The following is a 72,089-nucleotide window of genomic DNA, read 5'->3' on the forward strand; positions in this document are numbered from 1 at the left end:
AAAAAATAAAAGAAGATTTGCAGTCAAGTAATCTTTTGGCCACCATGCGTGGTACAAAATAATATTGGTTCTGACATCACACTGATGTACGTTGTATGCTTAGGAACCAAGGCCCACCCACATTACTTGTTACTTTAAGTTGTACAGATTATACATGAGATAACTTGCACTAATTCTTACGCACTTGAAACCAAAATAAATATGGAATAGATATAAAAACACGAGGAGAACTGTGCTCTCTTGACCCTGTCAATGTCTCAAGGTACTTTCACTACCTCTTTATTACCATGCTGCATTTTATCTGCAATAAAACCACCCCTCTGCTTGGAGAAATGCGACACTTCTTTTAGCGGAAAGAATATCAATCCAGAGGAGCACCACACATCCACATGCTTTTGTGGATAAAGATGGTCCAAGATGGGGCCATGATAGTGATGTCACTGTTTTACAGTTTATTGTAAAATACATTACCTGCAACAACACTGCAGATAGTGACCTACGTACACAAGTATAATGCAGCAAATAAACCTGTAGCTGTAAAAATTATAGACCTCTCCTCCTGTATGTCAGTGGTGAAGCTGGTTCCGGTAAAATATTCTCAATTAAAATAATCATCACATTTCTGCAAAACTTAACAAACAACAACCTTTTGGCTATAGTAACAGCCCCACAGGTTTAGCTGACTACAACATAGGAGGTGTACATTTACACCGACTACTACTCCTCACTGTAGATCACAAACACAAATTAAAATACTACAAATTATTAGCAGATAATGAAGTAAGCATGGTTTCCAACCTCATATTGGCTCTAATTCATCTCAGAATGCAAGAAGTCCTTAAGTCCAAATACGAAGAACTGGTTTGAGGAAAACAAATTAATTTTTTTCTGAGACCTCCTATAGTTAACACCAGTGAAAGGTCAACCTATTTTCCAAACATTAGGACACAAACAATGCTGCAATTCCCTCAGCAGCATTGGCAATGTAAATCTATGGCAACATTTTCACTACAGAGGACTAACTCTCGTCAGTCTGCAGACCTCACATATGCTAACATTTAAAAAAAATAGTAGACCTAGTCTGCTTACTAAAGATGATAAATCCATCTTAAATTGTGGAGTAATGCTTGAGCTATATGGGTGAAACACATCTGCTCCTGATGTCATGTCACAATTAACTGTAAAAAATCTTAAATGTATGTACTTAATGCCAACCCTTGTAAGCTGTAGTCAATACCACGAGACAATGTTGAAAAAAGAAAGGCAAACCTTAGTTCATATCAGCTCCACAAACTAACCGGATGTGTACTGCATGACACCTCCTGTGTGACGACTAAATAGCTTAAAAAAATGTACCTCAAACACAGCCGGATTGGAGAAATGTTGACTTTGTGTCTAAACTGCAGAGTAATTCTGAAAGGTAACCTTGACGTAGAACAAAGTTTAGTCAATGGAACATTTGGTAGAGTTGTTGGCTTCCAAATATATCCAAAAGAAAATAACATTCAGCTTGTCAACATTCACTTTGACAAATTTACGGAAATTTAAAAGGACGATAGCATGTTTCCTTCTTTTCAAAGACATGTATGTACGCAGAGAGACATGTTCTCTATCTCTTGCATATGCTACCACTAGTCACAAATAACAAGGTCTAACCCTAGATCAAGCATTGATTGACATTGGCAGCACCATCTTTAAAGAAGGTATGAGTTACGTAGCACTTTCATGTCTGCGTACACTCAATGTTCTACTCCTAGTTAACTTTGATGCAAACATAGTCAATTCTGACATGCCTTGCATCCTGGAATAAAACACGCTACAGGTACTATACACCGCCCCATCCAGATATGTACCCAGTATCTCAAAAAAATAAAAAGACAAGTTATACAAACAGAAGCTAAAGCAGATCTTCCAATAATACAGCTAAAAAAACAATGACCAACTCCTTCTGCATCAAACAATAAAAAACTGTCTGGTACAAATTCAACTGTTCATCCATCAGAAGAGAAAGTCACACATCTCTCTCCTCCAGATAGATCTGCAGGCCCATCAAATGATCCACAAACAGAACTCTCTGGCCCATTTAAATTCAAGACCACAACTGGAGTAAATTGTTATGCTGATGTGACAATGAATCTTCTCTTTCAATTGCCACCAATTTTTCACAAAAAGTACTTAAACGGCTCGGACCAGTTATGATTGCAAATGCTGGTCCTTTAAAGAAATGCCACAAATAATCCTGACAACACTTTCAGTTTCTTAGGCATAAGGCAAGAATTGGACTACTGTGCAGGAATGGTAAAATGTATCACAAACAGACAAGAAGATCCACAAGAACTACTAATTTTCTTACTACAAGTACTGGAAACCAAAAGCATCCCTATAAAGGAAATCTTCATACACGTCACATTCCATAGCAATTATAATCAAATATTTATTCTATGAGCACTATCATCAATTGTACTACAATCATAAGTACCACATAAAGTTCAATTACATCATTCCTCCATATTACAAACACTTTGTACTCCCGCTACATTATCTACAATTACTATACACATATTGCTACTATCGTGATTCTGGCAATACTCATACTACATTACCTATAATTATTATAGACATATTACTACTGTGGTGGTTGTGCCCAGTGCACATATTCTTGGGGCCATGGCCTGCGGCCATGCCAACCAGAATCTGGCTACTGCCCTCAACTACCACAATAAAATTAACCATATAGCAACCACATTCAATACACCATCAACTAATAAAACACACATTGATCCCATGTGATTAAGTTCAAAACCCTCTGCATTGTCCACAAGGCCTTCTGGGGCCTGGGGCCTAAATACCTTCAACTCTCTCTTCCTAAATATCTTCCTTCACGAGCCCTTCGCTCATCCGTCTCCAACTCCCTCATGGTCAGCCGCTTCTCTAAGCAACGAGCTGGGGGTAGATCTCTCTCCGCAGCAGGGGCCTCCCTCTGGAACAGCCTTCCTGCCTCCCTGAAACTTGAGGAGAACCATCTCCGGTTCCGGAAGCACCTCAAAACCTTCCTCTTCGCTTCTGCCTTCTCTCTCCCTCTCCCCTGCTAAACCTTCTTAACTCCCCACTGAATCCTGCACTAAACCTGCATCTGGGCCACTCTCAGCGACCTCGGTCCAGGGCCCAGCCACTCTCCACTTGCACTGCCTCCCTGGCTCCCCCTGCACTGTGGGACTGTCACTGTATCCCTACAGCCCCCTTCCCAGCACTTCCCAGCACTTGCTCTGCACTTACCTCGCACTTGCCACCAGCTGGCCCTTTTTATTTATCATTTATTATTTATTTTTTATTACGCTACTTACCTTGTACTGCACTTTCCCCCCACCTCCTCCCCCTGCACTTTCTCCTTTTCCCCTTACCTCTGCACTTGCGCGATCTGAATGACACCTGGCCTAGTAGGATCGTTTGTCTGTCTTCCCCTTGTTTCCCTCCCTCCCTGCCTCGTCGCGCCTTGAAACACTTGTGTATAGGCGCGTTACAAATACCATATCATATCATATCATGCAATAAAAATGATATCCACGGACACTGAAATTGACTACGGGCTTGCTGGTATTTTCATTCCCTTCTTTCACCTATAAAAACAGCTCCACTTTGCTGTCATTCCACTTCCCTACCATTTATTTGCCCTCTTCCAGGCATCAAATAACCCCAAATGTCTTTTCCAAGCCGCCTGTCTAGGGCGCTGTACGCGGACAGGTATCAAATCAGCCCAACCTTTTTCAACCTACAAAAATAACCCATATCATCTTTTTTCCACTCCCCACCCTTCCAAGCCCCTCATTCCACCACCACATGACCCAAAATGTGTTTTCCAGACTTTTCCCCCACCACACTGTCCATGGTCAGCTGTGACTGTCTGCGGATCCAGCATGGCGGGCATTTCCAAAAATATGACGCACCCCATGCTCTTCTCCATCCAATCAGTGTGTGCGTATGATGTCTGCAGACAGCACGCCACCCTCTGGGCTAATTGGAGTCCCATTTGTAGACCAAATAGGGAAGTGAATCTGTGGACCAAACCCAGATATCACACATTTGTTTTTACTTAAAGACAACTACTGGATGGATTTACACAAAATCTACAAAAACACGCTTTCAGGACCAAGTTGCTGCTCATGCCACACATTTGATGAAAATCTATCCAGTAGTTTGGATTGTAGGTGTGAGCAAAATGTGTTTGAATTGTGCATATGGCAACAAAACACACATTTTAGGATGCTCCCTATAACTTTGCCCCTCCTGCACAAAACCTCACCAAAACTTTGCAGAATCAACCTTTTTTTCAAAGTTTGGATTCATACGGGGGCTGGGGGTGACATTATAAGCCACTGAAAAAGTGCTCTTCCTATAGGTTGAGCAAATTACCCATAACTACAGGGCTGCTACCGCAGGCCGTGTAATATATATATATACATATATATATATATATATATATATATATATATATATATATATATATATATATATATTCACTGACAAAAAGCATTCTTAAAGGGACGTTATGATAAGCTGAGCGACCATAGCTCACACAACCACTGTGGACTGCATGGACTAACACCCATGACATCAAAGATGACATCACAAATGCCATTGATGACATGACTGATGACATCACATGTGTGGCTTCCTCTTTTTTTGTTCAGTGACATATGCAAACCGGGTATTTTTGTTCACTGGGAGGCAGGAACTAAAAATTGAAAAGGTACTATATTTGTTGACCTACATCTTCTCATATGGTCTAACACTACTTTCCTTAGGGTTCAGGCACATGATATGATACATATACATACGGGAAGAAGAAATCCAGAAAGACAACAATCATTTCTGTGCATGAAGATAATCAGGTGGGGTATAAACAGTTTCTGGCAGTAATGCTTCTATTGTGCTAACTGTACTTTCCTTGTATATGCTCATATTTGTATGCATTGTCATTTCTATATGTTTTGTGTATAGTAGTACCATTATGTCGTAAGTGAGACATTCTTAGCTATATATTACATGTTGCACAGTACACAAAACTTTGAAACTAAAGCATTCATCATTTCACCATCCAACATGGGAAGATAAGTTCACCTGTGTGATGCATGCTGCAGACAGTGCCTACATTTCTACATGAGTTGGGTCATGTACTGGAAAGAACTCTGTAATGCAATGCTGTTTATAGAAATGCATTGGTTAATAAAGTCTTTATCTCATAATTGTCCTTCCAATGATCTCTGATAGTTTTCTGCCAACATTACAATGCCAATCCCTTGTGGAGGCTTTTCATGAAAAACAAAATACACATGTGATGTCATCAGTCATGTCAACTATGGCATTTGTGATGTCATTTTTTATATCAAGGGTGTTAGTCCTTGCAGTGCACAGTGGTAGTGTGAGTTATGGTTCCTTAGCTTACCATAACTGGTGAATTTCTGGGGTTTTCCGGTTTTACCTGTAACCATAACGTCCCTGTAACAATGTGTATGCATTGAATTGTATAGGTTTTTACTAGTGCAACTTAACCATAACTTCCCTTTAACAACGTTGTTCGTCAATGAATTGCATAGGTTTTTAGTAGGGTTCTGTAACCAGAAAGTTCATTTAGTATAGTTCTTTCAATAAAGGTGATAGGTTTTTAGTAGCTCAATTTAACCATAATATCCTAACGTTTTTGTCACTGAATTTCAAAGCTTTTTAAGAGGATACGCTTATTTTGTATAGATGTACTGTACAGCATACTGAGCCAGTGCCTCCATACTAATAGCCAAAGTGGTTGCAAACAATGCGTTTTTTCGCAGACAATGGGTGGCGTCCAACATGCTGGGAAAGGGAGAGGTGGGCGTACAACGTGGTATCATGCAAAAAAGACAAGAAACATATTCAAACAGCAGCAAGTGCAGAAATGGTAAGGGAAAATGCAGTAGTTGTACAAAGTCGGTACTTTTGAAACAAACAGCGCAAAGCGTATGCAGTGTTTAGGAATGCACCAACAAGAGAAGTAACATTTGCTTTCACCAATCTAACTGCACACCTGATTCACATTCCAACAAAGGACGAAGAGGCAGAGTTAGCGATGCCAACTACTGAGAGCAGAATATAAGTGCAACGTACTAAGTACCCTAAACTTTAAGTTATATAATTGCACAGGTCTTGTAGTGTACAATAGTAGGAAAGCATAATGTTTTATTTTTGTGTGCAGCAATCACAATCACCCTAGAATGGGTGAAAGAGAATTTTCTCCATGAAAAAAAACACATGAGGACGCTATCCCCATTGGTAGGCACCACAGTGTCAAATGGGAACGATTTCCTAAAAGTGCAAGCACCCTAGAATGGCTGGAGGAGAAGTTCCGGCATGACGAAATGAGTGACCATAGTAACCCCGTAGGTTGGGAGCTCAGGGTGAAACGTTACACAAATACAATATATCGCTTGTTGTATACTAAAAAAAAATGTTTTTCTTTAACAGGGCATACAGGAATGCAAAGGAGTAGACCAGAAGCACAACCTCTTCCACAGCAACATACATCCACAGAAACTGAAAGAAATGCTGTAAATATGAAAGTAGAGCGCCTGGACACCAAAATGGAGAAATTGCTGAACAATTTTGCTGCCTTGCATAATTTTGTACGAGAACATATTATGGAGAAAATAAAATACCACTGCCCCACCTGCACATGGCCCCTTCCCCATTTCCCAGCCCCCCAACCCCACAAACTGCATGTCATGAGAGACTCTTTGATAAGACCTCAATCCCTTCCTCCCATCATCACCAACTTCTAGAAATGCCGAAATCTCCAGTATATGTATCCGTTTCTGGTCCCACTTCCATTTCTGAATAGTGCCTATGAATGTGTGCAAATAAAGGTTGATATGTAAAGTGTTACTGAATGTATATGTCCCTTTTCCTTTTTTGTAAGAACCCCACTAAAACGCTGAAAGGCACAGCACTAAATGATTTAGCAACAGAATTACCAAAGAAATTGAAGTGACCTCATACTACATCAACTACCAAACGCACAGACAAAAGGAGTAATAAAGACAAGATATACCCTACTCTACACACAAAAAAATGCCTCTTCAAACACACCAGTGCCCTTCCATCAGAGTACTCAGACAAAGAAGGAACTGGTCCATTCAAATTGTCTAATACAAAAGGTGTTAATTGCTATGCAAATATCACAATAAATGTTCTATTCCAAATGCCAGAAATTGTGCAAAACATTTATTTACATGGCGCAGACAAGTTGTGTTTACAAATGCTCGTCCTCCACAGAAATGCAGTAAGTAATCCTGCCAACATTTACAGTGCCTCAGGAGTAAGGGAAGAAGTTGACTACTGTGCTGGAATGGTGAAATTCAAGTTAAACCAGCAAGAAGAGCCACAGGAATTTGTAATGGACTTACTGCAAATACTGGAAAGGAAAAACATACTCATGATGAAATCTTTCACATTTCCTACAAGTGGAAACATACATTCAGTCTGCGCAACCATCTCATTCAGAAGCAAGTCCCCAACAAATGCTTTGTGTATATACCAGTACCTAACTGTCACTCCATTCCTTTTCAGCAACTGTTGCATAATGCAAACTATAACATATTATATACATCGTGCAATTCTGATAATCAGTCGACGCTACATATACTCTCACATAGTCAACATGGAATTGTAATGCTCTTAAGATACAATGGTGTTGGAACCAAAAACAACTGCAAACGCATGGCCTTCACAAATGGCCATGTGTCACTTTGCAAGAAAACCTCCACAACAGTAGCCATAATCTACCACACATGTGACACAACCAGTGGAGGCCACTATACTGCATACATTAGAAAGCAATGCTCATTGTGGGAATGCAATGATACTTCCATCATTCCAAAGCAGAGATTACCTGCAAATCTTGCAAATGCCTACCTAATATTGCTGAAGGCAAAATGTAGTCATTGCTGTACAAAACTACTATACCTTACACCCGAACACCAACAGTACCCTTGTAAAGGCACAAATAAAGAATTACCTTCCACACTATTGCCCTAAGGCAAGTTTCCATACGGCATTCACTCAAGAAATGCATTCAAGTGTGTGTTGGATAATTTTATTCCGAATTAACCCAATGAGAACACTCAGACAAACCATACGTGTACACAGAGGACAGTAGAACTATTTTCCACATGATACTAAAAAGGGAAAGCACAAAGTATGAGGATTCAAAACTATCCTCAGTAACCTCTGAAACCACCAAGTATGCAAATAAGTCACTGCCTCTCTAAGAATACACATACAAATGCTATACATATGGAACTATCACTACGTAAACCCATAGTGGTACATAGCGTAAACCTACCATATAGGAATGGGACATTGTAAACAGTTAAAATACATCACCTGGTATGTACCTTAACTCGTAATACTGCAATGTTATTTGCAGCGGTTACCGTTCATTTGGTCGAAAAAAAAGGTCGACGGGACAAATGGTCGACGCAATTTGGTCGAAAGACAAATGGTCAAATTTTTTTTGTTGTTGTATTTTCACTTTTTTTTTTTTGGGGGGGTGTCCTCCCCAACCCCCTTTTTTTTGCTTAAAAACCCTTTTATTCCTAAACGAAAACCTGAAAAATATATATAAAAATAAAAAAAAAATTTGACCATTTGTCTTTCCACCAAATTGCGTCGACCATTTGTCTGTCGACCATTTTTCTGTCGACCAAATGACCGGACAGCATTTGCAGCATTACAACAACCCAACTCAACCTTCAACAAACACTGTGCTACAAACATATCCTCAAACACTTCCAAACTATTAGCTGTTACAGAACACCAACAAGTACGTTACTACCGGCACAATTCTGCAGAAGCACAATGCAATGCCATAATACTTGAAAAACTGTAAAGCTTACCTCTCATGCCCTGCAGGAGTGCCTGGTCCAGACTGTTCTGACGCGTTGCCCCCTCACTCGGGTTAACTGTGCACTGAAGAATACCCAGTCACTCTCTTCCCCAGCGGTCTGCCGGTGGGTTAACCTCCAGAGGACCGTGAGGCTGGGAGGGACCTGGATGAACTTGATTCCACTGGGAAATGGTGTTGGGGGCTCTGCATAACCTAAAGGTAGTGTATGCATTTAGTATTGCTTTCTATTGCTTTCTCTTCCTCCTCTCGTCTCTCCCCTTCCCTGAGGTAGCTGGCACATTGAGGCTTTTGCTCACCGTAATGACTGAGGACTGAAGGCCAAGGTTAGTCGGTAGGTATCGACTCCATTTACTTCACTGAAGACTATTGGTCCAGACCAGCTGTGATACACTGGATACGGATGATGAGCAGGTTAATTCAGGTAAGGCCTTATTTTAGATGTTGGCCGATTCTCAATGTGAAAAATAACATGTATGTAGAATGTCTTCGTTGATGCGTTGAATATTAATTGTCTCTTTATTTTGTCAAAACACTGTCAAGCTGTCTGGACTCACAGCAGAGCGAAGAAGCTGGAACATGTATGCAACTGAGTTCAAGTTAAACCCGATATGAGAACTGGGTATGTGGTATTTCAGTCTCTTACTATTGTCGTTTTCTGATTTCGGGTTCCCAGCAGCCGTGATTACTGTGGACAGCAGACGAAGGACCGGAGACACTGGTTTACCAGGATGAGACGCCACAAGTCTACCCAGGTCAAGATAAGGATCAACACAGACCACGAAGCAGAAGCCCACCGGAGCAAGTAGTTCTTCAATTCCGGGTGAGAATGCTGCAAACTCGCGTAGGTGCTGATGGCACATGCACAATAAACAGGAGCAGTAAGCGGTAAGCATAACACTGCTCAGATGGAAGTGCAGGGTGTGGTTGCGGTGTTGTTTTATAGCCATGGGCCGTGCCCTGTCAGCACTAGACCACCAAGGATGTGAGATCCATGTATCTATATCGTGCCATCTTGGGTTTCACAGTGGGTTCCTCTTTGGCAGCCATGTTGGGTTGGGTTACCGCATTGTTCCATATATGCCTCTGCCAGCAAGCCATCCCACAAACCCATCGTCTCTCTATACTGTCATGGGGGAAATCATCCTGTCCCTGGCCCATCTGCCTTGTGCCCACAATGCAATCTTGACAGCACTCCCCTACAAAGCCCCCCTCAAGGAGGGCCGACCCGGGTCCAGTGTTTGTGGGATGATTATGGTGGTAACGGGCTAACAAACGGGGTGCATGAATGTTTTCTGCAAGTTCCCAAGTCCGATCTAAAGTGCTGCACCCCTTCCGGGTAATGTAATGTTCATCTAAAAATCTTGGAATCTAAGATGTCCCATACCTCGTACTAGTTCTCCCCATTTACATTTTCTACTGAAGGAGGATTAGACATGGAGTTTTGTGTTCCGGGGTGTACTGGTTTAAGTAACAATGCATGAAAGAAAGGGGGATCTTCAATGACGAAGGTAGCCCCAGTTTAAGGGCAACAGGGTTAATGATGGCTGTTATGGGGCAGGGACCAATGATTTAGGGTAAAACCTTTTGGGGCCTTTAAGCCGAATATGTTTGGTGAAGAGCCAGACTTGGTCACGGATTTGATAAACTGGTGCATTTCTTTGTTTGTTATCGGCAACATGTTTCTGAGCAGCTTTGGTATCGTGCAGGGTTCTGGTGTCTTTTCTTAAAGTTTCTCTGAGACTAATAAGCAAAGACGTTACAACTGGCATTTCCAAAGCGGTCAGGGGATCAAGATCTCTGGTATGTGGATCCCTTCCATGTAGAAAATAGAAGGCTGAAAAACCTGTGGCACTGTGTATATTGTTTTTGCATGCATATTCCATTGCCTATAGCAGACAAACCCAACTATCCACCTGGGTAAATATGCAGCGCAGGTATTGCTCAAGCATTTGGTTAGTTCTCTCTGTCTGACCATCGGTTTGTGTGTGATGGCTGGTGGATAGTCTGATTTCAATTTGAGCATTATCTCAACAACTCTTCCAAAATGTGGATATGAATTCACTCCCTGTGTCTGAGATGATTACGGATGGAAACCAATGTAATTGAACAATGTTTGTTAGGAAAACTTGAGCAACACTCTCTGCATTGGGTAAGCCTTTCAGTGCGATAAAATGCACCAACTTGGTTAGGAGGTCTACTACTATCAGGATGGTGTTGTATCCATTAGAAGGAGGTAAATCGGTAATAAAGTCCATTGATATTGTATGCCATTGAGCCGGTGGTATGGACAATGCTCTAAGTAATCCTGATAGTTTCGTTTTTGAAGTCTTGTTGCGGGTGCACCCATCATAAGTCTTTGCATATTGGATGACATTCTTTCACCACTACTGAAAATTCACCCAAAAAGTTGCTGAATTTTCAGTAGGGTTTTGGTAATTGTAGGATGGGCAGTGGTTAAAGGATTGTGGTAGTTGTGTAAAACTGTTTCTTACATGGTTAGCTCCGGTAAGTACAGGTGCCCTCGATAATTTGGTAGGCCATCTTCTATGGTTTGTTGATGGTCTTGGGACACCCAAACCTGTAACTGGTCTGCTGTTAGATATTGCCTAATTGCAATGAACATCTGATCTGAAGGAGGGAGCGTTGAACTTGTCAACCCCAACAATTTACTTCCTGGGATAATAGCAATGGGGTCTGGAACTGCATAAACATCTCTTCCCTCCATATTCCATCCAATGCAGAATAAGGCATCCGCTTTCCTGTTTCTGAATCCTGGACGGAAGGTTATGACAAAGTCATACTTCCGAAAAGAACTGGGCCCATCTATGTGGATGGGGAGTTTGCTCCTGTGCTGTTCGCAGATATTGTAGAATGCGATGGTGAGTGTAGACCGTAACTGCATGTTTTGCGCCTATCAGATGATGACGCCATTCTTTGAAAACAGCTTTAATGGCAAACAACTCTTTGTCACTTATTGTATTGTACAGTTCGGCTGGGGAGAATTTCTTGGACCAAAACACCACAGGATGCAATTGATTAGTGGTCGGAACTCATTGTGACAATACAGCTCCCATCGCCAGGCTGGATGCATCAGTTTCAACAATGGAAGTTCAGGGTCTGGGTGTTTCAAAATTGGCGCTGAGGTAAATTGTCCCTTGAGCTGTTTAAACGCTTGTTCAGCTTTATCGGTCCACATTCAGGTTTTGTGCCTTTTCAGTAATGACGTGGTGGGGTATGAATCGCCTATAAAGTTAGCGAATACTAAGAAACTTTGCATGTTTTCCACAGACATAGGCGAGGGCCACTTTAATAGTGGTTCCACCTTGCTTGGATGTTTTGCAGTGGTAAAAAGATTCCTAAGATCTCCGCTGTGGTCACGTGAAAGCAACTTTTCTCCAACTTTGCATACAAATGGTGTTTGCAGAGTTTTGCTAGGACAGCTTTAACATGAAGCACATGTTCTTCTTTGGTGGAAGAGTACATATAGACCGTGACACAAACATCCAGGAGTTCTCATAAAACGTCTCTCATAAACAACTGTAAGGCTGCCAGTGCATTACACAGGCCAAGGCATAACTGTATATTTGAATAATCCAAATTTTGTGCGAAAAGCAGTTTTCCACTCATCCCCCTCCTTTATGTGGACTAAATGGTAAGTTCTACGTAAATGGAATTTGGTGTGCATCTTCGTCTCTTTAACTTTGTCCAACAATACTGGAATGAAAGGTAGAGGGTGCCTATTCTTCACTTTTATCTTAATGAGTTCCCTATAATCAATGACAGTTCTGAGGTCCCCTTCCTTCTTTGGTATGAAAAAGGCATCTGAAGAAGCTGGGGACTTGGAGGGTCGAATAAATCCGTTTGCCAAGCACTGGTCCAAGTACTCTCGCAAGTGCTGGTTTTCTTTTTCCGTAATAGCAGAAATGCGGCTACATGGAACCTGCGAGCCTGGTATCAAATTGATTTGTCAATCATATGGGCGGTGAGGAGGAAGGGTATTTGCTTGTTCTTTATGAAACACATCTTCTCAAGTTATGTTTATATGGCAGGTCATTTTTTCTCTCCATTGGGCTGTATCACGGCCCCCAGCTTTTGTGTTCTAGATGCTTGCTCCTTGTCCACAACTGGTACAAATGGGTAACAGGTGCAAAGGCACTCGGATGGAAAGATTACTGTATGCATTTTCCAGTTAATAACAGGATTGTGGTACTCCTACCAAGGCATGCCAAATATAAGTTGGAATTGTGGGGCATTAAGCAGATCAAATGTTACGCGCTCTCGGTGGCCGTCTCTGCACAATAGTTCGACCTCTTCCATACACTGCGTGACTGGCCCAGATGACAATGGTGAACCATCTACCAGGATTATGTTGTCCACCTTCTTCCATTGTTGCCCCGAAATGCCGATTCTCTGTGCCACTTTCACATCTATGTAATTACTGATGGCACCACAGTCGATATAGGCTTCTAAAGCATGCATCTTTTGGGGTTGTTCTGGTCTGATCAGGATGACAGGTACTGTAAGGTGTGAGACCATGGTTGAGTTCTCCTCCTTCGACAACCCCATCCCTACACTTGTCGAGTCTTGGAGTTTTGCAGACAGTGGAGTGGAACCTTTTGAGTTTACTAGGAGTACCTCAGCTTCTCCCAAGGGCCATTTGCTTGATTTGTTAATACAGTCCTTCAGAAAGTGACCTGCTTTGCCACAATATAAGCACAACTGTTGCTGGCGACGTCTCTCTCTTTCCTCCTTGGAAAGTGGCCCCCTCACACTACCCAACCTCATGCACCCCAGGGTATTCTAATTAGCATAGGGTTGCGTTTCTTGTGGGTGGATGTATTAGGGCCTATTCTGCTATTGGGCGCGATCTGTCTTTCTGGCCTGTAATCAGTGGTTTAGCTGTACTACGAAGTCTATGTATTCTGAGCATCGTTCCGGGGTATTGACCACTTGCGCCAGCACATCTTTAAGTTTGCCACGCTGACCCCGTATCCCCACTCCCATTCGCACTAATCATGGAACCGTTTGCTCAAAGAATTAGGCTGAATAACCTCATCAAAGGCCCATGTGTCGGAACCTCACACCACAAACTGCCCTATATGCAGATGACGTCTTGCTCACCATCTCAGAAACCTGTTCCTCATTGACGCACGCTCTAGCCGAAATGAACAGCTATGTAAGGGTTACTGGATTCTCCATCAACTTCAACAAGTCAGCGGCCCTAGGGATAGGTATAGCCCCGGGGGAACAGGAAGCCTTGATCCCAATGTGCCCTATCCAATGGAAGAAGAAGGCTATCACCTATCTGGAGGTTCAGGTTCCAGCCGATCCAAAAGATGTTTACCACATGAATTTCCCCCCACTTTTTAAAGAACTGGAAATTGACCTGAAGCGCTGGGCGTCCCAAGAAATATCATTAATGGACCGGATTACTGCCTGCGAAATGAACCTGCTCCCCAGATTTATATATGCATGTTCATCCCTCCTGGTCATGATCACGACACCAGCCCTACAAGCCTTGCAGAGGAAAATGCTACAATTTATTTTGAGAGGGAAAAAAGCCAGGATTCCCAAAGGAATGATGCTGGGTGACGCAAGACTTGGCAGCCTAGGGGTCCCCGACTTACAGGGATATCAGATGGCAGCACAGTTGGCGTGCATCCAGGCATGGCAGACACTCACTAATCGCCCCAGAAGGGCGGACCTAGAACAATTGCGACTACCTCTCCCTCTACGCTTTCTCCTGCACATTTCACCCCCGATGCGGCGACAATGGCAGGGATTACTGTCATCCACCAAACACACCATAAACATCTGGGACATAGCCTGAAAACAGAAGGGGATCCCAAGAGGACTTAGTCCCTCGACCCCAGTGTTCCTGAACACGGCTTTTTCACCGGGGGTAAACCCCAAGAACTTCAAAACATGGATTGCAGGGGGCCTAGAGACTTTGGGGCAGCTTGTCACAGGAGGATTCCCTCCTACCTTTGAACAATGTAAAGAAACTTTCCGGCTTCAGGAAAAGGATAGATTCACATACATCCAGCAACGTCACTGGTGCTCCCACCCTCAAACCCGCCAAGCAGCAACTCGCCCCCCTACAGCCTTAGAGCTGACTCTCAAAGATCTCCCGATCCGGGGCAAGACCTCTACCTTATACAAATGTCTCCAGAAGGATTTTCTTACCTCAAAAACTCGATCCATGGCACAATGGGAGGCAGACCTAGGCCACCCTATGGAGGACCAATCTTGAGTGGATATTTGGACCCACGCCCAGTCATCATCCGCCTGCATCACCAACAGAGAATGTGCATAAAAAATCCTGCTGTGCTGGTACTATCTCCCCCCATGACTCCACCTTATGAACCATGCACTCGACCTGGCCTGCTGGAGAGAATGTGGTCAGATAGGGTCTTTTTTCCACATGTGGTGGACCTGCACAAAGGCCTAAGGTTTTTGGAAACAATCCTTACCTATCAATACAGAAATCACCCAGACAACGCTGCCTTTAGAAACTGAACCCATTCTCCTAGGCGCCCCTGTCAGAGGGACTTACCCAAGATCCGGAGCCAAAGCTAAGTTACTGTCCCAGTGCCTCCTGGCAGGAAGGATAGTGGTTGCTCGTTCATGGAAATCTGCGGATGGTCCTCTCCTGGCCCCTTGATGGGTGAAAATATGGGATGTACTAATCGCGGAAAAAGTGACTGCGGCCAGGCCAGGTCTCCTTCATCGCTTTCGAAACATATGGAGCCCAATTCTTGACTTCGACTGAGACTTCCCGGCCCTGACCTACAAACCACAGCTGGCCAGAAGGGTCCTGTACGATGGGGATACACTACAGGAGCAGGAGTGAAGGGTGTCCAGTCATAATGTCGAATACAATAATTTCAAAAGTCAAAATGTCGAAAATATTTAATCGAAAATAAAAATGTCGAATTACAAAAATGTCGAATTTTTTTCGATTTTTTTTCGAATTAATGTTTAAATAAACAATTAATTAAATATAGTTTTTAAAACATATTTTTTTTAAATGGTTAAAGGTATATCCATGGTGGGTGGGGGGTATGTGGAGGAGGGGGGGTTGGGGTAGGGGTTTGGGATGGTTTTTTTTAATAATTAATTATTTCATTAATGTTTAATTAAATATTTTTTTTAAAAAATTTAAGGTATATCCATGGGGGATGTTGGGGAGGATGGGGAGGAGGGGGGGGTTGGGGTAGGGGTTTGGGATGGGGGGTTAAAAAACGTTAGTATGTGTGACATTTTACATAGTTATTTTAACATTGGTTTTTCAATTTTTTTTTCGACATTTTATTTTCGAATTAATGACTTTTTCTATTATATGTATGTGTTTTCGACATTTTTGCATTCAACATTTTTGCATTCGACATTTTTGTAATTCGAAATTATTTTTTCGATATTATGACTATAAACCGGAGTGAAGAACTTAGGCACAGCTGGGTCTGACAATCGCAAGGGAGAGGGGGAGGAGGGGAAAATATATGATTTTACCATGATGTATATAACATGCTTTGATCAAAATCTGTACTGCTGCCACCCTGCCTTGTTCCAAATATAAACATATTTTAAAAAAAGGTGAGGCTGGGGTTTGCACCTACTCTGCAATTTCTGCACTTTATCCCTCACATTTCTAGTATGTAACTTAAACTAAAATTATCCAATTTTATAGATCTGACTTGGAAAGTGCACTTATCCCATAGCCTAACATGACAATTTTAAAAACAAAATGTCATAGAATCGTATTAGGCAAAATGGGAATGATTCTAGCGTCATTGTCTCCATTATCAAGGGAAGTATGTATGTACCAACATACTCATTGATGTGATTGCTAAAGATTACATCTGTGTTTCTCTTTTGTATTTTAAATCTTTCAATTGGCCCAAAACACAGACTTGTGAAATTGTTACTGAACAAAAACCTTTCAGTTGTACAAAAAAGAAAACCGTTTTTGTGCCAAATGAGCAGACCTTAAAATATGCTTGCCAGAGGCACTCAATATCTTATCCGCTCTCTTCTGTCTAGGACCCCTTCCACTGAAATGGCCTACATAAAAAGTCAGATCAGGTAATGAATGGGCTAAACAATACTCCCAGCATGTGAGAAGCCAACCTTTTCAAGGAAGACAGTATAGTAATGCCAATGAATTTAGATAATTTATCCAGGATCACTGCATTGTCTGCTGGCAAAGCCAGGATAGAAGCATGGCCGCTTTGGTTCCACAGTGTTTAATTTGCATACCTAATCCCCTCTCAGACTAACACTTTATAGTCTTCATTGGAGGTATCTGCCTAGGTTTTACAAACCCCCATCTGAAGAAGCCAATTTCTAGACCTTAACCATACTGTCACTATATTAGATTTTTATAGCAATCACTATCTGTTACAGGTGCATGCTGATAATAGCACCTGTTGTGCTACAAAACAATACATGCAGCTTTATCAACGTCAAGCATAGGAAAGGCTGATTTGGCATTGCTAGAATTTAGTATTATAATCTTGCATATGAACACAGATCTCTGCAATTTGTGCTTAACACACTGAGCTATCTTCTGAACCAGAATGGCACTCGCATTTATCAGTATGCATTTCAACTTAGCTGGTCAAGTGGCACAGTGAGTAGAGCGCTCGCTGCTAACGCAGGTTCGAATCCTGGCAGGGCCAAACTCAACCTTTTATCCTTCCAAGCATCCTTCTGAGGTTGATAAATGAGCACCAAACACCATGGGTGTGTAAGCAGCGCTCAGATGCCTGAGGGTTTGTAACACTATATAAATTCCAAATTATTATTAAATTTAGCTATTGCACATGATCAACATAACTCCCATAGAAAGGTGAGAATGGTACAGGAATTGTTGTAGTGAACATGCAAACTATGTTTAGGACAGTGAGCACAGAAAGCATTATAGGATGAATTGACCAGAGCAGAATGTATTTGTCAACAACAGAAAGGCAATAGGTTCAGAGCCCCAGCAGCAGGCCTGACATGTGCTATTTAAGTTTTGTAAACAATGCTATCTGGCTTCTTTATATTACGCAGCCTTGTGGGGGCCCCCTCCAAGAAGGGGGCTTGGGGTAAGTGCCCCTTTTGCCCTCCCATAAAGACATCTCTGCTTGGCAACAGGACGACGCAGCGCCAGCGCAACACAGGTTCGATCCCCGTTCCGCACTCAGAATGGCTGTTAAGCCATTATAAATAACCAATTATAATTATAACTCTCGACCCGCTCAATGCAGGAATCTCTCTCACCTGTCATCTGCTCAGATTTAGTCGGCTCTGGAATATAAGGCACCGTAATATCACATTGTTCATGTTACCTCAGGGAAGGAATAGTGCTCCCCTGCTGCGACATAACCAAAGTCAGCTATTTTGTGAAGGGGCCAATGCGATGAGTTACAGGTTTTAATTTAAAATGCTGCCCGTGTTTTCTTCCCACATGTTGCAGCTTTTACAATGGAACCAAACAATGTATTACAGCTAAAACATATTTTCAGGGAACACTTTAACTGTAAACACCAGCAGTACATTTACATAAAAAACCCCGCATTTTACTTTGGCATTTTGAAATGTTCAAAGGTGCCTACTGCTAAATGTTACATTGCATAACGGAGCGCTAACATATTATTTCAGTCTCAGGCTGTCAGACCAATAGTGACGTCTAAATGTGATGTGCGGCATATAGTGTGAGGGAGCGCTCTGAATTGCCATACTCAACCCGGGCATACAGAACGGTTGTCTGAGCAACAAGGAAAGTTATCAACTTGGGTTCACATTGGCAGCAGATTGCAACCAACAAATACTTGTAAACCGACCACAGGGAGGGGCTTTTTCAATTTACTAGCCGTTTCTAAAGAGAACAATGCCAAAAGATGAAAGATAAGATTTATTTTAGTGGCCGACATGCCAGTCAGGGCAACGGTGGGAACAAGTAGAATGTGTACAAATTTGCAGTACAATAGTAAAATCAATGCCAAGACATGAAATTTAAAGAATAAAAAAAATAAATAAGGCTTGAACTTCATATACATCCACTGGCGATCCAAAAAATTGTGTTCATGCAAAAAACGCATTTATTGTCATAATCCATTGAGACTTTATGCCGTAAAAAGCAAAACGCAGTGACATGTGGTAATTTGAGAAACAGGACGAAGTAAAGAAATACGCATCCAAAGACAGGTTGGAACATCAAAGACATACCACAAAATAAATATGACGATGGATAGAAAGTTGGACTCCTCCCCCATGAGATAACTACAATGAGGGAATACCAATACACAAGGGGCATAAAACACATAAAGGAAAAGAGCTCATCAATGAAGACTGCTAAAAAGAACCCTGAAACGCGATTCAAGGACTTCACCCTATGCTGCAGACTCCTGGCAAGAGTCATCTGTTCAGTTTTCGTTCATGTAAAACATTCAATGGTGGAGACAACATCTTGGGTTTTTGTGTAGGCATGAGATACGCATTTTGCCAGGCAATGCCATAATGTGGCTACTTGGTCATAAGATGGCAACAGCTGGAAAACGGTGTAAGTGTCGAGATAGATAAGAACAGTGCCTGGGAAATGCTTATCTAATACTTATTTTCAGCCAAAACTGTTGCACTACAAAGGCTTATTGGTTTTGGCGAATTTTTGTGGTACAAGCCGCACAATTGCTGGGGGGGAGAAAGCGCAGGAGCATACATTTGATCAACTCGAAAAACAATTGCCACCTAAAAAGCAAGGAGTAAATGTCACTGTCCAGACCAACACATGCTGTGGGCAGGCTGTTGGTACCGCCGCTCGGACTGGCCCCAATGTCAGGCATTAGGGGAGCAGCTCCGGCTCATTTGCCAACGGTACAGCGCCAAGATTCAGAGCTGCTGTCTGGGAAGTGGGAAGTGAACCAGCCGTATGCAGGCCCTCCAAATCCAGAGCCTCTCTAAATCGTGCTTGTTTGTTGGACCTTTTTCATAGTATTATCCCGCTAAGATATATCCAGAGCAAGGATATTAAAACTGTGGACATTGGTGAAAATGTACTGAGGGCTACTTCTATGGTATTTTTCAATGTGAATAGTACCTTGATATATTTCCTCAAGCATGTTGAGTGGTTGAATCGGCTGGCATATGAATGTGTTGCTCTGGATGTGGAATATGGGAAGAGATTTTTCCAGCCTAATATGAACAGGAACCCACATAGCGAAGTAACAGGTAACGGCGAAATTACCTCTGCCCCAAGTGGTAACTCTATTCTGGACCCATGCTTGCTAAGAGGCGCAGGGCTGAAGGACGACCCACAGGGGGAAGATTCCCACTGGACTTGTCTGGTAAACCTAGTCAAGCAGCATGGGAAAACAGGCTCTTGGCATTAGGGCAAACTGCTGAAATGATCTGCTAGAACACCAGAGGTAACTCCCATGTATTTGGGGGAGACAGACTGATGGAAAACATCGACCACCTGGTGGCCTTACAGGAGTCCTGGCTCAGTAACCCAATTCTTGTGGACAGCTGGCATTTTCTTTACAAACTAGCAATCCAGGGCGCCAAGGGGTGTAGCAAGGGAGGGCTATTACTGGGTGTTAGGAAACCAATGACTATTGAAGAGCTAGTTATAAACTCGCCAAACATTCTTGCGGGAAAGGTATCTGGCCTGGTAACTCCGAATGGCGACAAAATGGATGTTATTATCGTCAATATCTACGATCCTCCATATAGGCTTGTGCATGGAACAGTCTTAGTGGAAGAGGAAGCAGTGATCGATAGCCAAATAGGATGCCTCCCATGTATTATATGTGGATATTTTAACTCAAAAATCCCTAAGGAGCTTGTGTCATTACTACCAGGGACGTCATTTAGGGGTCGCCAGAGGTCCCAACTGCAGCCTCTGAGGTCTCCCTTGCGACCGCTGTGGTCTACCTTGCGACATCTAAAAAAAAATAATTTTTTTATTTTATTTTATTTTTGTAATGTGGCCAGCACCCTGTGGCTTTTTACTTCTGGAGTCGCTGGCTTTCTTGTTCAGGACCCTTAACAAAAAAAAAGAAAAATAGGAACAGGAGTGCCACAAGTCTAACACTTTCAGCACTGACCCTAAATAAGAAAGAATAGGAATGCCAAATAATGTGTCTTTCTGGAATTCTATACAATAATTGCTAGACTCATTAAAGGTTTATTTCAGGCACACTTCAGGGGGTGAGTCACTGATTTAGTCTGTTCTTAAATGCCTCAACACAGCCTTTCATCCTTTTGAGGTCGATAAATGAGTACCAACACAGGTTGGGTGATATTGGGTGTATATTTTTTCTATATAAAGCGCTTAAGCGTGAGTGCTATATAATAACACATCATTAACATTTGGTCATGGACGTCTGCTTGCATTCACAGTCATTTGGTAATATGGGCCTATACACACTGATCTTAATGATACATGTGGTGATCCATTCTTGTATGAAATGTACATAACATTATGGTGATATTGTAACCATATTTTTCCTAGTATACAATGCTATGTGATGCCACTTCCTGTTTTGTGAACGAGTGAAAGATCGTGTTCCATCTCTAAAAGCGATATCACTTCGGGGTGGGGTCAAATGACATCACTTCCTGCGATGTCATCAGCGGTCGTGTGATGTCATTTCTGCTACCCCTGGAATTTTGGTGAAATGACATCCCTAATTACTACAGGAACGCACCTCATCCTCGATGGTAGAGGAGGGAGATCGTCTTGCAAAATATTGCAAACAGGGACTAGAGTGGGCATATGTATTATATCCCTTTGGATTCACAATGACCAATTGCTGTTTTCCATCAGATTCTGCACCCCAGTGTACAAGGGTCGGGCAAAAGTCTTGTAACATTTGAGACTATGCCTTTTTGGTCAATACATCTACTTTGATGTCTGAAATTATACATAGGCTTGAGAGTGATCATTTTCCCCTGGTCCTTAGCCTGAATGATTTGTCCCCGCCCTCATTGCCAATTCTTCCATGGGAACTGGTTATTAACGCAGCAGAAAATGTCATCACTTGGAATAATCAGCACCTCAACAAGATCTCTACCAACATGCAATCTGACCTAGGAGTCTTTGTCGAACACAGCCAAGAACGAGCCACCAATAAACTGCCAAACTCACCTGAAGCTGCTATCAATGAATACAGCAATATGGTTGCATTATCATTGCAGAGACCTTCTCTCTAGAGCCTGGCAGACAACACAAGCTACGCATTGCCATTTGTATGATGTGCATATTGTGAATAAAAGAAGGGCGCTGCGGACTACCTGGTGTGAACTTTCAAGATCACCCCTTGACCAAGCCGTTATTGCTTCCAAGACTAACATGTCAAAGAGTAAATATTGAAAATGCCTGAAGGGCCATAGATACCATCTAGAGTGTGCTTATTGGCGATATTTGGTAGGGCTGGCGTTAGACAAGGATGCTCTGCAATTTTGGATGGCGGTTGAGGGACATCGTCCAGTACAACGCAACATTATTAGTGTCCCTGAACCGCTATGTACTTTCCTTACTGAAACCTTAGGAAATGGAGGGATTCCCCATCTTATGCCACTCCTTAGACGGGCTAAATGGAGTTACAATAAATGGCTCCCCGATATCTTGAAGTTGATTACTGGCAGTAACTCTTCGAGAGCGCTGAGCTCAGATGGCATCTGTAGCACGTCGATCAAAAAGGATGCTACCCACTGGGCTGTCACGCTGTATTGGCTTTTCCATTGGATTGAAGAATGGCCGACCATTCCAGCATCATGGCACGATAGTATCATTGTACCGATTTGGAAGAAGGGCAGCCATGGGGACCCAAGTAACTACCGCCTGCTTGCAATGCTAGGCACCTCATCCAAGATCTTTTCCCGCCTATTACTAGGTGAGCTATGGCAGTGGGCAGAAGGCGTAAATCTTATCCCCTTAAATCAGACTGGTTTTCAAAGGCGATTAAGTACTTCTACCAAATGCCTCACACTAACATCACTCATACAACAGGCATGGGATTTTCGGGGAAACCCAGTCTATGTGGCATTCATCGACTTTAGCTCTGCTTTTGATTCAGTGAATAGGGGCCGACTATGGGAAATAAAGGGCTGATCCATGGAATTATTTGCACCGAAAAACAGGGATTTGTGCTCCATTCTGCCCGCAAATCCCTGTTTAACAAATGGGGATTTGCGGGGAGAATGGCGCACAAATCCTCGTTTTTTGGTGCAAATAATTCCATGAATCGGCCCCTAAATTGTCAAACTGGAACATCCCTGCTAGCCTGCTCTCAATGATTATTCCCATTCACGAGGCAACAGGGGATAACATTCAGCTGGATCAAACTGGGAGGACGTCTGGTTAGATTGCCATTTGCCAGGGATTAAAATAGGGTTGCAACCTGGCTCTGCTTATTTTTAATTTGTACCTAGCAGATATGGGACATTGAACAATCCCATTTCAATTGAGCCTAAAATGGGCACCTCCCCAATATTATGGATGGGGTACACAGATGGTATAGTGCTCATGGACTTCAACCCACCTGGTCTTCAGGCCTCATTGGTTTGCCTGAAGACCTACTCGGACAGAACCTCCCTGGCTATCAGCATCAATAAGACAAAGGTTATGGTCTTTAGCCCCTGTCATACTACAATTTAAAAAAAAGGATGGAAACTGGACGGGATTCCGCTGGAGGTGGTCCATGAGTACAAGTATCTTGGCATTACATTTGATCAAAATGTATCTGGCTCTTGCCTAGGTTATAGGGCGCTAGAGTAAATTGGCAAAAAAGGGCTGTAGCTATTCTGTGGGCATTTTTTAACAATTGTACTCGGCAAAACTATTACCCATCCTTATCTATGGAGTGGAAAGCTGGGCTTTACCCAATATAGCTATGCTATGTAAGCTACAAGGCTCGCTTCTGAAGAAGCTGCTTCGTCTTCCGAAACGCACAACCATTGAAATGATATACTCAGAACTGGGTATTGTCTTGTGCATGGCAAGAGCCCAGCTCTCCAATTTGAAAACTCATTGGAAACTGGCCAACGACCCAATTGGAAGTTTAAACTATCTTATTTTTTAAGCTGCGCGTACCAAAGATTAATATATGCCAGGTAGCACTCTAAAACAAATTATCCCTGCCTCCACTAGTTGGCATTCTATATCTGTGGAGGACCCCCTGAAGCTTTGTTTTTGGCATTTGTTTTTGGCATTACAAAGCTGAGATGAAGAAGAACATTGTGGCTTTTCATCATGAGCTGCACATTTGTGAACTCCAGAATAATGGCATTCAGTTTTTTGAATACATCATGCACAGAGACGGCTCACCGGGTTATCTCCAGCGGTTTGAGGGTAACTCTCTGGTATGGGACTACTTGAGGCTGAAAATGACAGTGATTGACACCTTATAAATCCCGAGGGCATGGATTAACATCCTGTGAAACTAACGCTATTGCTGTTTGTGCGGTGAACCTTGCCTGGAAACAGCCAGACATCTTTTCATGAAGTGTGAGTCCTTGCTTGTATTGAGAAGGAGTGCACTGAAGGCAGCTGGAATTTGTGATGTCATAGAGGAGAAAGAGCTTTGTTTCCTCTTGATGAACGAGAACAACAAACCCTCCATTATATTTTATAGTGTGATGTGGGAAAAGGTAGCATTGATACTGAAAGCCCTAGATGTGCACTGAGTGGAGTGGGATTAGAGGGGATGGCGTGAGTGACCGCTCACTACTAAACTCGCAAACTTGGAGAGATTAGCTTGCTGTGACCTGGCAGTGGGATTTTGAGACTGGAATGGGTGGAAGCATGGGCTGTTAATGGGGAATTGTTATGCTAACTGACTGTGAGGATTGGGGGTATCTTGTTGAGTACATGCTGAGGGAATCAAAGGGAAAGGAGGGGATGGACATATATGTTTGTTTTAATGTTGTGTTGAAAAGCTGTTTTGATACCGCTGTATAACACGTTAAATAAAAAATTTAAAAAAATGCTAAAACAATTGTTACAATAGAGAGAGAGAGATAGACAAATGGGCTTCTGAACTGAGAATATCTGGCTGGCATAGCAACCAGCAATGCCACAACATGAAATGGCCAACTCAACACTATTTATTTTTCCAATCTCCGCCGCAGTGCTACCCTGAGGAGCTCCCTAGCAAGATTTGCTCGAATCAGCAGATTTGTAAGAAGCAAGTCGTCTGAGATTTCCATTCCCCAGCTGCATAGTGATTTGTGTTATTGGGCTATTTTGGGCTATTTATGTGTACAATTGGGCTATTTGTGTCTACTTTGGCAGCAATTTTGATTGTATTCCTCTCGGGACTGCATCGCTACTATCACCGGCCCACCAAATGCCCACTCTCTCTTCTCTCACCCACCCCATTCTCTCTACCCCATCTGCCCATTCCCCATTACATGTGCTGGTTAGGTTATGATAGGGCTATTTTGGGCTTCATATTAAAAGTCTTCCCGGGCTGCTTTGTTGTTCATGTTTCCTGTCCCCAACCAACTACCACCACTCAGCCATTCCACTCTCTCCACCACCACTCACTCAGACCCCAACCCCACACTCTCTCTAAATTCACCCATCAAATAAACATTACCTCAACCCAAGAGCCCTACCCACCTTACCCCCATTTTCTCAACTCCACCCCTTACCCACCATACCCCCACTCTCTCTACACCCACCTCCTCATGCCTACACACGCTACCCACACTCTCTCTACCCTTCAACCCACCCTTCCCCCACTCTCTCTGCCATACCACCACTATCTCTACCTAACCCCCACTCTCTGAACCCAGAACGACCTACCATATCAGCACTCTCCATCCAACACCCACACACCCTACCCCCACTCTATCATCACCTACCACCCTAACCCACTCTCTCTATCCCTACCCACCCACCTTACTCCCACTAACTGTACCTCGATCCACCCAACCTCAACTCTCTCAACCCCCACACACACCTACCACACTCTCTCTCTCTACCCCGGCCCACCCACCCTACCCCTACTCTTTCTACCCCCACTCCCTCTACTCCACCAACCTCCACTCTCACTACTCAGACCTCTCTATTCCAGCACAGCCCCCACTCCCTCTACATAACCCCCTCTACTCCCACCCACCTTACCCCACTCTCTATACCCCCACTCTCTCTACCTCCATCTGCCATACCACCACGCACTCTGTGCCCTCCCTAGCCTCACCCTCTACCATAACCCCACTCTCTCTACCCTACCCACAATCTTTTTATCCCCATGCATCCTACCCCTACATGTTCTAGCTCTACCCACTCAACCCTCACTCTCTCTATTCCCAGCCACCCTACCCCCATTTTTCCTACCCCCAGCCACCCTAACTCCACTCTTTCTACCTCAACCCACTCAACCCCCACTCTCTTTACTCTCACCCACCCAGTCCCCACTCTCACTATTACACTCACCCACACTACCACAACTCTCTCTACCCCCATCCAACCTAGCTCACTCATTCTACCCCCACCCTACCTATCCACACTCTTTCTACCTCCAGCCACACACACCTAACTCTCTCTACCCTCACACACTCAACCCCCACTATCTCTACCCCACCTACCCTACTCCCACTCACGCACCCTACCCCAACTCTCTCTACCACCACCAACTCTACCCCAACTCTCTCTACCCCCACCCACCCAACTCCCAGTTTTTCTACCACCACCTGCCCTACCCCCATGCATTTGATTCAGGCCCACCCAACCCCAATGTTCTCTACCCTTACCCACCCAACACCCCACTCTCTCTACCCAACCCACCTTACCCCCATTCACCCCCCCTACCCCCATCCTCTCTACCCCAACCCATCCTATCCCCATTCTTTCTGTCCCCAACCCCACTAGCTCCACTTTTTCTACTTTCACCCACCCAACCCCCACTCTCTCTACCTACACCCACCCACCCTACCCCCCACTCTCTTGACCCCAGCCCACCCCACTCTCTCTACATACCCCCACCCACCCTATCCCCACTCACCTTAACCCTATTCACCTACTCTACCCATACGTTCTCTACCATTAACCGCCCACTCTCTCTACAACTACCCACCCACCCTACCCCACTCTCTCTACCCCACACACCCAACCCCCACTCTCTCTATGCCACCCACCCTACCCCCACTGACCCATCCAACCAGCATTATATGTACTGCCCACACTCTCTACCCAATACCAACCACCCTACCCCACTTCCTCTACACCCATGCACCTAACCCCCACTCTATCTTTCCTCACATGACTAACTCCCACTCTATCTACCCCACTCACCCTAGCCACACTCACTCATCCTACCCCCACTCTCCCTAGCACCACCCTTCCCCACTCTCTCTACCCCCACCCACCTACCCTACCTAACTATCTCTACAAACATCCACCCATGCTACCCCACCCAATCTAACTCTACAAACCCAATGTTAACTCTGACCAACCACCCACCTTACTCAACTATGTATAGCCCATCCAACCCTGCAAACTCTCTCTCCCCCACCCATCCTGGTAACTCTCTCTATCCGCACCCATCCTACCAGATATCTCTACCCCACCCTCCGTCCCTACCCAACACCCTCTCCACCCCACCTATCCACTCTACCCCGTCTCCCTACCCACATCCCTCAACCCTTCTCTCCCATCCCATCCACCCACCCTACACCCCTCACTCTCTATCTTCACCCACCTTACACCTTCTCTCTACGACCACCCATCCTACCCCCTCTTTCTCTACTCAACCCTACCCCCTCTCTCTTTACCCCACCATGAACCCTATCCTCTCTCTCTCTCTAGCCCCACCCACCCCAAACCCTTTATTACCCTAACCACCCAACCTACTACAGCCTACCCCCTATATTCCTGAACCCACCCACCCTACCCCACTCTCTCTGTCCCCATCTACCCTATCTACACTCCCTCTACTTCCAACCACTCTCTCTACTCCCACTCACCCTACCCTCATTCTTTTGACCCTGACCCTACCAACCCCCACTCTCTCTACTCTCTCACACCCAACCCCCATTCTCTCTAGCTCACCTACCCTACCACCACTCACCTACCTACCCCCACTCATTCTACCCTGACCCACCCTACCCTCACTCTCTCTACCCTCACCCACCCACCTTACCCCCACTCTCTCTACCCCACCTCATTGTCTTTACATAGCTCCTCTCTACCCCCAGCCACACTACCACCACTCTCCCTAACCCCATTCACCTAACCTACCCACACTCTCTCTACCCCTACTCACCCACCCTACTCATATTCTCTCCAAACCCACCCACCCTACCCCACTCACTCTATCCCCACACATCCAACCTCCACTCTCTCTACCCCACCCACCCTACCCCCACTCTCCAATCCTACCACCAGTATCTCTCCTGTCCCACTCTCTCTACCCCCACCCACCTAAACTCCACTCTTTCTACCCTTGAACACCCAACCAGCACTCTATATTCACCCACCTTACCCCCGCTCACTAACCCTACCCCCACTCTCTGTACCACCACAATTCCCCACTCTCTCTTTGAAAGCACTGCCTAGATGTTGTTCCATAATTTTCAGATTCTAGGCCTTTTGAAAATCTGCTGCCCTGCTTTATTAATGCTATTGCTCATGTTGCTTGTACTTCATATCTAAGCATCTGTATACTCAGTGGGCCTCATTCCGAGTATGGCGGTAAGGGATAGCGGCCACCGGTAATGAGACCGGTGGCGGTAATCCCTTACCGCCATACTCCGAGGTTCCCTTTGCGCCCTCGCCCTTAATGCCTGCTTTGAGCAGGTGTTAAAGTCGAGGGCGCAAAGGGGCCTCCAAGCCAATAACGGTGACCGTAATGAACGGTCACCGTTATTTGCATCTTCCCCATTCCCATTGAGCCCTATGGGGGCTCATTTGGGAATGGGGAAGAGCCTTGGTGAATGGGGAATTACCGCCCCGCCAACCTTGGAATGGGGCGGTAATTCCGCCATCCACCAAGGCGCTGCCGGTCCGGGTACGGCGTCAACCAAGGCGTTTATAGCGCCATTGGTTAGCGCCGTACTCGGAATGAGGCCCAGTGACCCTCATTGATTTTGCTGCATTCGCCTTCCATTAGGAATTCAACATTAGGGAGATATAAAATCTACTGCACCTGCTGCATTCGTTTAGGCCTGCTGATCTTTTGTCAAACTCCACCTGCCTTTTCTTCGGCTACTAGGCCGCCTGGTGGGTTTACTCATGCAGAGTGCAGCTCCTCTGTTGTCCCTCTCCCCTCTACCCCTATGTTACTCTCTATCCCTCCCATCCACTCTTACTGCTATTCTATCACCTATCCTTGCACTCGTTCGAAGCCTGGGAGATTTTTTTTTTTTTTTTTTAAACCAGCTCCTGGTCTCTAAGCCAGGCCTACCTATCAACTGTACCTACTTCAATGCTTCCTCCAGGCAGACTATTACTGATATTCTCTTCTCTGTCCCCTCCCCGGACATTTGGACCCTCCATTTGGTTTCAACCCTCTCCCTTTTCTCCTCTTCACCCATTAATGGTGACAGAAGATGGCAAGTACTCTTGCCACACTTCCTATCCTCCAGGTGCATCATCAATGTCTATCACAACGGCACTGTGATGGCCCAGGGTTCTCAACCCAATCTTCTCCTTCTTGACCAGTGCCTACTGTCTCTCATTAACTTTCTCCCTTCTTCTGCTAGTTCTCCTTCCTCTGCCCCTCTTACCTCTTCACCACCTCCGATGGGAGTACCATGCCAATGTACCCATCCCTGAAAAACTTTCAAAGGTGGTGATCCATGCCATGTTGCTACTCTGAATGCTTGCTCTGCTGTCAAACACTCCTCCGACATCTGTCTCCCTCTTGAAGACTTTTACCTCGATACTCTTGCCCTTACCAAGATGTGGTTCAATAACAGCTCTCTCACTACTTTAGACGCTTTCCTTCCAGAGGCCTATAAGCTTCTCTCTTTACCCAGGCCCAACCGGTCTTGTGGTGGGGTGGCCCTAATCTTCCCTGAGTGGGTCCCTGCTTCTATCATACCAACTCAACCCTACTCTTCTTTTCAATGTCTAGTCTGTAGACTTAGTGTCTCCCCAACTCTCTTTCTTAACCTTGCTAATATCTAAAGGACCCCTGTCTGTCTCTCTCTCTCTCTTCTTCTCTGAATGGGCTGACCTCACCTCCTCTCTCCTGGCCTCTTCCGCCAAAATACTCCTCCTCTGAGACTTTACATCCACCTTGATTCGTCTAAGTACAAACATCATTCCACAATGTTTGCGACTCTCTCTCTCTTACCATTCTTCCTTTTGGTCCGGCTCACTCAGCCAGCCACACTCTTGATGCCTTCATCTCCTCTGACATCCCCATCTCCAACCCTTCATTGCCCCCCTTTCTTGGACTGACCACTCTCTCCTCTCCTTGTGGTAAAAAGGTGCAAACCTATCAACTGTGACAGTATCACTTTGAATGGGGAGGAGGCTACCTTGATAGCCACACAGTAATTTGCACTAGGCTGAGGAATTCCCTAAATAAGAGAGTTTCAAGTTAATACAACATAGATAATAAAGATGGGTCACAGCTAAGTATATAGGTTTTAGCATTAGGCTAAGTCACTGTGAATAAGCCTCAGTGCACACTTTTAGAAACAAGTGCTAATTAATTTAATTGGTTTAGCAGCCGCAGAGGCTGGTAGCACATCACAAATCTCATGATCCAAGGATCACACGGTAGGAAGCAAACATCCTTTGTTACTTTCAAGGTCCTAAAACAGAGCTCATGGTTGCCGTGGGAAGGAAATGAATGCAAAATAATTTTATAATTTGGCATATTAATTTATGAAGCCTGATCTACTGACGGTTTCAGAAAACCCATGCCAATTTCAAATTCCCCCCTCTATGCCTGGGAAGAAGGTTGAAGAGTTATTAATGTGCAGCATGCACACGGTAAGTGGTTCTTTGTTCAAGGCTCTGACAGAGTCATGGGGCCTCATTACGAATCAGGCGTTAAGGGGTTAATGGCGCCGTAAACGGCGCCGACCCTTAACGCCTGATTACAATGTCCCTTAGCGCCATGGTGATATTAACGCCTGCTTTTTGCAGGCGTTAAAATCCATGGCGCTAAGGGACCATGGTGGCGTAATTAGCGCTTTCCCCACTCCCATTATGCCCTATGGGGCAAAAATGGGAATGGGGAAGGGTAAAATGGGAAATGGGGATTTACCGCCCCACTCTCCTTGGAATGGGGCGGTAAATCCGCCATCCACCATGGTGTAAACATAGTTTACACCATGGTGGTAAGGGTACGACCCAGGCGGTAACTTACCGCCTGGGTCGTAATGAGGCCCATGGTAGAAGACTTTCTCATGAGAACATAGATGAGATGACCGGGGCAGTTGAATTAAGATCCGCTGGTCATCTCAAATGTTTTAATGAATTGGCACTATGATGTGGGAATCACATTGGATTGTGATGTCACATGGGGAAACTAGGACGGTGTGTAAGGTTTGAGGAACCCGATCTTAGAAGATAATATATGCCCTTCTATTAGGGTAATATATGACACAACCAATCAGATTCTTCTGGAGAGACATTTTAATTTTGCAAAGTGATTGATGCTAATTAGATCTTAATGTTATAAAAAAGCTTTTGTTTTTGGGGTGCATCTTTGACAACACATTTCATGAAGTTTTGTTCGAATTTCACTTTCCCAGCTGCAACTCTGCCCAGATTAAAGTTGTGTTACTTCTTGGCTGGTGTACACTCCTTTATTGACTACTTTTGTACAGGTGATTTCCGAGGTACCCAACTGAATAGAGCAATGAAGTGAGTGTCAGTTACTGCTTTTGCTTCTACTTTCATCCCCCCTGATATTGACACTCCCAATTTCCTTTCAACCTCCACTTTGCCAACTCTAAAACTCTTGATATATTGCCCCTATCATAAGGATCCACCTGAAACCCGCCTCCAAGTGTAACGGTTGGTTTAACTCCAATATAGCCTAACATCAGTACAGAGTTGCTGAACGGAAGTAGTAGACCTCAGGCACATCCACTGACAAACTGGACTGCATTCAATCCTGCATCTCTGGAGCCAATAGCGACACGGCTTAACTCTTCAAAATCTGCAAGGAACTTGCCAATCCAAATGCAGTCTCTACCTCTCTCCTTCCTTCCCGGGACCTCTTCACGGCAGTGGCCTCCCCTTTCACATCTAAATTTCATGACATCCTGTCCTCACTTTCTTCCTTCCCTACCTCTTCCTCCTAGCTCTTCTGTCTCCCTAGGCCCCCCCCACTCTCTTCTTCTTCTCCCCCATAAAACCTGACAAGGTCTCTAAAGTTGTATGCTCTATGAAGGTCTCATCCAAACAGATTTCTCCCTGCTCTTCCAGAGCTATTACTGTAAACATCTCCTCTCTCCCCCGCTTTAGCCAATCTCTGCAACCATTCCATTGCCTCTGGGTCTTTCCCTCCATCCCTAAAGTACTCCTGAAGAGGAAGTGCCAAGCACGATTCGCACTCCAGCCACCCATTTTGAAGTATCAGGAACATTCACGCCGAAATATGTGACGTATACTGAACAAATAAACCAACAGAGAGCCACAGTTGGGCTCTGTCCAGTACCTATCAGAATAACAGCATCTATTGAAGTACTGACACCTAAGAAAACCTGGACAGTAAGGTACCCATTGAGAAAACCATATCAAAAAATGAGACAGAATGACGATTGTCAGAATGTAATACCCGAAGAAGCTAAGAAGATACTGACGGAAGATGAATGGTGACGTCATAAGAACACGGACTGACTCATACAAAGGAGATATAATGGCCTGAGAATGATGACAAAAGAGACAAAATACCATGGATAAGCAGCATCCTGAGCCTGAAGTGAAACAATTGATGTCAAGATGTCAGAAACATATGCCATATGTACAATGAAGATAATCAGTTAGTTTAAACGTGTACAGATGCAAGAAACCACAAGAAGCACAGAAATCGTGAGGCTTGCTTATGCTTAGTAGTAAAATAGATTGCGGCAAGCGCCACCTATACATATATCTACCTCAAAAGACCACTTTATATAAGTGCGCACAAGAGCAGAATCAAACAAAGGTTACTAAAGGTCTCAAGAGGAGAGTTTTGCAGCAAACAAATCGAGAATTAAAGACGGAGAGAAACTCAGACAAGGTAACCATGCCAAGAAGCCAAGGTCGTATCAGCTGGAATAGGCCAACAGTGGATACAATTAAAGAGAAGAAGAACAGAGTATCCTGTTCAGGGAAAGTCAAGATAAGCCACAGATGGCAGACGACTGGCAGAATTAAATCAGATAGACAAAATTGCATAAAGGTAAGGCCGATTTCACAGTGTTGGAATCACGTGACCAGGCAAGCAGAAAGGGATGAAACTTTCATACCTACTCATGGACCTTTGCCATACCCAGACGCCTTAACTTCCCCACACCAAGAAGCAGTCTCGAGCCCAACTACAAAGAAATAATTGACACATGACCAGTGTGATAATGATTGATTGTAACAATAATTGGAGGGAAGCTGGGGTGCAGACAAACTCCCTGCACCTGGATGGCTATTCTGCATGCTGCTAAGTGCAAGTGGAAAAGTATGAGTGGGGTTGATGCCAACCCAATCATAGTGGACCACGTAATCTAGGGTCCTATAGTTAGAACCAATGAGACGTCGTACTTTTAGTGACATTTACAGTAGTCATTTTGAAGGAAGGGCTTAGATGCCCCACCTGACATCCAATCCCCTCTCCCCGTTACCATATACAGATATAGTTCCTATATTAAAGTTACCTTCATAGAACCAATCAAGTTGCATGCTAAGTTTTAAGAGTTACACGTCAGTGATGATGAGTTTTTGGTATAAATGTTATGTCTTTTCTGAAATTAATTGGAGTTGAAGCGAGAAGGAAGATCGAGCGATTGCTGATATTCATTGAACGCCCCATTTTTTATACTTGTCAGTAAACGGACGCCCTTTGCCAAACTATTGAGTTGTCATTATTAATTTGGTGCTAGAGTATGAACCTGCATCCCCATCCATCTCCAGGGTGCTGCTGCTCATCTTAAAGTGCTGTTTGGAAACCCCAGTCCCATGGGACGGCTGGGGTCCATCCTGCACACTTGATAGCAGAGATTGATGGTTTCGATTAGAATCGGTTAGATAAGACACTCATTGGCCATCAACATTAGTAACTCTGGGTCCTCGGCAATATCACAAGTACTTTGCCGTCCGGCTGAGCAGAACGAGAAGTTCCCCGTAGATAGTGGTTAGTCTAAGTAAAAAACCCTGCAGGTTAGATCTGAAGGAACCTTTGCTTTCACCCAAAAACCCCTTCCTATTTCTACGAGCAGCTGATCGGACGAACAGGCACGGAGAGGCAGTAACAAAGGCAGTGATCCCGAGTGTCCGGAGAGGAAAAAAATGCCAACGGGGAGTGAAAAAGACTGAATGCTTTGGCAAAAAGTTACATGCATTAGAACAAGTAAAGGGAAGCTAACGGAGGCAGGAGGGACATAAATAATGTCAGAGTAAGAGTATAATGTATATATAAGGGGAAAAAAGTGACTCGAGGTTGGGTGAGGAATATAGAGAGATACTGGGAGAATAACCAAGAGAGGTGTATATGCCCAGATACCTAGGTTATAATAGAGCGCTAGAAGAAGCCTTCATTTAAAGTCCTGAATTAATAGAACGATATAGCTGACCAGAATCGATTAAAGATGTTATGAAAGAAATGGGCTTACAGTCCATGATGGAATAACTACAGGGGCAGAATGCATCTGAGGAAGCAGACGGCATGAGATTTATGTAGCCAGCCGGAGTCTGTCTAGTCTGTCTTGTTTGTCTTGTGTTTTTCTTTTTTCTGACGTCACGAGATAAGAACATTTTTGGGGAAAATAGCATAAAAATTGTGCAATTGAATAGACAAAATGTTGCATGGCATGAATTGATAGTTGTTTGAAAAAATAAAAGTAACATTTTTTGTGAAAAAACGGGATTGGAGCTTGCAGCAATTGGTGCTCGCTCATATTGTTGACCTTGTTTGAGAAACGTAAAGCATAACAAAGTGTTATACAAGGAGAGGATAAACAGTTTTAAGCATGCAAGACGTTACCCCATTGGTACACTTGTGCAAACAGTTGCCAAAACATGCACCTAAGCTGAAGCAGTACAGTGCTGAATTGGTTAAAGGGACCACACACAAAATGTTCATGCCATGGCCTCAAGGTGGCTCGCTATCTAAAATGGTCCTGCAACGCATGACGATAAATTTGCACGCCACATATACTGGTATGAAGTTAGACAAACGCCTAGCTAGTTTAGAGCTTTGGATGATGTACCAAGAATAAAAGGAGGTGGAGCCACCAGTAGATTGGATACTAAACATATGCACAGAGGCGGGTGAAACGCCTTCTGCGCCACCCTTCCTGCCTGAAACAAAAATGGAAAGCCAGTAACGACGAAGGATTATACCCGTTGAGGGAGCTTAAAGCAGCCACGGGATATAGCAACCCGGCATATGAGTCACCTACGCAAAGTAGTGACGAAAGCCCAGAGAAAGACAGAGATATTGCCTCCAAAGTCCTGAAGGACAAGGAGAGATGTGAAAAAGGAGATCAAACACAAGCAAGTACATCTTTAGATACGGGTAAAGAGGGAAAGAGATGGAAAGGAGATGAGGACAGGACTGATGAGATGGCATTCACACAGAATGAATGGATGGGAGGACAGATTTTATTGAAACTCGATGGGAAAGGCATTGAGGACATGAGACAAAAAGGAGAGCTAGATGAAGAAAAAAGGAAAGAGAAGGAAAAGGAAAACCAATTGAGAGATGAAGGAACTTTGTAAAATGATAGAAATGAGAACAGTTATATCGTGAGGAACAAGAAAGAAAATGTGATCATAAGCAGAGAACAGCTGATGATGAGGACAAGCAGGAGCAAAGGAGAATAGAAGAAGAAGAACAACAAATATGGGAGAAGAGAATAAAAAGACGAAGGGATGAGGAAATACGAAGGGCAAATAAACAAAGAGATGCAAGGAAACATGAAGAAGATAGGGTCAGAGAGGAAGCGAGGAAGCGCAGAGAATTTGATGACGACATAGAACACAAGCAAAGACAGAGAGCACGGGATCTTGAATAACTGGACGTCGAGATTAAAAAACTTGATAAAGTAGTAGACTGCAAAGACATAGAATAATTATTTCCTGAGTATGATTCAGTACCAGGCACATCTAGGGCAAATATGGAAGATGACTTCGACACCAGAAGCATCGGAGAGACGATCGATAGAATATATGATGAAATGGGGCTAGAACAGGTACCCCAAGGGAAAGGAGAGGATGAGTGTCTTGAGAACACTCAGTTGTACGACACTGAGGACGCCTACCAAAGTAGCAGAAATAGAGAAATGTCCCTACATAGGTTGACGCTAACCAGAAATGAGGAGGATGAGATAAGTTGCACGAGTTGGGCACAGACAATATCGGATGCAGAAAGAGAGGAATGTGAAAAAAGAGAAGATGAGAGAAGACGCGAAAAACTCTTCTCTAGAGGAAAGGGAATAAGATGATCAGATTCTAGTGGATCTGCACCAAAGACATCAGAGTCAGCCACACAATCAGACCGACTCGAAGGAGTATCTTACGGTCAGAGGGGGTGTCCCTACAACCCTATGTGAGCAGACTAAGGACATTGCCAGGTAGTCGGGATGCAGGAATATTGCCCCTGCAGTAGACAGAAAAATGATGAGAGAGGAAAAAGAGTGCCATGTGTCACAATTCCCGTTACTCGGAAAAGGAGTAACAAGACCACAATATATACCATGGCCACACATGGATCAAGAAAATCTGAAAAATAAGCCTCTAATGTTGACATTGGGAGCCAGAAAATGGATACATGAGTTAGAAAAGATGATGAGAGGGAACACGTTAGCTATCGGGGACATTAAGGGTATTTTAATCGCCTTACTTGGTGATAGAGCTGACGATGTGTGGACACGTGGAGGTTACCCTGGAGTGACTTCAGTTAATACTGCACATGATGGAGCACCACTTAACAATTGCAGAACCGCAGTATGGAAAACATTACGAGTGCTATACCCAGATACTTCAGGCATGGGAGCTATAGTGACACATAAAATGAAGGAATCAGATGATCCTTTGCTTTACATTCAGAATTTCCAAGAGGCGAGGGTGCTGGAAATGTGTGAATCATGGGGGAAATCCATACCCGTGTTTTACCATATATTATGCCAAGAGCTGCCAGAATACGTACAGAAGCAGCTCAAGAAATTGGTAGGAATAGAGGCCAAACCGTGGTCTGAGATACAGTTGACCAAAGCACACTATTGCAGGCTGCTGCAAAAGAAAAAGTGCAAAAAAGAGGCTGCATGAAAAGGATGAAGAGGCAAAATTAGTGCAGAAGAAATTACAATATATGCCATTGAATGGGCAATGATCACTAACACAGGCGGATTAAATATGCAGCCAATTAATAATCAAAATCAGTTTGATCAAGGCAATAACAGGTTTTACCCAAGAGGGAGAGGCTTTCGAGGAAGAGGATGACAGAGTAATCAGGGAGGTTTTCAAGATAATCAGGGAGGTTTCCAAAACATGTAAAACGGCAATCAGCATATATCAAACATGCAAATAATCAGACCACCGCCAATATGTTAGATGTGTGGCATTACAGGGAATCTAGCATGCACATGCAGAAGTCAAGGCATGGTGCAAAACGACCAAGGTACAAGAGTAGGGATGGTGAATCCACCTGTGTTTTTACAGCAAGGTGGAAATGGAGTTGCACAAAATCACACGGTGCAACAGCATGCACCGGGAGCACAGCAAAGTTTTCAACCTCAGAATATGACACATTTTCCACAAGCACAGTCTTAACAGTGGTGGATGCAACTGTTACAAACAACAAGTACAGGACAGGTACTGAATTCTGGAATAAGATATGACACTGGTGATGGAGGAAGTCCATTCACTCAACATGGGACAAAGTTATGTATGGACTTAAACAGCTCACTTGGAAACCTGATGTGTTCTAGCCTATCAGTGGCACCAAACCCTCACGAGGAACCAAGGTTAGATGTCCTAACAGGGTATAAAGAGTTTTCTTTCTTAGTTGACACAGATGCAACACGCTCATGTATACGTGAAGGCAAGTTTTCTTTGTCCGGTGATGCCATAAATACTCAGGGCTTTACAGGAGCAACAAGTCGTGTTCCTTTTACAAAAGAACTTCCAGTTTCCATCAGAGAATGTGACATGACTGTGCCACTGCTCTATTGAAGGCAAGCCCCAGTAAATATATTGGGACAAGGCCTAATGACGAAGTTAAACATGACATTCTCATTCACGGGGAAGGGCATAGTGTTTCGACTCCAGGAATGCATTATTTGAACGTATGGGAAATGATTAGAGCATATGCAGGACAAACGACTATGAGAGCTGTTCCATTGGAACCAGAAATATTTGCATATGGAGTGCGTATATTAATGTCATGGCATTCCAGACAAACCAATAAGAACCCCAGAGATGAGGTTCTATTTAGGCCAAGAATACCGATGCATGAGGAAAAGGGACAAGTGTTTCCCTTGTTAATACAAACAGCCATAGTACGAGGAAATATGGTGTTGATCAATGGTTGTGATGACGAAGGCAGACAATGGTGCACAGTAATCACCATTGGGGAAGGATACATATTGACTGACATCACTGATGACGATCTGTTTGAAGAGCAAACAGGTGTAGATGAAACAATTGAGGTGAATTTAATTTATTGGGTGAAAATGATCAAAAGAGAAGTGCCCCAGAGAATAATGCTGGCACAAAAAAAAAAAACTGTCCTAAATATTTTGATGCCGACATGGCAAATGTGCCTGTCTCAGTGTGGACTACAGGCCCTTATGACATAGGTTTATTGAAAGGAGAAGTAAATATTAAATTGAAACCAGGAGAAATTTTACCAAAAGCACGACAGTATCCCATGTCTAGGGAAGCAGATGAAGGGATTTTCAAAACAATTTCTGCTATGATGGAGCAGGGCATTTTAGTGATGTCAGAGTCATCATGTAATAATACTGCAGTTTACCCTATGAAAAAATCAAAGGGAGGGTCTTGGCATTTAATCCAGAATTCAAGACCAATAAATTATATTGCAGATGCTGAGTTCCCTCTAGTCCCTAACCCATCCACAATCCTATGTAATATACCCGTTGAGGCAAAGTATTTCATGGTGATTGACTTGAAAAACACATTTTTCTCAATCCCATTGCACAAAGACTCACAAGGTTTGACATCATTCACATTCAGACAAGTAGGTCTGAAAAGTACAAGGTTACCTCAGGGGTACTGCGAGTCTCCTTCGATTTTCAACAGAGTCCTGCAGATGAACTTAAGCAATATTGCATTAGAGAGTGTATGTGGATGACATCTTAATTTGCAGCACGACAGAGGAAACGTGCAGACACAATTCTATTCAGCTATTGACTGTATTGGCTGAGAAAGGATATAAAGGTGACAAAGAGAAGTTACAGTATTGTCAACAAGAGGTGCTGTACATAGGCCAGCTAATCTCACATGAGGGGAAAAGGGTTACCCCTGAAAGGGCTGAAGCCATATTAAACACAACCAAGCCACACACGATAAAACAAGTTTTCTCAGATTATGCAATTATGTCAGGGCATGGGTCTTCGACTCCAGCTCCTATACCAAGACCTTGTTACAAGCCCTAAAGAAAGCACAGGAGACGAAAGAAAAAAATGTGTCTATCGAGACCATGGAAGTAAGGTTTGTTGAACTAAAGAAGGCCATTTGCACAGCACCAGTTTTAGGGATTCCCAATTATGCAGAGGAATTCTACCTGTTTTCACACACAAATGGCAGTGTTATGACAGCAGTACTCACGCAGAGAACCACGTTGGGGTACAAGCCCCTGGCGTACTACAGTGGGAATTTTGACCCAGTAATGAGAGGTCACTTCCCGTGCCACAGCGTTCACCATAGAGAAAGCTATAACCATTGTGATGGGATGCTCAATGACGTTCATCGAGCACACATTATTTGCCATTCTTGAGAAACCAAAAGGCACATTGACATCTCAGAGAGCTTTGGCTTATGAAGTGATCATATCAAATCCATTGATTAAAATAATTTGATGCAAGATAGTGAACCCAGCTATGTTTATAGCAGAGCCAGTCACTGAAGGAGAGCCAATCCATGACTGAGCGATCTATGAAGAATTTTATTCCCAGAGTGAAAGAAAATGCATTGGCAGAAGGAGAAATCATCTTCGTTGATGGTTCTTTGAGAATCGACCAAAATGATGGCAGAGATATACAAGCACCGCTGTGATGAAGCACATGGCAAATAGAGAATTTTGAGTACTCATTAGTGCACGATTACCATCTCATTATTCAGGACAAGCTGCAGAATTATTGGCGTTGATACTCGCACTCGAGAATCACACAGACCAGGAAGTGATGGTGTACAGTGACTCTGCCTATGTGACATCGACAGTGCACGCAGGCCTAGCGCACTGGAAAAGGACAGGCTACCTACGAACGGATGGCACGCTAGTGCAGCATGCAGCCTTATTTGGCTGGCTCATTAAGGCACTACAACTCCCAGTGGGCATAGCAGTCGTGAAATGCGCCACCCACACGAAAGGGGCAGATGTGATCTCACATGGAAATCAAGCAGCAGACACGGAAGCCAAGCATGTGGCAACCAAAGATGAAATAAGAACGAATGTGGAAATAACTGATGTGCATGAGAGAATGATTGTTGCACAAAGTGAACCTGAAGGTTATAGTAATATGAAGTAAACCCAGTTAATGGAGCTCCAAGGGGAGACACCACAGGAAGAGGAAAAACCATGGGAAGCGACGAGGGTGTTCTTTAAACCCCTCCGAGAGCTTGTGGTGACAATACAGCACTGGTAAACTGGTGATGCCTATAGCTTTATTGAAAATAGCACTGGAACAGTTACACTATCCAGCGCACATGACAAAAGAGAATCTAGCAGCGACAATTGCCGAAGACTAGTTTATACCAAACTTGGCAGAACAAGTTGCATTTTTTATAGTGAACTGTATAATCTGCCAACAGTAAACAGCTGGGCATACACTATGTGTAATTAGAGGAGTCATCCCAAGGCCCAATGAACCTTTTCAGCACTTACATGTCTATTATGTCGATATGATTCAAGTATGTAACGCGTACAGGTACCTAATTGTTGTGGTGTGCCCATTCTCTAGATGGATAGAAGTAGGTCCATGTACACACCTAGACTCTACCTGTGTGGCCACATTTCTAGTGAGGTAGGTATTTCCCAGATGGGGAATATGTGAGGTCATGAGGTCAGACAATGTACCTCACTTTGTTAATGCAGTATTTGAACAGATCAGCGTGTTGCTTGGTGTAAAGCACATGTTTTCTTCGGTGTATCATCATCAAGGGAATGGGATATGCGAGAAGCTCAACGGCTTGTTAAAGGAAAGGATAGCCAAGAAGGGATTGCTACACGGCCTTCCACTGGCACTGTATGCGCTCAGAAACCAGCCTTGTTCTGACCACAATCTCATGCTGCATGAAATCGTGACAGGCAGAAGGATGCACACACCACTAACACCCTGAGATAGAGCTAGATGTGATGGTCAGCCAACAGGGGAAGAGTTACAATCAGAAGTGCAAAATTACTTGAATTGCATGACATCTTTTCTTACTGTAATTTCAGGACAGTTGCATCAACGACAAGAAGGGTGCAGGGCAGCATAGAACATAGAAGGAGATACTGCAACAAACCAAGTGCAGGCTTTATGTGTACCACAATTGTTCCCTGGGGACACAGTCCTGATGAGAAATCACACAAGAAAAAAGTGGGACAAGCCAAGGCTCAACGGCCCCTTCAGAGTGGAGGATGTCACTCCCTCTGCAGTCAAGTTACAGGGAAGAAGAGCTTGGATCTTTTTGGGTGACATCAAGCCATACATCGGAGTAGACCCTCTGCCCTCACCGCACTGCATAGAGACTACAGACAACGGGGAAGAACCACAGCACCTGCAGACAAAATCCATGACAAGGAAGAAGGACGCATGACCAGCAAAGCCAAGGCAGAGAACTTTTGTGCAAAGTTGTGGTTTAATTTTGGACATTTCCTCTGAGCAATACAAGGGTATAAGGACATAAACACAGACATTCTGGGCATCCTAGTTGCAGGGTGAAGAAGAAAATTGCACGTATAAGCCACAACACAGTTTGTTGACTTTGAACTTTGGGCTGAGGCAGAGTGAAGCCTTGATAAGAAGCGATATGCCACATTTTGATCGAGGACACATAAATTGGAAGAGAATACAGTATCCTGATTCTTTTAACACAGAAACCTTATTTGGACTCACTTATGGTGTCACGCAGTATGTTTTGACCTATTTCGAGTTAGTATTGAGGTTGTACTCGTCGTTAGTGGGAAGGCTCACTGACATCACCAAATTTTTTCAAGATCCTCAAAATGAAAAGACAATAAGGAGGCTGCTCATTGTGATTGCTGAGCAGTTTCTTTTGCTTCCGGAGTACAGGGAAGACAAGACAAATGTCCCTGTCACTAGAAGATAGCAGACTAGCAAGCAATGTGTTTTTTCACCTAATTGAGAACTTTCGAGAGCTTGTGGGGAGGCCTGCCAGTGTTTATGTCCTCACTTTCATCGGAGACCCAGCAAACTCTATACAGATGAGCATGCTCCTGCATGGTATTATAATGCAGTTTGAACTTTCGAATCATCATCAGAATTGCCGGAGAAGATTGTAAACTTTCCGTCGAGGGACAGATCGCGAAAGTGTTGCCAGAGGGCTTCACTCCTGCTCTTGCTGACAAAGAAACGACATGTCGTCTGGAGTAAAACAAATAAGAGGCATCGACTGGGAGCTTGTTTATTTTGGACACGCAAATTAAAGACTTGCTGAACGTATTATCTTATTTGACATTTTCGTATACGGAAAAGAGAACTGTTTCCAGAGACAAGAGACAATCTATTATTCAGGCAAAGAAAATAATCGTTCCAGTATCTGCAACCTACAAGCAGAAACAGCAGAACCCGGATATAACGACAGCACCTAGAATGTATTAAAGAGTTAGTCATATTTCCTTAGATGATCTAGATGGGCAACCAAAATAATATTCTTGTCCTCCCTCAGGAGGAGACATGCTCATATTGGCCCAGAAATAAGTGTTGTAAATTGACCTACAGAGGAATTATTTACCTATGCACAGTGTTCATTATTGTATTACTGTCACTGACAATTCAAACTGCATTTTTTATTGGTTCACGTTCAGATTCCAGTGCACCCACCTAATGATGTACGCATGCAACCCACGAATGTGCCCAGACCTTTCATAGCCATTCCAGTCCCTAGAAGTTCTGATAAAGGAATGAGTGAACTTGAGATGGATGTGATTAGCAATAACACACATACACTTGTGGTAAAAAATAAATTGAACCACCGGAGACAGGGTCATCAAAGCAAACATGAGAAGGGTTTAATGAAAAACACACATACGCAAATGATGAGTGCATATGCACCTGGTCTAGTGTCAATAATTGCAGAACCACATTCCAAAGAATGGGGAAGTTTGGACAACTAACGATGAGAAGTTCCACACCAAAAGAAGCCAAAAGACAAATGGAGAAAGCTGAATCTTTAAAGAAACAAAAGGAGTTAGAGAATAAACGAACAGAGACATCATTGACAAGCACACCTGATCTAGCGATGGAAGGGTCAAGCTTGAGTCCTGCAATAAAGCTACATGCTGAGACAATAGCAGAATCAATATGGACATGCATAACCAGAGCAAAAAAGATACAAGAGGACAAAGAAAGAATTGCTAGACTTTCTCCTACTCGAATGGTACAAATGAAAGTGCCTGGATCACTAATGGAGATACCTGAGAATCCTCCAGCAAGAAGAAGCTATACGGATGTGTTTAAAGATGTGGGTATAGCAAACTACAGAAAAACCTTAAGAATTAGAAGAAGCACAAAAGAAGACAATACCAAACTAAACGACTACCTGGACAGCACAGCACATTTAAGAAATAACATATGCTACCAACATATGAAAGAAGTTGGAAGACAAACTTCAGAGGAAGTATGCTTTGTTTGTGCACTCTTACCATACAGCATGGGGAAGTCGAAAATCTCTGTAACTGTGGCAATAGATGTCACGACAGCGCACTGTCTATCACACATAGAAATGTGCAAGACCATAGGCCAGTTCATGGGAAGTGATGCTTCAGTCAAATGGGCAACTGAAGCAACTGATCCAAATGAAGACGATTATGTCCAGGACATAAAGACGAGAAATAATGGAAAAACAAAGAACTTTGTGAGCAGATATGAGAAGCCTGGAGTTAAAGGAGTGGAGATCAGAAAAGAGACAAACAAAAGACTGAACATCCAAGGGAAAACTGCAGAAGAAGCTCGAAGTTGGAAAGAAAGAGGCCAAATGCAGATTTGGGGAACAGCGCTTTCTCCAGATGGATGGGAGAAAGGAGTAGTGATCTGTAGAGCATGAATGGTCATTGGATCCTACAAAGAAGCAATTGAAAATGTACAGAGGATATGCAAGCCATTATGGACGTGACTTGCAAGACTGCTAACATGGGTCGAAGACAGAGGAGGACCCTTAGAGATGCATTGGAGAATTCCAAATTGTGCTTCAGAAACAATGGTACAAGAAAAATGGGAGAAAATCAGAACTATCTTTGATACTGCAGGAATGATGTGTGGAACAGCAGTGATCATGGATCATTATTGGTCGTATGGATCCAAAGCACATATCAGACTACTGAAGAATTTGGGCGGTATATGTACATTAGTAAATGTCCATGTTCAAGCATTGGAGATTCCAGAAAGTGATCTGAATATTGACAGTTTCCCAAAAGCAGATGCTCATCTGAGAAAGAAGAGATCTGTGGAACTGATGAGCCGAATGAAGAGAGAGAATTATTTTTCTGCTAAATCAGAGGAAGCCTTTCATGCGATCCCGTGTGAACACAGGTTGTTCAGCCTAACCTCATCAGTGTTCACGACAATCCTGATGTCAAGGATTCAAATTGGAGCAAATATTGAATGGTTGCAGATAACCAGATGGGAGTTACTGCAGATCATCAACACAACCATAAAAGGATTCAATGCAATCAAGGAAAAGTTAAGGGCGATTCGACTAATGGCTCTCCAGAACAGATATGTCCTTGACATGATCACAGCTATGGAAGGAGGTGTTTGTGCAAAAAATGGAGAATCATGTTGCACCTTCATACCTTCGCACGATGACAAAAATGGAACTTTAACAGAAGCCATAGGTATGCTGAAAAACCTACAGAATCAGATGATAGATGAAGTTGACAAAGTTGATGACGACAGTTGGTTTGGATCAGTGTTCACATGGGTTCCGCAATGGATGGCAGATGCATTCAATTTCCTAGGAGCCCCGCTAGTGATGATATTGCTTGGATTCTGTATTATCAAGATAATAATATCTCAGTGCCAGAAAACTGCAAAAAAGTCCATAGGTGTAACGCTCACCTGATTCCCACGGAGGCGCAGGTCTGGCTTCGAGTGCTGATGCTTCTTCAATGGTGAAGCGCAGGACTCTGAAGATGGACAGGAAGGGCCCCGCTACTCTGGCTTCTCCGGCTCGCAGGATTATTCCCCTGTGCGTGAAAAGGGAGTATTACCTACTGACTGAGTTATGCTAAAGCCTCCCACGCTCTTCCAACCCTCCATGATCCCCTTCCACGATTCCCCGTGAAGTCTCACCTTAGGGTCAGGAAGGATGAGCTCTCCATCCTGCTTCTGATGCAGGGGCATGTTGAAACCCAGTTACTTCACTGGATTGAGGATTATGGGAGTTCAGGTAAGCTTGACTATTCAGGTAAGGCTCTGTAAAAGTTCTGTTGCAAGTTCAAAAGTCCAAGCTTAATAATAATGTTCATTGTCTTTTTCCCCTTAGGGGCTGGGGTTCGGAATGCCGGAGATATGGCGCCGACCCGAAGTGATACGTGCAGTTCCAGTAAATGACAGGTAAGTTCTGGATGAGCGCTCGGGTAATGTCTTTGCATTCGCTCATTCAATGTCTTTGTCTTTTTCCCCATAGGGGCCGGGGTCCGGATGCCTGGAAGCGGCAAGACCGGAAATGAAATGGGAATGACCCAACAGGTAAGACTTAGAAGGAAACTGAGCTTTTCCTATTCCCTTCCTTCTCTCACCTTGTTCTTGTCTTTCTTTCTAGGTTCTGGGAAGTGGCTGTGGATCCGGATGATCGCTGCTGAAGATGGTGGCGTCCAGGAAAGGTGAGTGAAATGCAGCGCTGCAGCGATCGTAGCGAAATGCTTTTAAAATGATGTCTTCCTTTTCAGGATCGTCGGTGTGACTTCTATGTGGTGCTGATTTAGCAGGTAAGGTCTTTTGTCTCCCTTTGCAGGTGACCCAGGATACTGACAGGCGTGGCTGTGGTCCAGATGCAGGAGCTGACACGGTGAGCGTCCAGCTGCGAGGAGCAGAACAACGCGAAGCGTGAGTTGCTGATCGGGTGTGGTTTAAATAGCTTTGGAAGAAGTTCCAAGAGTGTATCCTTCCTCCGATCAGGTATGTATCCTTCCCCGACCACACCCGGGTGGAAAGTAATCCCACAGGTAAAGTAGTTCCATTCAGGCCTCAAGAGGGCCTGGATGTGGCAGCATGGTCTGCATCAGGTAAGTGCACATTAAAACACTTGAACACATGTCTAGCTTTATGAGCTTGGCGCCTAAGGCGCCAGGACAGGGGTCCAACATGAGCCTGGCGCCTAAGGCGCCAGGACTGCGTCCAAAGGGCGCCAGCTTGGGCCCGCTGGCACTCCCCTGGGGGAAATAATGCCTGCCTCTGGGGTTGCTGGGTCGGACCTGGCTCCTTGGAGGTAGGCATCATGACAATAGGGATGAAAATCCTGATTGATGCCGAGTCAGGATGGAAGCCCAAGGACCTGACTGATGAAGAAATAAGAGACTTTTTGAAAGCCAGCATTTATGCACCAGAAGGAACAAAGTTTCGGTATCCAAGGAAACGCATTAATTATGTGGGAAGATGGATCTATTGTAATCCAAGTGGAGAATGTCAATTAATGACATGGAACAAAGATGAGCACGTAAGAACAGCAGGATGCTTGAAGGGAGTCATTAAGATATGAACCCCAAAGAGACATTTCTTCAAACCTCTATGTTTGGATCCAGAGGATGAAATAAAGGTGGATACAAAGGAAGAAGTGAGAGTGGTCGATGAAGCGCCCAGAGGGGGTAGTGAAGAGGAAGTGCCAAGCATGATTCGCACTCCAGCCACCCCTTTTGAAGTTCCAGGAACATTCACTCTGAAAAATGTGACATATGATGAACAAATAAACCAGCAGAGAGCCACAGTTGGGATCTGTCCAGTACCTATCAGAATAACAGTATCTATTGAAGTACTGACACCTAATAAAACATGGACAGTAAGGTACCCATCGAGAAAACCATATCGAGAAATTAGAGAGACTGACGATTGTCAGAATGTAATAACTGAAAAAGCTAAGAAGATACTGTAGGAAGATGAATGGTGACGTCATAAGAACCTGGACTGACTCACATACAGATGATATAATGACCTGAGAATGCTGACAAAAGAGACAAAATGCCATGGATAAGCAACATCCTGAGCCTAAAGTGAAACAATTGATGTCAAGATGTCAGAAACTTATGCCATATGTACGATGAAGATATTCAGTTAGTTTAAATGTGTACAGATGCAAGAAACCACAAGAAGCACAGAAATCGTGAGGCTTGCTTATGATTAATAGTAAGATAGATTGCAGCAATTGTCACCTATACATATATCTACCTCAAAAGAGCACTTTATATAAGTATACTTCCACTAAGCACAAGAGCAGAATCAACCAAAGGTTACTAAAGTTCTCAAGAGGAGAGTTTTGCAGCAAACAAATCGAGATTTAAAGATGAAAAACTCAGACGAAGGTAACCATGCCAAGAAGACAAGGTTGTATCAGCTGGAATAGGCCAACATTGGATACAGATGGCAGACGACTGGCAGAATTAAATCAAACACACAAAATTGCATGAAGGAAAGGCTGATTTCACAGTGTCGGAATCACGTGACCCGGCAAGCCGAAAGGGATGAAGCTTTCATACCTACGCATGGACCTTTGACATCCCCAGACGCCTTAACTTCCCCAGACCAAGAAGCAGACTCGAGGCCAACATCAAAGAAATAATTGACACATGACCACTGAGGTGATGATTGATTGTAACAATAATTGGAGGGAAGCTGGGGAGCAGACAAACTCCCTGCACTTGGCCAGCTATTCTGCACGCTGCTAAGTGCAAGTGGAAAATTATGAGTGGGGTTGATGCCAACTCAATCATAGTGGACTGTGCAACCTAGGGTCCTATAGTTAGTAGAACCAATGAGACGTTGTACTTTTAGTGAAGTTTACAGTAGTCATTTTGAAGGAAGGGCTTAGATGCCCCACCTGACATTGTTTATCCAATCCCCTCTCCCCGTTACCATATACAGATATAGTTCCTATATTAAAGTTACCTTCCTAGAACCAATTAAGTTGCATGCTAAGTTTTAAGAGTTACACATCAGTGATGACTAGTTGTTGGTATAAATGTTATGTCTTTTCTGAAATTAATTGGAGTTGAAGCGAGAGGGAAGATTGAGCGATTGCTAATATTCATTGAACACTCAGATTTTTGTACTTGTCATTAAATGGACTCCCTGCCACTAATTGCGTCTCTTTGGTGCCGATCCAAACCTTTTCTGCTCATGATAACCTTGGCTAGGGCTGCATGATTGTTGTCTGTGCTATCCAGGTCTGCATTTTCTGCTAAAAGAGAAGGCCAAGTCCGCTGCAGCTTCGAGGCTTCCTGATGCCTCCCATTCACTCGAACATGGCGGCTGCCTCAATTTTGTTTAACAAGGCCATTTATTCTTGTTTAATTTCAGTGTTAAGGAAGATTTATGTGTATTCTCCTACATCTTGTGTTTCAGTATATTTATAGAGTATATGTTTTCGAACCTAATGTGTGCAAGCATATTCTTCATATCTAAGTGCAGTTTTACCTATTGTTCATGTTGCATCATGGTTTAGTTTAGTTTAGTTTAGTTTAGCTTAGTTTAGTTTAGTTAGTTTATTTGTATAGCGCATCCAAACCCTGGGGTAACTGGGCGCATTGGACTTGTAGAGCAACAGGTTGCACATGCGAAATACAGCAGAGGACAATACAATAAATAGCATGAAGAACCAGGTTACAGGGTGGTATGTGACAAAGGTTACAAACTGGACTGGGTTACAGAATTGGTCTGCCTCTGAAGGCAGGTAGCAGGTTATTGCTGAATTGTAAGCCACTCTTTTACCTTAAACGACCAGAACGATACGTCGGCTCTGATTATCGTGGAAAGCGCGTTCCAGAATGTCGCTGCTGGCACAGGGAAGCTAGCTCCCCCTCACGTTTTCAGATTGAACTTGGGAATGTTTAGTTGGTGCAGTTATGGGGCTCTAATTGGTCTGGACGAACTTTGTCTGGTGAATTTATCTGATAAGTAGTGTGGGGCTGTCAGAGAGAGGCATTTGTGTGTGATGACAAGTGAATATAATTTGATTCTGTCGCAGATAAGGAGCCACTGAAGCTCCTTCCTGATGGTAGTGATGTGAGCCTTGCAGGGAAGATTAAGGGCACATCTTAGGGTGTTGTTCTGTAGAATCTGTAGTCTGTTCAAGTTGTGATTAGTGTAGCCATGGAAGAGTGTGTTACAATAGTCCAATCGGGACAATATCAGAGCCGTAGCCAATGTGAGGCAACTGATGGTAGATAAAAATGGCTTAATGGCATTGATAAGTTATTGGTGTAGGCCGTGGATGATATAGCAGTGTTTATTTGTTTTTTGAGCAAGAGGGTGGAGTCGAGATACACGGCCAGCGTTTTGACTTCTTTTGAGACTTTCATGATGTTGCAATCAATGGTGAAAGATTGGTATCTGGGGTCGAGTTTGTTAAGGCGGGCCTGGGAACTGACGATAAGCAATTCCGTCTTATCGTCGTTTAAGCAGAGGCTGTGGGTGACCGTCCATGGTTGGATTTCAAGGTAGATTTCATTAAGCTTTGCAACATCTTCCTCATAGCACCAAGTGAGTGTGATGAGGACCTGGGTGTCGTCGGCATAGTTTTGTATATGTGACACCCAGGTCGTCAAGGCGGTCAAAGAGGAGCTTGGTAAAGATCATCGTAAAGCGTAGGGGAAATACAAGATCCTTGAGGTACTCCACATTGGATTGGGACAGGGTCGGCCGCCGCAGAAGGGGCGAAGACCCTGGTCGATCTTTTGGACTGGAAGGACCGAATCCAATTGGTGGCATCTGGGAGAATGCGGCAGCCGAGGAGATGTGTTTCGTGAGAATTTGGTGGTTGACTAGGTCGAAGGCTGCAGACAGATCCAATAAGAGCAAGATGGCCAAATTGCCCTTATCTTTAGCTTCATCCATTTGGATTTTTAGGTCCAGGAGGGCTGTTTCAGTCCCCTGCCTGGGTCTAAAGCCAGATTGCCACAGGTCTAGAAGGTTATGTCTTCCAAATGTCGTTGTATTTGGAGGTATGCCACTCTGTCTAGTATTTTCAGGAGAAAGGGGACAGTCGTGATGGGCCTATAGTTAGTCGGTACATTAGGATCTAAGTTGGGTTTTTTGAGGAGAGGTAAGACCCATGCCTCTTTAAGGTTGTTAGGGACAGATGAGATCTTAAATGAGGAGTTGCTCAACGTAGTGATGGAAGGAGCTTAGTCTTTAGTCCCTTCCTTGATGACTGAAGCAGGGCACAGGTCACCTTGGCAGTTTGAAGGTTTTAGGCTGACAATTATGTTGACTACTTTGTCCTCTGTAACTGGGGAAAAGTGGAAGGGAGGGCAATCAGGAGGGGGGAGCTATGTTTAGTGCTAGAGTGGTCTTTGGTGGCGAGGTTAGCTTTTTTGATTCTATCTTGGCTTGTAGGAGAGCTTTTTGTTTTAGAGCGCTTGTTGAATGTTGTTGCTCCAAGCTTTGTCTTTGATGCAGTCATCAGTGGGGGGCACTGGTGATTGCAATTCTCTTAGGGTAGGGAATATCTCTTTCGTGCCAGATTTGGCATTATGGATTCTCGTGTTGAAAATCTCTTTTTTGGCATTCGTGATAGCAGCTTTATAGGTGTCTGCTCCAGAGGAGAACTTTTCTTTGGAAGAGGTGGATGTGTATGTGCTTTGAGTGGTGACGTCATGTATCTCAGAGTTACATCATATTCATATCCTCCATGGCTTGCAAGTTTATCTCTTCTTCGACTGATCCATGAGTCACAGATCTTTGGCAATGCGGTTGTCTTGGAATCATGACAACACAGCAACACTGGTTCGAATCCCAGGTCTCTGCTTAGAAACCACTTCTGTATAAGGCACATTATAAATCCAGGAAATGGTCAATAAGGCTGCCTCAGTGAGTAACAGATTTCGCATCTGCAATAGGGCAGTGGGGAAGAACTGGTCTCTATAAGTGGGTTGCACCTGCCATTTCTATAGCATTGAGACAGGGAGGGGCCAATATAATGAATGACACATTCATTTGCCTCTCAACAGCTCCATTTCACATCCCTCCCGGGTGTGTAACTGAGCTTTAAAACAGTAAACCTGAGGTAGTTATGGCATCAATGGGAGGGACATGTACAAACCACAAATTCAACAGCTATTTTGTCTTTGTGGCTGAACACACCAAGTAGTTATACTGAAGATCTTTCATGGATTCCTTTGCCAATGTGTCACCCTGCACTGTGGATCTGCCCACAAGCAAATGGGAGTCTGCGTGAGGCTAACTTCTAGTGTTCTTGGTGAGTGAAGCTCAGGTCTATGTTACTCACACACTGTTGGTAAATGTAAAATATTGTTGGGGACTCAGAAAGCCCAATGAGCAGGCTAGGGGACTCTGAGAGCTAAAATGAGCATGATCTTGTGAGCTATTTGCTGGATATGGTCCTCTTCTGTCTGTAGGATGCAGCCTTGAAAAAAGAAGAGGGCTTGTGGTGGGCTGGTATTATGGAGTGTGTAAGGCAAGCAATAGGGTGGAGGCCATGGGGGTGCAATGAAAGTGGTGATACAGTGCTGCCCACTGGGGTGCATCTACCAGTTATGGGAATAATGAGAGAGGGAGAGGGCATCCCCAGTAGGGGATAGGGCATCATTGACAGCTGCCCACTAAGTGCTTTGAGCACACACGCAGTCTGAGGTGCTAAGGAACTGAAGGGGGGTTGGACGTGCTCGAAAGGGGAACATGGGAGGGGCGCGCAAGAAGCTCACGCTCGAGAGAATTGAATGGAGTGTCACAGCATTTACCAAAACAGTTGAAAATAACAGGTGAGTATACTGCTTAGGGAGGTTGAAGACAGACCCTGCACAGCAGGTCACCAAGACAGTGGGGTGGGGGAAGAGGCAAACAAACTGACTGTTCCCAGTAGATGGCCAGCGCTGGGGAACAGAATCAGTAGCCCTTGGGTGCTTGGCGGGAACGGGGAGAAATTAAGCACACAATAATATCTGAGAAGGTGCAGTCAAGGCATAATCAGCTGTTTCAAACTACCCCTTGGCCTGGGAATACAGATGTAGGGCAAGGGATGATACACGAAGGGTCCAATCAGAAGGTAAGTTTTGGTGTCCCTGAATTGCAAAAAGTATATTGTGCTTTGCTGATGTTTGCGAAGAACATCATTAGTCAGATGTCTTCTCTCAATGTGTGCTGACCAATGGCAGGTGAATAGCATTGGCTTCATTTGTGGAGCGAGGCCAGTTTTTCTCAAGGCCCGCCTTTGGTCCAATCATAATCTGGACTATCGAATAGCAATAAATATGTCTTATGCCAGCCTGGAGGCTCCAATTTTCCTTGGTTGGACACTATAAGAAATTAGATGATTACCATGGGGTGGGAAAGCTATTGTATCGACCCGGAAACAATCCCAAGAAACTTTCAAATCTAATTGAAAAAAAGGTTATGAAGGAAAGTTGGAGAGAGAAACCTGTGTGAAATTTGCAAATTCAACTAGTTTAGCCTCATATGTGCCAAGAAAGTAAAACCCGGCTTTGAACAGTATTTAGATAGGATGCAGTCGAAATTGATGAGAGCCTTCTACACATATTGCACATGGACATTCTACCTCTTGCTAGCCAGAAGCATAATTGGAACTCGAGCAATACAGCAGATTGTCCATTCTGCCCAAATGTAGCCGAAAGCACAATGCACTTTATTCTTTTCTGCCCGGAGAATCTTCACATTAGAAGGAAATATTTGATACTGCTTTTTAAATGATTATGCAAGCAAGGCTCTCCACGAATGTCTAATGGAGGGAATTAACTAGCAAACCATTGTATGGGGAATTATGCATACCAGGCTTGGAGGAAGAGATCCAAGCATGTATCTGTCTGACGAAGGATATTTTAGCCTCGAACAATTAATTGACTGTATTCTATTCCTCAATGAATTTTATCTGTGTATTTTATGTATTTTTGTACTATTGTTTTATCTGTATTACCATTCATCCTATGTATTATGGATCCTTTTAAGTGTTTAAGTGTTGAATTTTGAATGTGACTTGTATGATCTCTCAGATCGAAATAAAGGTATATTTATTAAATTAAATGGAAAGAAAAAAGTCTCAGAGGTCAGCAGGATTACGTAGCATGTAGTAACAATTAACGATAGGGGTGAGGGGGAAGGAATGTGGCACCACAGGGGAGGTGACGGTCCCAGGGGGCCGTGGACATTTTTTCTCAAATCATTCCTTACTAGCCTATGTTTCGCTATAGGGGATTGACGTAACCCCACTTTTCTGCCTCATGTGACATCTGACGACTCGTAACTCGAAGTGCAACTGTTTCTTATTATGCTAATATAGTTTTCACTGCATATAGGATCCAGCCGCAGTGGGTGGTTTTTTCGGCTCTCAACAACCAGTTCTGTTCCACTGTGCTGTTTGATTTGTGCTTGCCTAGCTGTAATAAACAACAACACTTCTTGCCGGGTATACGCTCCTTGATTAACTACTTTTGAAACATTGTAGTTGCGAACCCACAGAGGACTGCCATACAGGGGTTCTAGGGTCAGCATTGTGCCACATGCAGCAACTCTCCAGCCCCCAGGGTCTCGAGCATCTCATCTCCTAGCCTTTCCAATGCGGGTTCATCACAGGCAGTAAGGTAGATGAGATTAAATGAGACCTATGCCATGGGGGGATATACCACAGATTAAATTTAATGCCAGTATGACTGCCAGAACCAGTGACTAACACAAAGGTTATGATAAGGGGTATGAGGTCTATGTTCTGATCAGTTGACAGCTTGCTCATAAAAACATTGGATTAAAGGATTATACATTTAAGAAGAGCCTCGATTCATTCTATGACCCTATCTGATCACTGTCAATCCTTCACCATAGAGTAAGGTAGTCCTGGGAAAACATATCAGTGACAAAAATGATCCTATTGTTATTGCAGAGATTGAATAGGAATTGAGATGTTTATGGTAATTAATTACCATAATACAACATCCCCACGAGAAATATTTAAATATTGAAAGCATAACTTCAAGGCCTTATACATTCTTATGGCTTGTTGCCAGAGAAATGTGCCATAAAATAGAACCACCTCTTATTTTTAATATAAAAATGGCAAACAGATCCAGGAAAATCACGATTAGTGAACTTGAATAGAGTGAAATGCAGGATTGCAAAATATTACATTGCAGAAACAATGTTTTAGGCCCCCATTTGTAGCTGTAACATGGTTGAAAATAGACCAGAAAACATATTACAATTTTCTAGTATATAATGCACTTTTTGGTGACATATTTTGAGGTTTTCAAACTTACAATTCAGTTTTAAAGAGGTCTGTCAATCCTGATAGTTTGGGCTTTAAAAGAGAACTATTGAACTGGATATCACTATGAAATAAAACACTATATTTCAGCCAGGGTACAACTGGTAAATTACAGCAAATGTTTTGTGAAGTGTGTCTCAACTACTAAATACTGATTTGGCCCAGTGAGCATGGATGGCCACAAACTTGCAATAGGTAATCATTTTGAGTGTCTCGGTCTCAGATTTAACTCAAGTTTATTGTGGGAAAATCTTATTGATATGTTTTCTACCAAAATCAAGCAGGTATCTGGGGGAATGTTTAGGTTTGCAAAAACCACTCTGCGTCATTCCCTCAATCATATGCTGCCTCGGGAGGATAGCTCAGGGCCGTGGCGTAACACAAGATCTGCCCCCCTCCCCTGCGAGCCATGCCAAGGAGGCCCCTCCCAACTCGGCAACAAATCACGGGTCACGCCACACTCTTGGCCGGCCTAGATTAACACACTTGCACAACACGCTCGAACATGCTGCAGAAGGGGTATGCCATAAACTGGATTATGAGAAAGATATAAATATGTGTTTTAATGCAATATACAGTACACTTTCTGAGAAAAATTGGCTAAAAAGCCACAGTGTTTGCTAGTGTTTTGTAGGGTAACAGGGTAACACCAATCCAATACATGCAAGTCACCAACAGTGCACAGGAGCATTAATGCTTTGCTATTAAAAACGCCTGCCACAATGAAAACATGTCCAACTGGCTGCACAATGTAGACCACTGTAGACACGTAATAACATTACAGTAAAGCATGCCAGGCCACATTTAGACATTCCTAGACTGGTTGCACCAAAATGCAAGTCGAAGCAATAACACTCATCAAGAAGAGAGCACACACTCAGGCCCGCGTCTCTGCGGCCTCTAAAAACATGGCCAAACTCTTAAATCTGCAAGGACCTGGCCAATCCAGTTGCGGTCTCTATCTCTCCTGTTCCCTCAACAGGCCCTCTGTATGGATTTAGTCTCTGTAGTCTCAGCTAAAACTCAGGACATCCTGTCCACTATCTCCTCTTCCCTCCCTATTCCTCTCTCGGCCCCCCTTTGGCCATCTCTCCCTCTCCTTCGCCTTTCTCCTCTTTCTCTCTAACACCTGACAAGCCTTCTAGACAAGTCCCATCTATGGAAGTGTCATTGAAACAGGCGCTCACCCGCTCCTCTACAACCATCAAGGACCATACTGGCACCCTTGCTCCAGCCTTGACTGATTTCTGTAACCATTCTTTTCCCACTGGAACTTTCTCCTCTCCCAAACTCTTGGAAAAGCTGTCCATCTCCCAGCTTACTCTCCACACAGAATCTGTTGGTTGTCTCCATGATCATCAATCTGGCTTATGAGCTGCCAGAGGCACGGAAACTGCTCTCCTGAACACCTGTGAAGATCTGATCTCTAACCTCGATTCCAGCATTTCTTCTGTCCTCATCCTCCTTGAGCTTTCCTCTGATGTTGACATGATCAACCACGGCCTCCTGATCAGTCGACTCTGTGAGAACCTGGGCATCATGGATCAGGCCCTGGAGTGGTTGACGTCCTTCCTCTTGGACCGCCCCTCTCAGGTCCAATGTGGTCGCTTTCTCTCTGCCACCTCTCTCTACCTGTGGCATTCCCCAGGGCTCTATCCTCTCACCCTGGTTTTTCAACCTCTACTTGGCCCTTTTGGCCCACCTGATCTCTACATTTTCTTCTAACTTTCAGTGTTATGCGGATGACACTTAGCTTTCCTTCATGCTCCCCTCAGCCTCCTCTTCTCTCTCGCTCATTCCTGGTGTCATCTTCAACTCTACTCTCTCTTTCTCTCCTCACATCTCAGACGTCACCAAGAAGTCCCACTACCATCAGCACCTCCTCAAAGGGACTCTTCCCGTTCTCACTTTCCCCAGAAGCTCACTGTCTCCAGAGCACTGGTTCTCTTTAGGCTGGACTACTGCAACAGCCACTTTCTCAATCTGCCTTCCTCTACTGTCCTCTCTTTGGAACTAATCCAGAACAGGACTGTGAGAATTATCCTTGGCCTCAAGCCGAAGGACCATATCTCTCCAGCCATGAAATGTCTCCACTGGCTCCCGGTGGCTGCAAGGATCAAGTTCAAGACCCTTTGCATTGTCCACAAGGCTTTCTGGGGCTGGGATCCGCACTGCTTCCAACGCTTTCTTCCAAAATGCCTTCTTTCTCAAGCCCTAAGGGTTAGATTTGTCTCCAGGCAGAGAGTGGGTGTAGATCACTCTCCTCTGCAGGGCCTCCCTCTGGAATGGCCTCCCTGTCCCTCTCAAACTTGAGCCGGACCATCTGAAGTTCCAGGAGCAGCTCAAAATGTTCCTCTTCTCTTGTTTCTCTCTCCCTCCCCTGCTGACCTACCTAACCTACCTCTCTGCTGTACCAACTGGTTGCTTGGCTACCCTCAGTCTCACTGAGTCCAGGCTCTTTCTTGATCAGCCACCTTTGCACTGCCTCTGGGCCAACCATGCACTTAGCGGCTGTAACTGTAACCCTACATTCCCTTGTTCTCCTTTCACTACCCAGAGCCACGCTACCCTGGCTGCACTTACTCTGTTGTCCCCTCCCCTCTCCCTTGCACTTCGCCATCCCTTTTCCCTTGCACTTCTCCTTCTCGCACTTGCACGATCTGAATGACACAAGGCCTAGTAAGATCATTTGTCTTGTCCGCCCTCTGTTTTCCTTCCCTTGTCTTGTCATCCCTAAAAACACTTGTGTACAGGCGCGTTACATATGGCTTATCATATCATATCATAATTTTATCACAGATGCCCAGAAAAATATACAATGCCACAGTTAGAAACACCTAGACTGGTAGAACCCAAATGCCAGTCTAGCCAGGTAATTACACTTAGCAGGACTGCTTTATCAGAAATGCCCAGTTAAAAAAAGTCATACCAAACTGAGGAATGACTAGACGGCTGCACCAAAATGCCTCTCTAGCCACTAATACCACATATCATGCCTGCTTAGCATGGACATGGTCAACCATGATGATTTATTGCACAACACATCTCCTCTCCCTCCCATCCCCTACCCCAACCTACAAAATGTCTCATTGGCCTGGAATTACCTCCATGTCCCTCTTCCTTGTACCAGTGCTTAAGTATGAGGCTCCTTGCCTCATAGGTAAGCACTGGGATATGATATGATATGATATGATATCAGAGACAGAGAGCAGCAACGCTGTAGGCAAGGAGTAGCAGGTATTGGTTGAATAGCCAGGGAGAGAGGTTAGACCTCTTGGGGACACCACAGGTAGAGATAAAGACACCGGAAAGAAAGGACCCAATTTGGATCTGGGAGAGTTGGTCAGAGAGGAAAGAAGTCATCCACGCCAGTACCTGACCAGTGATACCCAGGTTATCACGGAGACAGTTGAGTAGGATGGCATGGTTGACAGTGTCAAAGGCAGAATAGAGATCAAGCAGGATGAGGACGCACAGGGTGTTAGAATCAAGGTTGGAGAGCAGGTCTTCACGGATGTTCAGGAGAGCAGTTTCCATGCTTCTGGCAGCTCTGAAGCCAGACTGAGGGTCATGGAGACAACCAACAGATAGCACCAGCCACAGCCAGCTCAAGGAGGAGCTTGGCTGCAGCAGCCTTCATCGGGCCTCGCAACCGCACGAGACCTTCAACCATCCGAAACTGCAACGTATACGTTGCCCCCACCGGGGTGGTCCCCCTCCCACAAGCTCCATTCATCCGTGAGCTGGTACTGCCCTCTATCCCCCTCGAGGTTCACTGGCCGCAAAATGGCGGCACACTGCTAATTTCATTTACACGCATTGCCAAGCAACTGCTGCTCGTGTGATTGGGCGTTGGCCTTATCTTCTCTTTTCCGAGTGCCTGCCTCGATCACAAAGGCTCAATCCACAAGGCTCAGCACCTGTCCTTTGCCTCTCTGTGGTTGCCGGGCCAAATGGCCAGAAACGCTTTCCAGGTCCCTCCAGCTCCAGGGCACCAACAATCCCAACTCCCTTTGGACACCAGATGGATACCTGCTCTCCATGAAAGGTAGAACAATCCTACATTTCTTCTGGCCCCTCCATTGTCACTGTGCCATAGTTGTGCTCGCATCTGAACATCAACTCCCTAGCCGCTCGATTTATCCACCTATTGTCACCACTATTATTGTCCCCTCCGATGAAAGCACCTCCTGACCTAGCGCGCACATACAACATCTTCAGAATCATTGCGCCAATTAGTCAGTTTACCACATGCTACTCACTAGGCTCGCAGTCACTCCCGCAGCACCCTTCTGCCCAACTTCCTCCAACTATCACCATCCGATCTACCTGTAAAGACTGCTGCCCACTGCCTGTGAACGCCACAATCACACCCGGGCTTGCATACCGGATGAACTGCATCTGCCTGCTGGTCGTTGCCCGTGATTGCCTTGTCTCCTCACTACTCAGAGTACAACTACATGCCATTTGAAACACATTTTGTGACTGTTACCTACTGCCTGTGATCACCCTTACGTAGTATGGTTCACCGTTATTGCACGCCATTGATTTGTATTGTTGTGCCTGCTGCCCCTACCTAGTGGTATTCACTGTGTACTATTGGAGATCATTGATTTGTGTGTTTGTGCCTGCTGCCCTTGGCCAGTGACTGCATCCCCTCTCAACACCCCTACTCTGCCCAGAACTACCCAACCCACTATGTTAGGACTCTTATCCACCATCATGTTCCCTTTTTGCATTATCCACAACTCTGTACCTTGCTCAGAAGGTACCTTCATCAAACATGAGAATGGACTAGCTAGACTTGCCTGTCTGTGTCACCGCCCCATCCCTTGCCCCAGCCCCTTTCTTCCTACCATCTCCCCTTTCCCTGCCCCTAGTGAACAGAAATCACTAGAACCTAGAACCAACTCCTCCAACACTACAACCACCAACATCTAATTCACCACCTCTATGCCAATTTCCACTAAACCTGCCCCTGAGACCTCTAGCAAGGCAACATCCACCCTGGGTATCGACAGATTCAACAGACTCAGATCTCACACCAAACTCCTCCATCTAACCAATCCTTCCATCTCCACTATATTCCTATCCCCCAAAATAAATACCACACCTACTTCCCAAGTCCACAACAGTCTAACCAGAGCCTCAGCCAAACCACAAATAGTCACCAAAGTCACTCCAAACCCTACACCATTACCAGGCAAAACTTCCCCCATAGACCCCACACAAAACCTCAAAGGTGAACTTATAAATGCACGGTCACTTGGCACACATGCCATAGAAAACCACAACCTCATTATTGAGCAAAAACTAGACTTCCTAGTAGTAACCAAACTTGGCTACACCCCGCATCAGGCCCTCTACTAGCAATCGCCACCCCCCAAAGATTTACCATACTCAGGACCGACAGAACTACCACCCAGGGAGGCGTAGTGGCCATAATAGCTAAAACCTCCCTGCATTTCAGAGCTTGCCCCATTGATGAAACACAAGGATGTGAACTCCTTCTAGCTAAATACACCTCCAATCTCAAAACAACCACAACTTCCTTGTCGTTTATAGAGCTCCAGACAAAAAGACTCACCCAGAAATAGATATCCCACTACTACCCACCCCCTATATCAAACCAAACACTAAATGCATCATCCTAGGAGACTTAAACCTAGGCTATAAAGACCCCCTTGACCATGCAGCCACATCTTTCCACACAGCCATGCAAGACATGAGCTTCTCGCAACTAGCCAAAGCCCCCACCCACGACAAAGGCAGAATACTGGATTGGGTTTTAGCTCTTAATACTCAAATTTCTATTGATTCCATCCTGCCTAATGACTACTCTGACCACCACATCATTAGCTTCACCCTCTGCATCAACTCCACGGATCCTAGCATGACTAAAAAACCTGACACCTATGAAACCAGAAACACCAAAGAACTCTCAGCAGATAACCTCTCTCCATTCCTCAGAGAAGCACTGGCCTCCGTCTCCCCAGATAGCAACAACCCTACTCATCTGGCAAACTGCTACCACCAATGCCTCTCTGCCAACATCAACTCTCTAGCCCCCATTACAACCAAAACTCGGAGACCAGATAAACACACCAGTTTCTGGTTCAATGAGGAACTAGTCTCCCTGAGACACACTAAAAGAGCACTAGAACATCGACATAAAAAAACGAACACCCCAGACTCAGCAATAGAGTTTAACGATGGCAATAAAATCTGCAAAAAAGCAGTAATATTACACAAAGCAAATGCCCTTAATCTACGGATCACCAATGCCTCCTCCAACTACAAGGAGCTATTCTCAATTCTCAAGGAACTAGAGAATCCCAGTCAAGATACAACACCCATCAATGCCAGCAAAACTTGGTGTACCACAATCCAAGAAGCACTAGCATCCGAAATATCTCTCCTACCAAAAAAAAATCACCAATAAAAAACGTATCCTCACAGGTAAATCCCCACCCACCATCGTAGAAGAACCTTCAACTGCCAAGCCATGCGAACCATTTCACTTCACCTGTCTCACAAGAGACAGTACTAGACACTATAGCCAAATTAAAAGCGTCCAACTGCAAAGAAGACCAATTCCCCACCCCACCTAGTTAAACTCTGCGCCCCCACACTCACCCCCATTATCACGGAATTCGTCAATGCCTCCTTCAACTCCAATACAGTCCCCATTAGCATTAAAAAAGCCTGGGTGACTCCCCTCATGAAAAAACCTACTCTGGACCCCGCCATCCCCACCAGCTATAGGCCCATAACTAGTAGGAGCCAGACAATCAGTATTTTGCCCTTACCACAGCACTGAAACTGCACTCCTGGACCTGAAAATACAAAAGGATGCCACCAGAGACTCAGGCAAACTCTGTCTTCTAATCCTGCTTGATCACTCCACAGCATTCGACATAGTCAACCATGATAAACTTTGTGCCACTCTGTCCAACAACTTTAACCTTTCCAACAATACTACCAAATGGGTCAAATCATTTTTAGCCGACAGAACATCTAGAGTTTCTATTGGCAAAGAATCAGCAGACCCCATTCCAGTTGCCTAGGCGTCCCCCAAGGATCTTGCTTATCCCCCACCTTCTACAATGCATAAACTAAGCTACTATTCACAACCCTGGATGCCATCAGTGTCATCTACACTAACTTTGAAGATGACACCCAGATCCTCACCCCCCCTGTCGGGCAACCACAAGCAAGACTCCTTGCTCATCAACCAAATCTATGCTCTTATTCAGAATTGGGTGGCACACAACAGCCTCTGCCTCAAAGATGATAAAACAGAGTTACTCATAGTTGGATTCCCTAGGAGAATTAACTCTCTCGAGCCCGCCTATGTCTCATTCATCATTGATGGCACCACAATCCCCATACTCAAGCAGGTAAAAACCCTTGGCGTCTACCTAGATGCCAACCTAGCTATGAAAAAACAAGTTAACGCCCTCTCTTCTGCCACCTTCTAAACAGCAAAACTTATCTCCCGGAGTTGCAAATTCCTCTCGCCTGAAAACTGCATCACCCTAGCAAGAGCCCTCATACTCTCAAAACTTGACTACTGTAATGTACTCCTCCTAGGTACATCCAAATCCAATCTGTCCAAACTCCAACTCATGCAAAACAAAGCCCTTCGAGCAGCACTAGGCATAAAAAAGTCATAGCACATCTCCATCAGGAGAAATAACGACTGGTTACCCATTCAAGCCAGGATTTTATTTAAAACCCTTTGCATCACACATAGATGCATCACCAACACAGCCCCTAAATAGCTCAACAACACAGTCATGAAAAAACTACTCACCAGACCCCTTAGATATAGTAACCACTCTCTCCTAGAAATCCCACTCTTCAAAAGCTTGAGAGCAGGAGGCAGCAGCTTCAAAGTACTAACCCACCAAACAGTGGAATGCCCTCCCGTCCCACATCAAGAATGAAGTCTCTCACCAGCAATTCAAAAAGTCACTGAAAACCTGGCTAATCAACCAATTCTAACATACCCAGACACCCCTTCCTAACATCCATACTAAGCATCATGTACCGACTCATTTTGTTCTGTTTTCTGTTCACCTTCCTCCCACAGCCACTAATGTAAGGTCTCAAACAAATGTAATACTAAACTGTCGGTAACTACGCTGAGATACCTCCGGGTCTGGCCGTACAATAAATGTAATAAATACATAAAAATAAATAAATAAATTAAGCTGGGAGAAGGCCAGTTTCTCCAGGAGCCTGCCCAGGAAGGGAGTGATGGAGATTGGGTGATAGGTAGCTGGGCAGGAGGGGTCGGCAGAGGATTTATTAAGAAGAGGGTGCACAAGGGAGTGCTTCAGTGGGGATGGAAGACTCCAGTGGCGAAGGAGTGATTGCAGAGATCATCCAGGGCAGGAGCGAGGGAGTCAATGTGGTCCTTGATAGTTTTGGAGGAACAGGGGTGAACCTGTTTCGACAAGACTTTCATAGATCGGACTTGTCTAGAAACCTTGTCTGCAGAGAACAGGGGAAAGGCAGAGAAGGAGGGAGGAGAGGTGGCTGCAGAAGGGCCAGAGCAAGAGTAGGGGAGGGAGGGGATAGGAGGAGAGTGAGGACAGGATGTCCTGAGTTTTAGAGATAAAGTGAGAAGCCAGTACCATGCAGAGGGCCTGGGAAGGGACAGGAGAGGTAGAGACTGTGGCAGGATTGGCCAATTCCTTGCAGATTTTAAAGAGTTCAGCCGAGTTGTTTGATGCCGCAGAGACGCAGGCTTGTATATTAGCTCTTATTTTGGTTAGGATAGAGAGCCGGTATTAACTTTGCAGCAGGCAGCACGCCAGTTTGTCAGAGGATGTACCTGAAGCACGCCATTTCCTCTCGGCCACCCTGCACTTGCGTTTTAGGGTGACGAGGTCTGAGTCGTACCAGGAGTTACACTTGGTTTTAGGCTTCAGGCAAATTCTCATGACAGGGGCAAGGATATCGAGAGTATCAGAGATAGCAGAGTGCAACGTGGAGAGGGCTGTGTCAGGGGGAGAGTCATCCAAAGAGGGAGTGGGGCTGAGAAGGTGGTGACAAAAGCCTCATCTGACAATCGCTTCATGGGTTGGATGACCGAGAAGGTGGGTGGCAGTGATGGAAGTGGCTTGGCCTTAGGGGTAGGGAGGGTGAGGTGGGAGGAGACGAGACAGTGATCACTCCAGGAGAGAGTAGTGGAGAGAGGGACAGAGAGGGGAAGGTCTGAAGAGATCAGACATCCAGAGTGTGCCCTGCAGAGTGAGTGGGCCAGAGGAGAGAATAGTGAGTGAGAGAGAGTCGCATAGGTCGCAAAAGAGTCCAGACAATTAAGACCTTAGAAGATCTAGAAAATTGGGATCTGCACAGTCACAACTATAAGGAAATTAACTCAATTATACATAAATTGGTTAAAAAATCAAAGGCATCTCCTATTCCATAATAATGCTGAGTGTATGTTAACAGCCTTAAACTCAAGAGATTGCTCCTTTTTTTCGAGACTCATTTGTGGTCATGCTGTACAAGTATCCCTTGAAGCTCAGCCTATCTCTTGGGCCACATGGGAAGCCTAGTGTAAGAACTTGAATGCTTCTGAGGCTGCGTATTGGACAGCAAGCTCTTCAACAGTGTGATGTCTCGCTTTATGGGAGGACTCAGCAATTGGCATTGAGGGGATCTTGTGGGCAATTAAGAAGGCAAACAATTCAAATGCCCCAGGCCCTGATGGGCTAACTAATCTCACTCTTAAATTTGCTCTAGAGATGTGGGCGGAGGTTTTGCTGTCACTATTTTGTAACGTCCTGGGGACTCACCATTTCCCTCCTACTTGGAAGGAAGACATAGGGCCTCATTACGAGAAGCGCGGTAAAAACAGGTCCATTACCGGCATGGAGGAACTAGCGGGTCCGTGCGCGGGTCCGTGCTCGTTTGACGCCGCTAATAGCAGGTGATTACGAGTGCGTGAGCATGCGTGAACCCCCATGCCCGTAATGGCCATATCGCCATGGCGCTAAAGGCCCTCCAACCCCCCCATAGCGCCATCACGGGACCCGCCGATACCGCCTCCGCCTAGGAGACACCCCTTATTACCGACCCGGTAATAACAGCATGCTAATACAGGACTTGTAATACCGAACCCGGAAGTAACGTAATCGCGTCGGAATGGGAAATGCGCCAGCGGGCATCTTTAAAAACACAATCCATTGCAATACACCCAAACCACTAGTTGTGTTCAGGAGAGACCCGTGCCAATCCCTTCACCATGTCAAAGGTTACCTGGAAAACAACCCCCCGCCTCCGAAAAAAACGTTTTTCAGATGAAGAATTTAACATGCTGGCAGACACCCTTGCCGCACATGCAGATGAGATCAACCTGCAGAACCTAAAGAGGGAGGTGCAGCAGCGCAAAAAGGAGATCTGGGAGGAGGTTGTCCGCAAGGTCTCGGCAGTCGGCACCACCCCACAGACAGTGAAGGACTGCAAAAAGAGGTGGGATGACCTCCGCCTCAGGGTTCGGAATATCCTGGCCAGCAACAGGAGGGAGGCCATGGCTACAGGTGGGGGTCTCCACTCACCTGCCAAACTGTCACACTGGGAGGAGACTGCAAGCACGTTTATTCAGATGGAGTCCATCGAGGGATTGACCCTGCAGATCCCTATAGGGGAAACCATGACGTAGCACAAGTGATGTGGAAGAGAGTCTAGGCAAGGCAATGTTTGTCCCAACACACACATGAACATATCCTTGTGTAGATGGAGGGCCAAACCCTGCCACACTGAAATGCATGCTGAGTGCCAATCCCATTACCAACACACAGCCAACACACACGGACCGTGCCCATGTAATACATCACACAAACCCCAACACAACGGCATGCCACCTGCCTAAGATATGAATGCATGGTAAATGAAATACTCCACAGCACCATATAATGCCTCTAGCATGTAACACCATCACTGATGCCCTGCATCTCTTCTACTCCCCAGGCACCGATGTAGAAGATGCCAGCGAGGATCCAACCGCAAGGGCATCCACGTCCCGGCCAAAGACAATGGCCACCGACTACACCACCTCCGGGGCAGCCTCGCAGCCCACACCAACACCCAGGGAGCCTGACACCGTGGACACTGAGCTGGCTACACCAGTGGAAGGTATGTGGACCAGGATGGACTGACCCATGTGCCATTGCCACACTCCCCAAGCCCAGTGTCCACTCCCCAACCCCACACTCAGCCCTCACCCACCTGCAGCTGTGCGGATCCCTTGCTGCAAGATTCTGACCTCAGCAGCCTCCCCGAGAACAGCACTGCCAATGCAGTCCTGGTCACATCACCCTCGACCACTCCTGTTTCCACCAACAACCTTGAGGCACGGCTAGCGATGGTGGAGGCCAGACAGGACTCTATGTTGGACCTGCTCAGACAATATGTCACCGATGGGGAGGACACGAGGTGTGAGATAGCCCAGGCCATAGCGGGGACAACAGCCGCCATAGCGGGGAACACTGCTGCCGTCAATGCCTCAGCATTGTGGATGAGGGACAGTCTGGGGGCCATGCAGGTCCTCACCTCCATTCTGCTGCACATGCAGCAGCCACAACCCGCACCAGCCATGCAAATCCCCATGGCTTCCACCCCATCCACCACACCCTCTTCCTCTGCCCCCACTTCCTCTGCACCCTCCAGCCCTGCGCGTCTAACAAGACGGAGTGTGAGGCACTCTGAAATGATGCCCCTGAGCATCAAGAAGTCCAGGAAATAGTGTTGGAGAACAATGGGAGTGGCTCAGATGGTGTTGGCAGTGAATGGGAGCATTAGGGGGACTTCATTGGGGTGTTTTGGGAGTTCACTGGGGGGTTTCGGGAGTTCACTGGGGAAATGGGGGGGGTTGCACTTTCTTCAGTTGATATCAATACACCCGTTGTGTTAAAAAAACATTCAATGGCTGGACATTGTTCATTTCATGTGTATCCATTTAATTAATGACGGTGTACGGTGCCCAACTCCCCACATTCCCTGTGAACATGTCCACATGGACACAGTGTACAATGTGTCACTGACACATATCTATCAATGTCCCTGTGGGTCAGAAGTATTTGTCAATCAGTGATTGGCGTACTGCACGGGCATCCTGTGCATCACATACTGGCAGGGGTGCTACTTCTCCTCCGCATTCATCCTCATCATCCTCACCCGGTGCATGCATGTCAATGTCAGGTGGCAGTGATACATTTCTCCGGACGCACATGTTGTAAAGGAGTGCTCCACCAGACCTGCTTAGGCAGTGGAACCGTGCCTTCAACAGGCCAAAGGTCTGCTCAATCACAACACGGGTACGGGTATGTACCCGATTGTACTCCTCTTCATGGCTGTTCGGCGGGTTCCGCACCGTGGTACGTAGCCACAGCTTCAAGGGATATCCTCCATCACCTGCAAGCGAATACAGATAGGTCTATGTGAGTCACTCTGAGCTGCCACCTTCAGGATTCACCATCATGGCCGCAGCTATTTGCTGTCGACTTGCACATGTCCCTGTATGTATGCACAAATATTATTTAGATGCATTCTATGCTGCAATTTGGTGTGGTAGTCTGGATGGCATTGTACAGATGATGCAGGGTGAATTCATGAATGCTGATGTGGATGTACTGTGGTTGTAGGACGATGTTTTGCGTCCCATTTTTGCTGTGCATACTACACCTTGCATGGTCGCACTAGGGACATTGGCACAGTTGCAATCATGTTTAGTAATGCATTGCTTGACATACCCATGGTGGCCAGGCTGTGCGTCTTACATGTTGTCATTGATATACATAATTAGCCAAATGTGTGCCAGTGATGTGCTATGTTGGGGTTGGGAGTTTCAGGTCAGGAGTGTTTAGCTCTGCGTGCATTCTCCACTCACCGTCCATTCCCACCCAGGTGGAGTATGCATACCACCATTCCCACCCAGGTGGAGTATGCATCCCCCCCATTCCCACCCAGGTGGAGTATGCACCCCCCCATTCCCACCCAGGTGGAGTATACATCCCAACACATCACAATTCCCCCGATGCACTGACATGGGCCAGTCAGTCAACTCACCAAGCAGCCAGGCACGTCGTATAGCATGTCGCTCCATGTGACGGGGTAGTGTGGAGCACGCAGCACCATGGCATCATGTGTTGATCCAGGAAATCGGGCACAGCAATGTGCGATGATCTTGCTGGAGTCACATACCATCTGCACATTGATGGAGTGGTATTGCTTGCGATTGCGGTACACCGCCTCTACGGCATGGGGAACTACCAATTCTACATGGGTGCAGTCCAGGGCACCAACACAATTGGGCATGCCTGCCAGTGCATGGAAGCCTACTTTGGTGTTGGCTATCTCCTGGGCAGTCCGTGGTAGGGATATGTGGGTGCTAACATGCTTCAGGAGGGCATCCAGCACTTGGTGCAGCATGCATGAAAATAGTGGTTGTGAAATGCCATGCAGCTGCCCCACTGTGTGCTGGTAGGAGCCTGTGGCTAGGGAGTAGAGCAAAGACACCACCTTTAGTAGAGGGGGGATGGCAGTATTTATTTTTTATGAGGCTGGTGATGTCATTGTCTATCATGTCCACTATGGTGGTGATGGTGTCCCGGTCCAACCGGTACAGGGTGTGGATCTGGTCAGGGGTTAGATTGAATGGACTGGGTCTAGTGCGAGAGATTGGTGGCTGCCTACGAGGTACTACTGGCTGCACTAGTGGTAATTGCTGGGCATGTCTCACCCTCCTTCTCCTCCTGCATCTCCTCTGTGCTGCCTGTTGTTCGTGCTGTAGTTGTTGTTGTAGTTGCTGTTGTTGCTGTAGTTGTAGCAGTATAGGCATGTCCTCCAGCGCCATGATTGCAACAGTTAGTGGTATCATTTTGGTGTAGCAAGGGGTGTCGTGTGTGGGTGTACTCCTTTTATACTGGCCCAGGCTCCATTGACTCCACCTGTGGTGATTGTGTGCACCTGTGGCAGTTGGCTTAATTGCTGATTGCTGTTAATGGGTGTTCCGCGATGCCTGTATGGCTGCCATCGTGCAGGTACTAATTACCGCCTTCGGGATGGAGGTATTTGCATGCCCGCGTGGGTTGTGATGTCCTCCTATTACCGGCATCCCGGTATTTACTCCACGAAGGGGCGAACGTGCGCATGCCGGTATGAGGGGGCACGGTAGGCGCGGTGGCGGTATTGGCGGGTTGTCGGGTCGTAATGCCCCGGACCCATTAACGATGACGGTATTACCATTCCACCTTCCTTTTTTTCATTACCTCCATTCTCGTAATGAGGCCTATAGTGGTGTTAATATTCAAAAAGGGAGACAGAGCAGATCCTGCAAACTACTGCCCAATGCTTTGTTTAAGATATTCTCGAGATTCCTATTGCAGGCCTTGGAAAATTGGGCAGAGGATGCAGGTAAAATGGATGTTAACCAATCAGATTTTAGGAGAGGTCTAGCACAGTCCTTAATTGCTTTTTGATCCAGCTCTTATGCAAACAAGGGCGGCAGCCAAAATGCACTTTATATGTTGCATTCCTGGATATTACTAAGGCATTTGATCGTATTGATTGCTGTAGCCTTTATAAGATGCTAAGGGATTGGGGTTGTCCCGAATATTTGGTTGATATCCTGGAGCAGCTCCACACAGATATTCATCTAACGGTCAGACTGGATCACAGGGGGAACTTCACTGAATGGATCTATGTGACACGTGGTCTCCGGCAGGGCTGTGTACTTGCACATTTTTTATTTAATTTGTATATTTTTAGAATAGGAACTGCGTTGGGATCGATTATTGCTAATTCACCTGAACTGGGGTGGTCCCGGAAATTGCAGTATCTTTTATATGCAGATGACGTGGTCCTCCTAGATTATATCACAATGGACCTGCAAAGATCCCTGACTATGTTGGGTGATAACCCCAAGGACATTAAATTACACATCAACGTCCCTAAATCTGAGGTCTTGATTATGAATTAGTGTAAGCCTTTGTCTGGGAGAACTACATTTTGTTGGCATATGGAGGGCCAAAGAATGTAGGTGGTGTCTGAATTTAAATACTTGAGCATAGTATTCAAAGAGAAGCTATCGGCGGGTTTGGTTAACCAGGCTTTGGAATTAAAACCTATTGCAGCGGCATTCCAACAGTATGGTCAGTTTTCTCTAGGCCCAGTGATTAAGATGTATAAACAAATATTGGTCCCCAGGTTGATTCATGGGGCAGAGGTAGGGAGGAGAACATGCTGTGGTCAAAAGTAGAGACAGCTACCTGGAAGCGTGCTCTCTCCCTCTCTTGCGGCAAATTCTGGGTTTGGTTTAACTGGAGGCTATAATCTCTTGGCGCAGAGTGCAGCTGCTAAGATGTATTTTATTTCCACCGGTGGGCTCTCTGTTTGAACATCAAAATAGTTCTTTACTATGAGGTGATTGTCCAAGCTTAACTCAGTGGATCAATGGCTCTATCGAAATTCTTGAACTTAATGATGCTTCATTGGGTGATTTGGAATATACACTGCTGAAGGTTAAAAATAAAATATATGCAAGAGATTGGATTGTGATTAGATCTTGTTTGGAATCATATAAAATCTTTGATAATTTTGTGTACAATATAAAATCTCACAATTCAGTACATAAATGCTTAACTAGATATGCCTACAAGAAATATAGGGATTTTTGGCTATGCCTAAAGCTTAATCTCTTTCCTACAAAAGATGAATTGGGAGCTCGTAACAAGTTGTGGACTGCTCTTGTCGCTATTTTACTATGTCTAAGAAAATGGCCTGTTTTAAGTTGGGATCAGTTTTGGTGGGCACTGCTCTTAGACCTAGTGTGCAACTTGTGATTGCTGCAATGAATTTAGTAAAATATCTGTTTTAAGAAACTAATTGTGTATTTTGTAAACTGAATGAAAGGTTTGAATTAATTTTTGTAATGGATATCTTAAGTGTTTCTTTATGTATAAAAACTGCTTGTAATCGTTTTTTAAATGTGTTTTTATTGATGGATGTGTGTAAAGCTTTACTAGATAATGCTATATCACACAATAAATAAATACATAAATAATTCAAACCAATTATTGACAGGGTCGGCCTGCCACTGAGGGTTATTTTTTCCCCATTAGCACCTATGTAGTTCTCTATGTGGGTACTAATGATGTGCTTATATAAAAACAGAAACTTGCCTTGCTGCGCCGCCCAATGCGGCAGCATCGCACCCAAGTCCATTTTCATTGTTGATGACTGTGACATCATCTACATTGCTAATGGACTTGGGAAACCTCGGTGCAGTGCCAACGCGCACCAAGGTACATTTCTTTTTTATTTGTTTTATTTTTACAAATTACACAATCTTAGCACCGGAGTAGGAAACTACACAGGTGGTAAGAGGTGAAGGGGTGCAGGGAAGGAAAGGAGGAACGGGGAAGGGAAGAGGGTGTTGGCTAGCAGCACCCAGGCTGCTTAGAACACAGGGTACTACCAGACAATACAGCCCATGTTCCCAGCACCCTCATTGGAAAGCGACCCCTTCCAAGGTGCTAAAAGAATACATACTTTAAACAATCTGTTGCAGCCAAGGTCGAGGTGATAGTCATTCCTGATAAGAAATATTTGAGAACGAGGGCAGCATAGAGTATGAACATAGACATGGAAATATAGCTTCCTGAAGGAACACTTGTGTAATTGGAGATGTGCCCCTAGGTGACTGTGTCCTCTAACAATAAATTGTCTGTTCCAAGTCAATGCACTAGACCAATTGACCTGAAACATGCAGAATAAAATGTATCCCTGACTATGCTGAACCTATGATAAATGCATTAATCTCAAAATACAATTCATTTATGTGATAGGGCTCTAAACATACTGGCACAGTGAAATGCCATATATTATCCTATTAAGTAGCTTCATGACATCTTGAGCAAAAATTATTTTAACATGTTGCTATGACAAACAGGTCAAAGGATTTACCTGTGTAAGATAATTTACAATAACCCTTAGTAGACTTTATCAAATCCAAGGAATCCATTTTATTGCTTGGCACACTCGGCTGAGACCACTCTCGAATAGTTTGTACTCCTTGAACTGTCAGCCAATTATGATTCAGACAACCAGAACTTTCTATTGAAAAGACTGGCTATA

This window comes from Ambystoma mexicanum, chromosome 3p (genome assembly GCF_040938575.1).
Source record: "Ambystoma mexicanum isolate Mex_15411 chromosome 3p, UKY_AmexF1_1, whole genome shotgun sequence".
Classification (NCBI taxonomy): domain Eukaryota; kingdom Metazoa; phylum Chordata; class Amphibia; order Caudata; family Ambystomatidae; genus Ambystoma; species Ambystoma mexicanum.